The 72,089-nt window shown below is 41.1% G+C and overlaps 3 protein-coding genes across 3 annotated transcripts; 1 reads left to right on the plus strand and 2 right to left on the minus strand.

Moving 5' to 3' along the window:
* The first annotated feature begins 12,059 nt into the window (after window positions 1-12,059).
* Window positions 12,060-12,984, plus strand: LOC123590354 (testis-specific H1 histone). Its single transcript, XM_045463439.1, has one exon. It carries the CDS (start codon window positions 12,060-12,062, stop codon window positions 12,840-12,842), a length of 783 nt encoding a protein of 260 aa, XP_045319395.1. The 3' UTR covers window positions 12,843-12,984.
* A 2,554-nt stretch (window positions 12,985-15,538) lies between these two features.
* Window positions 15,539-31,479, minus strand: ZNF641 (zinc finger protein 641). The gene is made up of 6 exons (XM_045463430.1): window positions 31,319-31,479; window positions 28,116-28,324; window positions 27,396-27,487; window positions 26,141-26,270; window positions 25,145-25,258; window positions 15,539-24,316 (listed from the first exon to the last, which is right to left on the minus strand). The coding sequence occupies exons 2-6, from the start codon at window positions 28,297-28,299 to the stop codon at window positions 23,562-23,564; spliced, it is 1,275 nt and encodes a 424-aa protein (XP_045319386.1). The 5' UTR covers window positions 28,300-28,324; window positions 31,319-31,479; the 3' UTR covers window positions 15,539-23,561.
* On the minus strand, window positions 30,965-56,949 carry LOC123591817 (olfactory receptor 8S1-like). Its single transcript, XM_045466471.1, has 3 exons — window positions 56,024-56,949; window positions 31,543-31,763; window positions 30,965-31,488 (listed from the first exon to the last, which is right to left on the minus strand). Exons 1-3 carry the CDS (start codon window positions 56,947-56,949, stop codon window positions 30,965-30,967), a joined length of 1,671 nt encoding a protein of 556 aa, XP_045322427.1.
* Between the last annotated feature and the right edge of the window lie 15,140 nt (window positions 56,950-72,089).

Genomic DNA, 72,089 nt, shown 5'->3' on the forward strand with positions numbered 1-72,089 from the left:
TAACACAGTGTTGGAAGTCCTAGCATCAGCAATTAGACAACAAAATGAAATCAAAGGCATCAAAATTGGCAAAGAAGAAGTCAAACTTTCCTTTTGCAGACGACATGATATTCTACATGGAAAACCCAAAAGTCTCCACCAAAAGACTCCTAGAACCGATACATGAATTTAGCAAAGTTGCAGGGTACAAAATCAATGTACAGAAAGCGGCTGCATTTCTATACACCAATAATGAAGCAACAGAAAAAGAAATCAAGAAACTGATCCCATTTACAATTGCACCAAGAACCATAAAATACCTAGGAATAAACCTAGCCAAAGATGTAAAAGACATGTAAGCTGAAAACTATTGAAAGCTCATGAAGGAAATTGAAGAAGACACAAAGAAATGGAAAAACATTCCATGCTCATGGATTGGAAGAATAAATATTGTTAAAATGTCAATACTACCCAAAGCAATCTACACATTCAATGCAATCCCAATCAAAATTGACCAGCATTCTTCTCAAAGCTAGAATAAACAATCCTAAAATTTGTATGGAACCACATGAGACCCCAAATAGCAAAAGTAATATTGAAGAAGAAAACCAAAGCGGGAGGCATCACAATCCCAGACTTTAGCCTCTACTACAGAGCTGTAATCATCAAGACAGTATGGTATTGGCACAAAAACAGACACATAGACCAATGGAATAGAATACAGAACCCAGAACTGGACCCACAAATGTATGGCCAACTAATCTTTGACAAAACAGGAAAGAGTGTCCACTGGAAAAAAAAGTCTCTTCAACAAATGGTTTTGGGAGAACTGGACAGCAACATGAAGAATGAAACTAGACAACTTTCTTACATCATACACAAAAATAATCTCAAATGGATGAAGGACCTGAATTTGAGACAGGAAACCATCAAAACACTAGAGGAGAAAGCAGGAAAAAACCTCTTTGACCTCAGCCGCAGCAATTTCTTACTCGACACATCTCCAAAGGCAAGGGAATTAAAAGCAAAAATGAACTATTGGGACCTCATCAAGATAAAAGGCTTCTGCACAGCAAAGGAAACAATCAACAAAACTAAAAGGCAACTGACGGAATGGGAAAAGATATTTGCAAATGACATATCAGATAAAGGGCTAGTATCTAAAATCTACAAAGAACTCACCAAACTCCACACCCGAAAAACAAATAATCCAGTTAGGAAATGGACAGAAGGCATGAATACACACTTTTGCAAAGAAGACATCCAGATGGCCCACAGACACATGAAAAGATGCTCAACGTCACTCCTCATCAGGGAAATACAAATCAAAACCACACTGAGATACCACCTCATGCTGGTCAGAGTGGCTAAAATGAACAAATCAGGAGACTATAGATGCTGGTGAGGATGTGGAGAAACGGGAACCCTCCTGCACTGCTGGTGGGAATGCACACTGGTGCAGCCACTCTGGAAAACAGTGTGGAGGTTCCTCAAAAAATTAAAAATAGATCTACCCTATGACCCAGCAATAGCACTGCTAGGAATTTACCCAAGGGATACAGGAATACTGATGCATAGGGGCACTTGTACCCCAATGTTTATAGCAGCACTTTCAACAATAGCAAATTATGGAAAAAGCCTAAATGTCCATCAACTGACAAATGGATAAAGAAGATGTGGTTTATATTTACAATGGAATACTACCTGGCAATGAGAAAGAATGAAATCTGGCCATTTGCAGCAATGTGGATGGAACTGGAGGGTATTATGCTGAGTGAAATAAGTCAGTCAGAGAAGGACAGATACCATATGTTTTCACTCATATGTGGATCTTGAGAAACTGAACAGAAGACCATTGGGGAGGGGAAGGGGAAAAAATAGTTACAAACAGAGAGGGAGGGAGGGAGGCAAACCGTAACAGATTCTTAAGGACTGAGAACAAACAGGGTTGATGGAGGGTGGGGGAGAGGGGAAAGTGGGTGATAGGCATGGAGGAGGGCACTTGTTGGGATGAGCACTGGGTGTTGTATGGAAACCAATTTGACAATAAATTATATTAAAAAATAAATAAAAACAAAAAAAAAACAGAACAAAACAACAACAAAAACAAGAAAAAACCCAACTCATAGATAGAGAACAGATTGGTGGTTGCCAGAGGTGGGGGGGTGGGATAGATCAGTGAAATGGGTGAAATAAATTTCCAGTTATAAAATAAGTCATGGGTATGTAATGTACAGCATAGTGACTGATGAGGGAAAACGGGGCAAGCTCCCTTGGCCAAGTACAGGCTAACAGCAACCCCCACCCCCACCCCCGCCCCAGCCTCCAACCCCAGGTGGGATACATGTGATATTCCTCGGACACTCCTGGCTACCCAAGAACAAAGGAAAGGAGTTTAAGTGCTTGCCATGGCGATGTGGGAAACTAAGGCCAAATGACAAATTACATTCCCTTATTGCCTACAGTCCGTTGACAAGTCCTTGAAACAGGCAGAGTGATCTTCCTCTAGGAGCTCAGCTGCCTGGATGAGCTTTGCTACGGGCAAAAGGGAATCTTGGCTTAACATTATCCTTACCCCCCAGCATCCTATAAGCCTACTTCCTTTATCTCAACTGCCCCAAGATATATGCTGGCAATCACACTCCAAGCTTATGGCCCTCTGATATACATCTAAACGGTCTCATGACTGAGGTTTTACTAAACAGCAATAAATAGCGTTTTCCTCACAACACTAGCCTGTTAAGGTCCTGGAAACCTTGCTTCCAAAATACGTTAGACACTTACTCTATCCCTAAACCCCTCCCAACCTGCAGATATATAACCAGTTACCCGTCACAACCCCAGTGCAGCTCTCTCTGCCCACGGGTCCTGTCCTTGTGCTTTAATAAAATCACCTTTTTGCACCAAAGACTTTTCAAGAATTCTTTCTTGGCCATCAGCTCTGGAGCCCCACCATCACTCCGAAACACCATCACCTGTAGTAGGAAAGCTCTTCAGAGGACAAGGAAACACTTGCAGGTGAACACAGGAAGGGAAAGGATATATTTTGTGGACTATTCAGAAATACCTGGTCTAGGCACAGGAGAAAGGATGTCTTGTGGCCCTGCCCATGCCATTCTTTCTGATTAAATGCCTTGTTACCTGTTCTCTGCCCGGTCTAAACCTTTCACAAGCAACTCTTTCCCACCTCCAAGAGTCTCTTCCTCCATCCACTTGGCCAGCATTTTCCTCTCCCCAGCCTCACAAAGTAACCTTCATTCTCAGTGTTCCTTTCGCTCCCAGGCCTTACCTAATAATGGTCGCATTTCCTCCTTTAACTATTATTTAGCTTTTTTTGTTCCTCTTATCCCACGCGAGGCAGGTGCTCTCTGGCAGCAGCTACCGAGGTCCTTTATAACTCCCCGCTGGCTCTAAAGAGCCGCCTTCCTTCAGCCTTTGGGGTATAGGGCGGGAAAGCCACGGAACAGCTGCTCTCATTGGCTAACATTTGCTTTTCTCACCGCGCGGAGGCTCCTGGGAGGAGGTTTGAGGTGTTTTGTTTTGTTTTGTTTGTTTTGTTTTGTTTTGTTTTGTTTTGTTCTTGCAGCGAAGCACCGCCCACTATAATTCCTGGGCTTGGCCACTATTGAGCTCGTGAGTTCTGGGTTTTCTAGGTCAGAGGGTGGGGCAGCCTGGGGAGGCTGTGCCCTCTCTCTGAATTAGGTCGTCTGTGAACCATCATTTTAATTTGGATTCCTCTGGTCTTCTGAGGGCCCCTCCACCTCCCTGGCGAGTCTTATGCCTGCATCCCTGCCAGGTCTGTTTGTGAACCTTCACTTCTGGAGGTGGGGAAGTTTGCGAATTTTTGAAGAACGATTTTAGCAGATCCAGAAATGGAGGCTTTCCGAACACAAATATTCTACAGCAAGGGAAGAGGCAGGAGACTCATTACGTGGTCAGTATAGGACGTGAACTGGACGAAGGTAGAAAAAGCAGGGGAAATGTTGCTCACCCTGTTTTCTTTGGGACAGTACATAGTAGAATTGGTTTAGGTATACAGTCATAAATATAAATAAAAATAATATAAAGTTTTAAATAAGATAAAAAGTAAAGATACAAATAAATATAAAATAAATATTTTGCTACACAGAATATTTAAAAAAAGGTAGTCAAGGGTTTGGATTTAATAAAATTAGTTTTTATTGCTTCATCAACGATATTTAAAGTAAAACTTTTCTTCCCTTTCTTTTCTAGAAGTGTGTAGTGGTAAAGAATATAGTGTCTTCTAGTACAGTTTGGTGCCACTGCCTTGATTCATGCTTAAACGCCAGCAGTTTTACCCACTATTGGTTTTGCACTATTGGAGTCAAGGTCAACACAGGTAAATAGTTTCTAAGGATTATTATGAAAAGTTTGACCTCATGACTCCCCTCAAAGTCTTGACTTTTCCAGGGGTATAAGGACTACATTTTGAGAATCAGTGCCCTAGGGAACAGTAAGGCCTTTTCTTTTTCTCTCTAATCCTTCTCATGCAGAGAAGGTAGTACACTTTAGTGAATTATTCAGTATCTCCTTTTCATGTGTGTGTACAGTTGTCCATTCAATTACATGCAAACACCATATTCAATTTGCAACCCACAGAAGGGATTTTAGAAGCCATCTGGACCAATAATTGGTCATTTAAAAATGTTCCACTAACTAATGGCCTGAATGCCATGATTTGAGTCTTTGTTCCCTTTAATGTAATGTCTTGTATTTCTTTGTCTGCTTTTCAGGTTTTTTTCTTTCAGTTTTTTAAGTAGTTTGATTATGATGTGTCTGACTATAATTTTAAGTTCATCTGTTTGGGTTTTGCTGTGCTTTTTGGATCTGTGAATTTATACCTTTCACTAAATTTGGGTAATTTTCAACTATTTTATATGTATGTATGATTATGTATTTTTTCTGCTCCAGTCTCTTTCTCCTCTCCCTCTGAAACTTCTGTGACATGAATATTGTTCCTTTTGATATTGTCCTACAGGTCTCTAAGACTATTTTCAACTCATTTCATTTTTTTCCCTTGTTTATATTGAATACTTTTTTTTTATCTTCAAGCTCAGTGACTCTTTCTTCTGTCATCTCCATTCTGCTGAGTCCCTACAGTGTTGCTGTAGGATTATGTTATGCGGAATCTGCTACTCCTGCACAGTGGGGAGGAGGAGTTGCTCTGCCTCTTTATTGGCACTTCCCTGGAATAGAGTAGAAGGCTGAAATAGGGTTTGCCTTTCAGGAGCTACCTCACTGGTTGTGAGGAGGGGAAGGAGTGCTGCTAGTTTGAGGATAACCACCTGGAATAGGATAGGTAAAAATTGGAAAGATTCCATCCCATGGTCCTCCCTTTTGCCAGTCCTATAGCTAGACAGAATAGAATTTTCTCCTTTTTTTTTTTTTTTTCTTCCTGTCTGGGCCATTGGAAGTTCTGGTTTTTAGGCTGCTCTAGCATCCATAATATATATGAGGCAAAAAAGAAAACTCAAGGAACTTGCAGCTACCGTGTCCCCTAAGTCCTGAGACCCTGGGCCAGTCTGCCTGCTTTTATCTGCTTTTTAGAGGCTTCTGGTAGTTTTATATATTTTAGTCCAAGGTTTTTATTTATAGGAGAGGTTGAGTGGAAGTGATTATCTTATCAGGGAATAGAAGTCTCTTATCTCTGTTTTTATTAAAAAATAATCTTTGTTACTTTGATAGGTCAAAAATTATTACTTCCTTTGTAATGTTATTATAGTCAAGGGAAGAGCTTGTTTTTTCACATAGTAACCATTATTTTCATTTATATATTGCTTAATTTGGGGGTTTACTCTTAATTTTGAAATAACTCTTAGACTGTTTTGGCAGATTTTTCCTCAGTTTGCTTTTTCACTCTTGTCTTAATCCTTTAATGCACAAAACTTTTAGATTTTTATATAATCATGTCAGTATTTCTTCTGTGGTATCTTCCATTAATTTTATACTTAGAAAATATTTCTTCTTCCTAAAATCAGATAAATACATAAACTTCTTCCTGCTTTCATTTTATATGTTTAACTCTTTGATCCATCTCAGTTTTATTAGCGTGTTGTTAAACATGAGTATTGTGCTTAAAATTTTTCAAGTTATTAACTATGGTATTCTATGCGTTTTTCTCATGAAAAGTTACTCCTACCTTGTTAAAGGTAAAGGTAGGTCTTTTAGCCACCTGGGTGGCTCAGTTGGTTAAGTGTCCAACTCTTGATTTCAGCTCAGGTCATGATCTTGCAGTTCGTGACGTCGAGCGCCACACTGGGCTCTGTACTGACAGTGCAGAGTCTGCTTGGGATTCTCTCTCTTTCTCCTCTCTCTCTGCCTCTCCCCAGCTCGTGTGCTCTCTCAAAATAAATAATAATTTAAAAAAAAAAAACATTTAAAAAAAAGATATAAATTTGTTTTTCATTTGCCACCAGTGGAGAATGGGGACTGTGTATGGGGCCAGCACTGGCCCTAGAGAGTGGTGAGGCACGGCCCAGGCCAGGGAAGCATATGTTGGGAGTGGACTGTGAAATGAGGTGGGGAATATTATGTCTTGTTCTCTGCAGCTCAAAGTGCTAGTCCACATGAGTTGTGCCTACACACCATACAAAAATAGGCAGCAGGCTGGTTTTGGCCCATGGGCCACAGTTTTCCAACCTCTGCTCTAGCAACCTGGTGAAGGACCAGAGAACCAAACTGAAAGGGAAAACCCTTTCCTCCTGCAAAGTCTCTGCAGTACCCTTTACTTATAAAGCTTAACATCACGTCAGCTGGAAAAGGAAAAATATTTAAAAGGCCCAGATCCATTTTCACATTCAGGTAACAAAAGCAATAATTTGGCAACTGGCATAACTAGTATGGTAGAAGGTATAGTGAGGAAAGGGGAATCTGAGTTGCTTGCCCAAAGCTTTGATTAGTGAAATGATATAAGAGCTGGTGTGGCGATTTCTTTTTTTCTAAGTGGAAAATGAAAAATAGGAATCCTTGGTAGGCTTAATTGTGAGGTGTAGAGAATTCTTATTCCAAACTTTTCCTTCAGTACACCACTTACCTTGTCATCTGTAAATGTGAATAATATTATCCAGTTTTCAGTGCTGTTGAAAGAATTAGTGATAACTTCTACATAATACCTGATCCATAGGCCTTCAATAAAAAGTAGCTCTTCTTCCCTAGATGGATCAAAAGCTGAGAAAAAGCCAGGAAGAAGAGTAGGATTAAAATAGAAAAGTAGATGTAATTATTCCCAGGAAATGGAGAGGTAAGTGTTTTTGAAATGAAATATTTAGAACTGCAGGTTTGAAGGAAAAAATGGGGGAAATTATTCAGGATAATTCCAGGAAGTGTATTGTGAATTATGAATGCAAATCAGTCTTGCTCTTGGTTGTATTCCTGAGCATGGGCATTTATTTACACCATTTAATTTGGAGGAAAGAAATTTTTAGTTAGTGAATTTGGATTTCCTGGAATTTTAGATTTGCAAAGATTAGGATAGAAATAAGGTTCCTTGTAGTGGTTATAGGTCTGAGATATTTCAATTCTCAGACTACAAGAGTTACATACCTATGGTAACTGATTTCTTACTCTGCCATTTTTTTGTGTTTCTGCTTTGGCTTCATTTATACTGTAATTTGGGAATTGACAAAGGGGTTTGATGGCTGGGAGTTACTATAACAGAAATGAATGATGCCCAGCATGTAGTGTTATTCTGGGACTGCAGCTTATCTGTGTCTAGGGATGACCTAAGCCTCATATTGAAAGTAAAAATCCTTAGAGAAATGGGTTTTCAGTTTTGAGATTTAACTGACTATAGCAGAATGGTTCTTAGAGGTCCCACATTGTGGGATCATGGAAAGACTTAACTATTAATGATGCTTGATGTAATTTATGAGAGATTTAATTTATATAGCACACCTTTGGGTGAGAAAAATAACTTGGGTAAGATTTTGCTAATATCAAAGCCCTTATTTCTCTCTTGTCATTTTTGGAGGGGTGAGTATAGATTTTATATTTGTGGGGAGGGGTGTGTTACACTAGGTGTTTAGAGCTTCCTGGGAGGAGTCAGGGAGACCAGATCTTATTTTTTATATAATTGCTGAGAGATTTTCCTGGTCCTCCAGTAAGATCACCTGGATCTAGATTGTCTAGACTCTCTTTTTTTTATTTTTTTTTTTAATTTTTTTTTTCAACGTTTTTTTATTTATTTTTGGGACAGAGAGAGACAGAGCATGAACAGGGGAGGGGCAGAGAGAGAGGGAGACACAGAATCGGAAACAGGCTCCAGGCTCTGAGCCATCAGCCCAGAGCCCGACGCGGGGCTCGAACTCACGGACCGCGAGATCGTGACCTGGCTGAAGTCGGACGCTTAACCGACTGCGCCACCCAGGCGCCCTAGATTGTCTAGACTCTCTTATGAACAATTACGCTGAGGATTAGAAGGATGAATGCCCAATTGCTAGTCTGTTTCCATGCTTTTATGGAATCTTGATATTTTATTTTCGCATTCATTTGTGTGAACTACTTTAGTCCTCCCAAAAGGCATGAGTGGACTGGTGGGTTTATTTGCTGAAATGACTGTCGTGCCAGGCACATCGTAGTAGTTCAGGAGAGAAAAGGAGTCTTTTGGGGAAAAACAACTAACAGTTTAAGGTCAGTGGGGGAGTTATAATAGATTATTGAACAGGTTAATGTCATTTGGTTTTGGGAGAGATAAATTGAGTCAATCCAAGATAACTGAGTGAGACCTAGAACCTTGGAGCTGCAGGCCTGTGGACCAAGGAGGGACAGTGAAGTATAGATTGAAGTTAGATCAGAGTGTGCTACTAAATTTTGCTGTACCCTTACATGGAGTTATCCTTAATGAAGTTAGAGCTGCATAACTCTATGTGAGGGAGTGAAATTAATGAAATCTGATGTTCTAGAATTTTGTAAGTAATTAAAGGTAGCCCTGTCTAAGGCAACCAAGTTCCTCTGGAGACCTCACAGAATCATGACCATCATAGAAGAGTCTTGTTACCAACAGAGAACAATACGATCTTGCTCTGGAACTTGAAGCAGAAGGATTTAGGCTAAACATTATTCCCAAGTATCCTTTTTTCTCCTCTGCCCCCACCCCCTTAACTCCAAAGCTTCCAGAAATTAAGAGCTATTGATCTTTTTCACAACAGGGTGGTGCTAGGTGGTAACTTCTGGTTTGTAGTCATAGATTACAATTGGAAAAGATGGTTCAGTTTTGTCTTTCTGGAGCTGGAGTTGGTGTCTCCTAATTAGAGGTATGATGCTGGTTTGTAGTGAATCTTTTCCTAATGAAATCTTTTTCCTAATGCAATCTTTTTTTTTTTTGAAATGTCTTTTTGTTTTGGGGCATCAGAATAAGAGGGCTGGCAAGTAGATTTATTCCAAAGAGGAACAAAGTAACTCCAAGGGATTGGTGCTATAGAAAGTTTCTGTCAGCTAGCTGGCTTTCTTAACCTCTGAACCAGCTGAGTGGTAGTAGGGCATTTGTTTCCTACCTCTCATTTTTGTTTTTCCTCTATTACTTAGAGTATATTTATACAGAAATCTATGTATAAATGAATGGTTATATATAAGTGAAAATGTTTTATTTTATTTTGCTTCATATATTTCTTTTCCTTTAATTTCACCCTCTCCCAAAGGTTTCTATTTGACCTCTTTTCTCATCACTGGGGTATCAATAAACATGGTTGATTTGGTTCTTGTCTTTCTCTCATGATGATACCATTGTGTGCAGCCAACCTATTTTTACCTGGAGCCAGTTGATATGAAGGTCAGACTTTGTTTACCTTCCTCTTATTCTCAAAGCAAACAGTTTTGCCCTTTTATCTCTAGTGGTTGCCCCATCCTATGGCCACTGACCTCTGTAAACAGGAAGTACAGCCAGACCAAGAGACTACACGAATGAGAGAAATCCTGCTCCATGTGGCTCTGCCTCTCCATCTGGCAGCTCTTCATTCATGCATTGTCCCTGTGCTGATGTGTTACTCTCCTGTTCTTAGAGATCCACAGTACCCTGCTCTAATTTAAAGACTGGGAGAAGGTACAATGAGTGCTGGTAGATCCTTTTGATTCTGAGCTGTAATTGTGGAGACAAACTTCCTCTTGCTCTGTGGTGGAGATACATAAAGGTGTGGGGAGGGTCAACCTTGGAGAAAAGGAAACCTAGCTCAGTAGTTAGTAACTCAGGCCTTAGAATTCAGTAGACTTAGGCATGAATCCACACTCTACCACTTACTGCTGTGTGACTACTTATAGCTGTGTCATTTTTATGTTATGTCCTTCACACCTTGGCCCTAACCTACCTTTCCAATCTAATCTCTTGCCTCTCCCGTTCTGTCTCCTCCCCACTCCCTCTAAGGGTTGTTTTATAACCAGATGGAACTACCTAGGAGCTTGTTGGAAAGATAAAACCTCTGGCCTCATTCCAGACCTAATGTACTGGAATCTGTACTTTCTGAAGTACACATTAAAGTTTAAGAAGCACTGGTCTAAGCTACTTTCTAGCACTTTTATTCCTGGGAGAAACTATGTCACAATCTAGCCTGTGACTGCTGGGTATATGTGAATGTCCTTTGGAGAAGTAGGATATGCTTTGCAATTTGAAGTGTTCTCTGAATAATTCACAGCTAAACTGTGTCCAAAATAGTAAGTCCTTGAGCAACTAGCTTCCTTTTCAACCCTTTGAGATTCATCCTGCTCCTTTCTCCTGATTTTCTGGGAGTTTCCTTTGAATCCAGAGAAAGTCTCCTCACCAGAGAGGAGCTTACACAGACTCAATTAAATGCCTGCTGTGTTTAATAAAGAATAATGTTGAGTGCATCATGGACCATAGAAATTCAAAGGCTATTTGGCTGTCAGGGACCTTTTAATTTAGTTGGAAAGATATAAACATTCAGGGTAAAGTTAATGTTATGCCTTATATTTGGGTAGTCCTTTGTCATCTACCATCACCTCTTCTGAATTTTTGCAATAATTCTGCGATGTTGGTAGGAACGTATTATTGGCTTTTTTTTTTTTTTAAGATAAAAAAGTCAGATCCAAAGATATGGAGGGATTTAGCAATGCCACATGGCTGTTCAAGAGCTGGGGTATGTGTCTATGTCTTACAGCTCTGAGTCTAGGCTGTCTTCTTGTTAAAACTATTGTGCCTCATTGTATCCTCTAGTACGGAATTAATTTAAAATAAAGAAAATGCAGTATAGCATTGCAAAATTTTAATGTGGTAGTTGAGAGAAATCATTTGACCAAAAGAATATGAGGGGGCTTCAGTGAAAAAGGTATTTTGCAGGACTCTGAAAGATGAACAGGCTATACTGGGCAGAGAAAAGGGGTGGGCAATCCAAGAAGAAGGACAAGAGGCAGAAAAGCAAAGTCTGCTCAAAGAATAACGATTATACCAGAGTTCTTAGGCTATTTGTAAACTGGACTGTTCCAATCCAACCGAATGAGGCATCTGAATTTCAGATGTAGGAATCATTGTTTAGGGTAGTGGTTTAGTGGTTCCTTCTTTCCTTCATATTCTTGCATAGAATCCACCGTGTCATGAGACACATCAGGGAGGCATGACCATAGATCTCTAACTGGTGGGTGGAAAAGGTGGGAGTTTCTAGGTCGGGGTTGTTTGCTAGACTACCACATTTTTTTTTTTTTTTTAAGGCATCGTATGACCTGTTTTAGATAGTTGGGGGCAGCTTCTTTCACCTTAGGGAAATGTGAGTCAATGGTATTCAGGACCACAGAAAAATAGTGAACTTAAGTAAATGGTTGAGATCAAGGTCAAGAAGTGGTAGCACAATAAGGGGCGGGGCGAACACACCCTGGGATCATAAGGGTGATTCTTATGGGTGCAGAGGCGCTGAGGATCTGGATTGGTTTAGACCTAGAAGAAAGTTAAGTCTGATTGGACACCCTACCTGGGTGGGATCTGGCAGCTCCCTAACCAGAACCTGAACATCTCTGTGGGGCCTTGCCATTGTGACGTGGTCCAGCCAGTCTCAGCTTTAGCTCCCGCCTTGGCTGGGGGAGGCCCAGAGCAGTGGCCCTGCGGAGGCGGGAGCGGGGCCATGGCTGAGGTGCCTGGGCCCACTGGCGAATCCAAAGGCACTGAAGTTAAAACCCAGCAGGCCACGGAAAAAACCCTCAGGGCACCGCCAAGGCGGGGTCCAACCTCGGTGCTCAAAGTGTCCCAGTTGTTGCTCCGAGCCATCACAGCACACAAAGGGCTGACTCTGGCCACTCTCAAGAAGGAGCTCGGAAATGCTGGCTACGAAGTGCGCCGGAAGTGCCGCCACTCAGGCGAAGCACCCAGGTCTGATGTTAAGGGCACGCTTCTCCGAGTCAGCGGTAGCGATGCCTCCGGCTACTTCAGGGTTTGGAAGAGTCCAAAGCCGAAGAGAAAGCCGGGACGCCCGAGGTTGGAGGAGGGCGTGCGCTCTTCGAGGAGGACTCCTCCTAGGCCACGGAGCCCACGGAGGCGCAGCACGCATCGCAGGGCGGCCAAGAAGGCCAGGGAATTATGGAGACAGAGCACGAAGGGAAACACGAGGATGAGGAAGGTCAGGCCAAGAGCCAAGGACTCGGTGCGTTCCAAAGCCAAGGAGGGAGCAAGGGCCAAGGTGATGAACCAGGGGAGAGGTCAGACCATGAAGGAAGACATCAGGCCTAGGACCCGACAGAAGAGGCCAAGCTCGAAGCCCAGGGAAGAGAAGCAGCAGGACCAGGAGACATTGGTAAAACGCACCATCCAGAAGACATCCTTGGTTAAAAGTGACCTAAATTTTAGCGGTCAGGGGAGACCCACGCATGACCCAAGGGCTGTTCGCACAAAGACTTCTACTAAAGCTTAAAGTCCTCCGTATGCAGCCGGGTGCCTGTAGTGTGGGAGCAATTTCCCTTCCTCAAGGCACAGATGCCTTTCCCCTTAGGCTCTAATGAGAGCAGCTCTCACACACTGAAGTGGACAAAACTATACACAAGACCTTTCCACTACATTGTGTCTGTTTCGTCTTTGCTGTACCAGGAAGGGTAAGGGTGGGTGGTGAGGTGAGACCTATAGCAGAGGCATATGGGGTGAAGAGACAAGGAGATGTTGGGATTCTGTTCCTGTTGGGAAAATGCCTTTCAGAAGGAAAAAAGAAAATAGGTAGAAGAAAAGCGGCAACTTGACGAGATTAGATAGAAGTACTGAATTAACGTTAGACACCCTATCAAATCCAAATTGAGTTTTGGGGAGAAGGGCATGTAAAAAGCAAAGTGGGGGGCATCATTGGGACAAGAAAATAGACAACCTTTAAGTTGAGTGGTCTCACTGATCCAAAGTGTTCTTAACTGAAATTCCTTTTAGGAAAAAGGCCCTTCTCCCAAAATTGTAATGGGTTTATAGTTTTTGCTTGACTTGATAATCTTAACTTTAAAACTTTGTCTTATATGTTAATCTTCACTTAAAGGAGAGTGTGAAAGCATCTAGCACAGAGCTTGGCACAGGGTAGGTGCTCATTACTGAGATTTTAATGAGTATAAATAATTTGTGATTATGTAATAATGACTATAGCAGAAAACTATACAGGATCAGTACTTAATGAGACCAGGATTCTAGTCAAAGTTCTGCCACTCTGACCTTGGCTGAGTTGTTACTTACCTGTTGATAGCTTGGTTTTCCTTCTCTGTAAAAAAAGAGTTGGAATTGGGCTAGGATGATTTTAAGTGTTAGTAAAATAAGAAGTACTTAAAATATCATGACATAGGCTTTTCTTGCCAAAATTCAGTAAAGGAGTTATCAACTGGGAAAGCACTAACTATAAGAGAGGATATTATCAAGATTTATGAATGCAAAACAAACAACAAAGATTTATAGAATGCTTATCAGAAATAGAAGATGGGGAAGGCTAATGAATAGCTAAGTCTTTTGCTTTTCTTAAAAAACAACAGGCATTGAACACTATATATCAAATATGGAGCAAATGTATGATTTCTTTTAGTTCTGAAAGCAAAGGTTAAGAGCAGCATGGGAGTAGTTCTCATGCCATAGGTCATGACAGGACACGGAAGTGGTCCCTAGGGAAGTAAACATCAAAGTTGCCGGTTCAGGGAAATGACGCTGTTTCCAACTGAAGCCAAACAAATAGGGGAAAGGGAACAACTGGGAAGGTGCTTTTTATTCTTGAAAAGAGGGGAGAGTGATCATTGGAGGTGGGAAGGTGTTGGGACAACCTGGGGAGCTTTTTCAGAGTGTACCTGACCAAGCTTTTGCCAAGAGTCTGATATCACCTACAAGGGGGAACAGAGTATGTGTATTTACAAAAAACAAAACAAAACAAAACAACCACACAAGAAGAAAAGAAAGCTTAAGTGATGCTAATAATCACCCCCTCATACCCTTAATAAGAATTACCACTTTAAACCTATGCAAAGCTAATAGTAAAATGCTTGAAGTATATCTCATCTATAGATGATTTGAACTTTAAATTTCCCCCTGCTGTAATTAGGTTCACTGTGTTCTTGAATTGTCTGTGAGTAGCAGAATGAAGCAAACGGAATCAGAGAATAGGGAGCCATCTGAAAAAAGGCAGTGAAAAACATTGTCTATTGAACACAATTAGAACAAAGTTAATCAGATGTCCTTGTGATAGCCAGATGTATTGCCCCTTTATAGTCCTGGGAGGTTTTATTATTTCATTTTTATTTTAGAGAAAGTGTGAATCAGGGAGAGGCAGAGAGGGGGGGAGAGAATCCCAAGGAGGCTCCACACTGTCAGTGTGGAGCTTGATGCGGGGCTCGAACCCACAAACCATGAGATCATAACCTGGGCCGAAGTTGAGTGCTTAACTGACTGAGCCACCCAGATGCGCCTATAGTCCTGGCAAGTTTTTACCTAAAGAATCAGATGATCTAGAACTAGATACCTTTTCTCCTAAGATGGGATGCAAAACAGGGGCAAACATTTTTCTAGATTTCCTAAGAACCATCACAGTTCTGTTTGTGTTGTGATGATTTCATTTAAGCAAAATTTCCATCCATCAGTCAGTACATTTATTGAATTTATTAAGTGTCAGATCCTGACTGTAATAGCTATCAATGGTCACTACAGATTATTTTTCATTCATAAGCTTTTGGGTGGCTGTACTCCAATGAAATATAAGAAATGACTTTACTCATTGGCAAGCTATCCAGATTATCTAGATTATAATGCTAGCTGGGTACTTCTGTGAAAGGAATTCCCAAGAATAGGTAATCTCATCCCAAGTGTTCACTAATAACTAAATGCCTATAAGATTCTGGATGCTTTGCTGAATAAAGATGGATAAAGCATAATCCCCACTTCTCCCTGCTCACACTCTAGTGCCATATTTGGGTATTTAACTTTAGTCAGAGCAAATGGAACATCCCTGACCTCAATTCTTTGCTTTCAACTGCCTAGTCGATGATGATGATCAGAAAATTGTTGGACTTTAGAGTTGTAACAAAGCTTAGATGCCCTTTTGCATCAACTATTCAATGGTTGTTGATAAAACAGTTAACAAAAAATACAAATGGCCTTTAAAAATATGAAAAAGATACAATTTTACTCATAAGAGAGATGCACATTAAAACAGTAAGATAACATTTTTAATCAGTTCAAAGGTTTTGAGAACCTACTCCATTGGTAAGGCTGTGGGGGAACAGGCACTCACAACACTAGTGAGAGTGTAAATGGAGGGAATTTCCCTTTTACAATTACAAATGCAAATATCCTTTGACCCAGCAGAACCACTTTATCTTTTAGATGTAAATGCATTTGTGAAAAGACTTATGTCCAACGTATTCAGTACAGCACTGCAGTAACAGAAAAGGAAATAATCTAAATTTTACCAGGGGCCTGGTTAAACTGAAGCTTCCATAAAGTGAAATAGCATGCAGCTGTAAAAAGGGGGGATTCTCTATGTATTATGACAAGCTCCCAAAGATATGTTAAGTGAAAAAACAATTTGGGACATTGAGTATACCATACTACCTTTTGTGTAAAATGGAGGAAAATATACCTCTTTGTAATTGTATAAAATTCTGGCAAGATACACACAAAAAAACTGCTTCTCTACTGTGAGGGGAACATGATGGGAATGGTAGAGGATACGTAGAAATGAGACTCTTTACTATATCTTTTTTTTTTTTTGTATTTGTTTTCAGAATCAAGTGAATTGTAACTTGTTCAAAAATAAAGTAGAAAATTCCATGTAGTTGTTATAGTTTTTTCATTTATAAGATGGTTTGTACTTTTGCATGCATTATTTCATTTCATTTTCACCTCAGTCTCTTAGATCTTAAGTGAAAAAGCTAATGTTTAGAAAATGTGCACTTTAGAAATTGACTTTTAACTGTGAATCCAGTGCTCTCTTGTCTACAATTATTGATGTCAGATGGGGCCTCATCATCTACTCAGTAACTCTCCAAGATATCTTTTCGATGTAGGCAAAGATCAGAAGTTAGGATTCACTTCTACATTGAGTGTTTTGGTAACTTAGAGGATTTTTGTGGGGGAGGGTGTTCTTAAACACATTGTGGGGTTTTCAGAACATGCAAGCATCTCCATTTGTCAGTGGTCTCAAAGCAGTAGCTCTCTCCTGTCCCCGCTCCTCTGGGGAGCTCTGAAATGGCAAAGCAGTGTGGTTGGGCTAGAAATGCCTAGCAAGGACAAGAAGACATTCTGGGAAATTAATGTAGGGGCACCATGTCAGAAAGGGAGTTTGAAAAAGAGAAAAGCCAAAGGATTTGGAAGAGAGGAACTGAAGACTGGGGTGGGGGGTTCAGCATGAGGCCGTGGATGGGGCTGGGAAAGGCACTGATAGAGGGGAGTAAGGAGAGGAAGTCAGGATTCCAATAGACCACTGGAGCCGGCAGAAAGAACAGGGCCCTCAGTGAACAATCACGGCTGGGTTTCTCCTCCCCCTGTTGTCAATTCCTTCCTTCCTCCTTTTCTGGTTAGGAGAAAGACCAGACTTGTCAAGAGTATTACTCCAAGTGACAGTGGGAAGTTAAGAGTGAACATAAGAAAATGGGGAAACCTGAAGCACCGAGGTAGGTGCCAAAACAGTCTGGCTGGTGTTCAGAAAGCTGCAGAGGCAGATTGTCCCCTAAACAGTAGGCTTGAAGCTCCATTAAGGCAACTCCCACGGAGGAAGAGCAAAGCCTTTGGGATGCACTCAAGGCCTGGGGAATGGCTCCTTCCCCTCTTCCCCATGTCCCATGAAGCTCCATAGGTGGGAGGTTGTGTCAGTGGATCAGAGGCTAGTGGTGTCCATGCCAGCTTCCCATGTTTACTCCCACACGAATTTTATTCTCTTACCTTATTCTCTTGATCCCCTTTGCCATATGCTCATCCTCTTTATCCACAAGGGTGAGTATGTCTGGTGGACCCAGTTCCTGCCTAACCCCATCTGTGCATGCCTCCTCTGGCTCCCCCCACCAAATCTCCAATTACTGTAAATTTGCCTAGGGGGTCAATTCATAGTCACCATCATCACCTCGGTTTCCAGACTTGGGTTCAGCACTTTAAGGGTCTCCCAAGAGCAGGGTCAGCACTTGAATGACCCCGAGATGGAGGGCCTTCTTATATTTGCTCCCTAGACCCTTACCTGCCTTACCCTAGGCCCAGTCCTGCTCAGCAATCTCCTTTTCCCAGCTCCAGGTTGGGTGAAGACCAGGGGAGGGACATCTGGAAGCCAGGACACCAAAAGAGAGATGGGGAGGCCTAATTTGTGGCATCTCAAGGTTTATGTTTTTGGGAGAAGCAGTGAAGGGGCTCACGCATGACTGTGTGACTCCTCCCAGAGCTGTCTGGTGTCTCCCACTCTGTTGCAGTCTTTTGATCATGAGAGAAGAGCTGAGAATGGAGGGAAGAGGAGAGGAGAGGACTGAGAGAGGAAATCAGTGACACAGCCAATAAGACCTTTATTCAACTGACAGGGACCATGGGAAGCATATTAGAGACCCCTAAGGATACAGACAAAGGTCCCCAGTGGGTAACCCATGGGAAATTCACAGTCCATCAGAGGGAATCAAGTCAGACAAGAGCTAGAAATCCAGCAGGCACAGAGCAGTTGGGTTGGATGGCAAGTGGGCATACACTCCCAAAACTTCCTGGAAGAGTGTGCCTTGGTGTGCAGTATCAAGAGACATGGCAGGAAAGCGGTGCCAGGGGAGGGCTCAGTTGAGGAACATGCTGAGTACAGGGACCATGGTCACACCTGATTTCCCAGGCCTGGAAGAGCCAGTGCCTGGCATATAGTGAGATTGCCAAAAATGGCTTATAAAATTGAGAGGGATTCTCAGGAGCCACAAAAGACAGGAAGAGATTGAGTAAATTAAAGTAGCAAAAAGTAGAAACCCACTTTGGAAGCTAAATCTAGGGAAGAAGAGCCTGTAGGGAATGGAGTGTAGGGCCTGGACTTGGCAGTATGGACAACCTCTTAGCCAGGTTAGGATGTGGGGAAGGGTGAGAGAGAGAAAGAGATGCAGGGTGGTAAGATGGCAGCTGAGCTGCTAGAGCCAAGCCAAGGACTGGAGGGAAGAAAGTGGGAAGTATGAGTACTTGACCCTGCTTTGTAGGCTTACAGCTGACAAACTGGACAGCAGGCAGAGGGATGGAGGGGCTCATGGTGGAACGGAACTAGCTAGAAGCCTAAAGACAATAACTATGATGGAAAGAGAAGGATAGGGATTAGGAAGAACATATATCCTTAGGAAGGTGAAGCATTCCCCAGGCAAAACAAAACGAAAAGCTACTAAACCAAACCAACTGAAAAAGAGAAATGGGAGTGAAGAATGGAGGAGGAGCTCCATTTATTGGGAAAATGAAGGCAGTAACTGGAAAAGCAAGAGAGAGAGACCCTGAAGACTGGAGTTGAAGAAAACTGTAGCTAAGCTTCTCCACCTTGGAGAGAGGAGCTGATCACCTCCAAAGAGACTTAGGTTCACTCCAACCTTTTGACCTTGGAGAGCCCCACAGGAGTGGTCATTTTAGTTCAGTCTGTCCTCATGAGTTTGGTTAGGAGAGGAGCTAGAGGTAACAGGACCAGGGCCTGCAAGACAGGCCCCTTCTTGCAGCCTGAATTGGACAGAATCTTCAAGCAGGAAATGCATTTTTGACACAGGTGCCATGGCTTAATTGATTACAATTACAACTCTACCTGGTAAACCGAGTCTGGGTTCAAATCTCACTTCTGTCACATATTACTAAATGAGCCTGGTTCTTTCTTGTGTCCTGGGGACTCTCCAGTACTTCTGTTGCCCTTGTCCACAGGGTATGCCAATTCATGGTTAGAAATCCCTTGCATGGTACCTCATTGGTCTCCAATGCAATTGTGAGGTTGGAAAACTTGGTTCCTTAAGGGCTTGGGAGAGCTGGCCTTACCCTCTATCCTGTGCTAAATATCCACCTTGCAAGCCTCCAGGGCAACTTATTAGGCCTGGAGAAGGACCACTAACTAGCAAAGGAGGACCATTTCCTTGGATGTTGGTTTTTCAGTTTTACATTGGATTTCCTTTCTTTGAGGTATCTTCTCCTTTTTATCCTTTCAGATTTCTGGACCCGTGAATCCTCAGACCCCATTTTAGAAGCTCTAGCCCCAGTAAGTCACGGCACATTGGTAGTTGCCCCCCCGCCCCCAAACACACAATTTCTAAAATTGTTGCCTGACCGAGTCCTTTCACCGATTTAAGGGTGCGGGAAGACCTTGGGACTCAAGGGAACCAGAAATGAAGAGAAACTAGCCTGGAGAGGTTGCAGAAAATAAATCTGGCAGCAGGGGTTTAAAGATTTCCCTCCCTCTCTCCCCACTTGAAGAGGGTGAGGTATCACTGATTGAAGTGGAACTTGAATCTCCTAGCCAGTGATTCTCAAACTTTAGTATACATCAGATATTCTCGAAGGCAAGTGAAGACTGATTGCTGGGCTCCACTCCCAGAGTGTCTGATTCAGTTTGTTTGGGATGGAGCCTGAGAATTTGCATTTCTAAAACAAGTTCCCAGGTGATGTCCATGTTGCTGGTTCAGAGACCACCTTTTGAGACCCAAGGCCTAATATAGCACTCCAGGAATAGAAGGAAATTTTGCCAGCTCAGGATCTCTAAGGGGTATATGGGAATAGATTTCACTTTTCTGTTACTGCCCAGCCTCACTCACCCCCATCCAGTGCATTCATCTGAATAGGAATGGAAAGAACATATCTTCTGGCATCTCTGGTTCTGAGTCAGGGCTCACCTTGCCCTTGATGGAAATAAGGAAACAGTTGTTTGAGTGCAGAAGTGCTGGAAAGAAAAGGACTTTGTCACAAATTATCACCCCTTTAGCTCCCGGAAGGAGCTGAACAAGGGAAAACTTTTTCTTTCCACTTCTACTATCAGAGCTAAGGCTTAAAATGTAAATGACTCTGGGAAAAGCTAATACTTTGAGTTATCTCCTCCAGTGTAAGGGATTCTTTGAAGACATACTTTGATGGAATAGAAAGGGGAGGACACTGGGGCCCTGAACAGGGTAGAGGCACCACAGAAAGAAAAGGTGACAGGTTTCTGAAGATGGACTTCCCCATTTTACATTTGCCCAGAGAGAACACAGAGACAGTTTTTTTATTTAAAGGGGATGGGTGGACACGTGGCAAAGCAAGTTGGGAGAAAGATGGGAGTTTGAGACTGATTCCCTATGGGACAAATCATTCAAATCTATTCACCCATCTGATGGCTGTTGCTTATTTTATTTTTCATCCAAGGAAAGTGGTGTTGGACCGAGGTAGAGAAGACAGTGGTATACCAGAAATGCCCTAAGATGTCCTTTCTGCAGAAGGCCCTTAGACTCCATGATGCCTTTCATTTGGGTATTATGACTGCCCCCACACTTTGGGGGCTTCGCTTACTCTCCTTACATTTACTAAAACAGATCAAAGGCTGGAGGTTAACATTTGGTTATTAAGAGGTGTAATCTGATAGTACAGGGAGTCACCTCCCACGGGTCTTTAAAACAAAGTTTGTGAGGAGCTGGATTTGTTAGCATGTCATCGTTTTAAAAAATATAAGTAGAATGTAAGCAATACTCTTGTAGTCATTAAAGACTAGACTCTGTCTTTATCCCCTACTGCCTCTGATATCTTAGTCCTTAAAATACTTAGCGATCCTTGCCCTGTAATTCTTGACACAAATATATAACGACCATACTGGGTCAGGGTAACTCCCTATGATCCCAGATTAGTGATTCCATGGATAGGCTCTGAACCTGCTAAATGTATATATAAAGCAGAGTGAATTGCTAATGTCTGTTATTCTCAAAAAGTGAGTTTCTGGTTTTTATCAGATTCTCAAAAGGATCTATGATCTAAAACAGTTTCTGAACCATTGCTTACATAGAGCTGATCTGCATTAATGAATGAGGTGTAGTGGGAGGGTAAAAGAAATGGTATAGCCCAGTTTTACCACTGGAATCCAATACTCTCCTAGTCCCTGGGGTATCTCCTAATACTACTCCTAAAATGTTCCTTTCTCTGAGGACCTTATAAAGGGCTGGCCATTTTGCTCTATTACTAGGAACGTAAGCAAGAACAGTACATTCCAAGCAAAGAAGGAAGGCTGCTCTGAGCAGCAGAAGGGAGGCAGGGGCTCGGCTGCTCAACTCATATACATTCTAAGAAGCCAAGTCAACAAAATGGCCCTATTTTCAGCTCCATCTGGGTCCAGAACTCTGAAGAGCTGTGATTCACCCAGTTTTTCCTAAGCAAATGGGACAGTCATTAAACTAGATCGTTGCAGCTTACTTCCTCTTGCCTCTCTAGTTAATTCCACCAATTGTGGTTGAGAAATAAGTTAAGGACAAACCAGAGTCTAAGCATTAAAGAGAAACTACCCCACTTTCATCCACTTTGCTCCTTTCTCTCCCTAACCCCAAACTGCTCTTACATACAAGATCATTTTTAAATTATAAGCTTGGTATTAACACATTATCAATAAAGCAAAACAATGACCAACTTATCAACCAACAGATGCTAGAATACTTATGTAAGTCCTGGAGTTAAGAGTCTTAGTGTGGATACCTGTCCAGAATTGGGAAGAAAACCCAATGCATTACCCTGCATCAGCTGAAAAGCTAAACCATAGCCATTTCCCTCAAGTTCTGTTTCTGGGAGAATGAGATCCCCAAGAAAAACTGTCTCCTTGATGAGGCAATCAAGGTCAAATAAGAATGATGACAACAACCTGCAAGCACTGTGATTCCTGCCCTAATTTCCCAGCACTAAAACAAGACAAAGAAACCCACTAAGCACGAAGCTTCTATATGCAACTTACTTGAAATCAACAAGAAACAGCTCACCTCACTGAGGATGGGTCTTTCTTTCTCCTCCCAGGCCAAAAGAATCTGTGGCCGGGAGAGTCAGACCTAGACATATATATCCACGTTTGTCTTGATCTCACTAATACTGGGGAAGACATTATATCTCAACTCCCACAACTTAACCCATCACTTAACCCTTTCCATGAGGGCTCTCTTAATTGCTCAGCTTACTTCCTATCTTGAAACAAAACAAAAACTCCCATACAATCCCTACTACCCTCATCCCCAGAAAACAGCCCCTAGAAAATCTAGCTTGTACAGTTTGCACTTTGCATGCTCTCTGAATTCAAAGACCCTGCACACAGATACACATAGACACAAAGACACAGATAAGAGAAGAGGGGTCTGTTCAAGGGGATAAAGTTTTTTCTTCCATGTGGGCCTGGGTTACTTGCAGGTATAAGTCCATCTCTTAGCATTGTATGTAGGGTGATCTCTCAGCTGGATATATGTATGAAGAGGATGAAGAGAGTAGGAATAGGGGGTGAAAAGGTTCTTGTTTCTATTTTTCAGGAGGTAGGGGTAAGAGGTGTGGATGTGTATTTCGATGATCTGGTTAAGGGTGATGGACCCACACAGGAATGAGGTCTGCCCCTCAGCTTTCATTTGGATAAAAAAAAAGGGGGACTCTGGGTACCTGATCACTATTTCTTTCCTGTTTCCTCATTACTCTCTAACCCAGTGTTCACCAGTGTGTTTCATGGAGTCACCAGTTCTGTGGGATGTAAGATAGAAAGGATACTGAGGTCAAATAAATTTAGGAAACACTGCATTAAAAGAGGCTTAACAATTCCCTGTACCCAGAAAGTTCTCAGAGCCTTTAATATGCTAATATGGTCTTTCTCTCTATATATAGAGAGGATGTAATAGTTACAGTATACAAAGGTGGTACTCAAATATTTAACTGGGATAGCATAGGCTCCAACCACTCGGCTTGGACCTCAGTAATAAACTCCCTTGAGAATGGGCTCAGGCTGAATATCAGCCCATGTAGTAAGCACTGTTTCCTAAAGTTTTGCCCAAAGAACTCATCTTGTGTGGTATCTCACAGAACTGGTGAGAAATGTCTGGCCAATGTTGGAACCTCATCTTTCCAGGCATGGAGCCAGGGCTCATGATTCTGGCCATTGGGGTGCAGGAGAGGGGCAGCTCTGGGAGAGACTCCTGGTAGCACCAGCTGCTGATAGATGTGACCACAGCTGCAGCAGAAACAGATCTCAAAAGACAGATGTCCCTCTGTCCCAGCTGCTCCGGGGACTTTGTCCCTGGTGGGTCAGCAGGTGCCTGTCCAGGTGATGTTTACGGCCAAAGCTCTTTTCACAGCGAGGGCACTGGAAGGGCTTCTCCCCAGTATGGGTCAGCCAGTGTCTCACCAGGTGGTGCCGTCGGCCAAAGCTCTTCCCACACTCAGTGCACACATGGCACTTTGGCACTGGTGGGGCCCGCTGCCGTTTCCTAGCCCCAGGGCTCTCTCCAACCTCTTGGCCCTTGCAGGATTTGCCTTCCGCATGCACTCTCTGGTGGCTGGCTAGATGGGAGTTGCATCGGAAATTCTTGCCACACTCAGAGCACCTGCTGGGCTTGTCATGTAGGTGGGTTTTCTGGTGCCGGATCAGGTGATGTCTTCGCCCGAAGCTCTTTTCACACTTGAGGCAGCTGTAGGGCCGCTCCCCAGTGTGTGTTTGCTGGTGCCTGGCAAGGTGGGAGCCCCACACAAACTGTTTCCCACATTGGGGGCATGTGTGCGGTCTTAACAGGGAATCCATCTCTGTGCTACATAGAAGGTTTGAGAAGCTATCTTCCTGAAGAAAAGGTGGACCCAGGAGCATTCCTCTGGAGCTCCTGGGCATGGAATCCCAGCTCTCATCCTGCTCTGGGTTCCAGAGAACAGTATCTTCAGACACACTAGATAACATTCTGGGAGGTTCTGCTTCTAGTTCAGGGGTATCACCCTCGTGCTCACTGCCATCTCCTGTGGAGAAGGGAAAATACCAACCCCAAGAGGGGAGTCACAAGAGAGTACCCCAGGACCCAAGTCATAGGTGAGGTAGTATGATTCCTGTTAGGGCCTAAACCTTACCCCACAAGGGCTGAGAGAACAGGCTCTAATGTTGTATAAGACAGTGCAAGAGGTGCAGAGGTTAAAAGTCTAGACTTAGGAAGCAGATTACCCAATTTTGAATCTCAGCTTTCCCACTTAACTTCTGTAAGCCTTCATTTTCTCTTCTGTAAAATGGGAATAATTATAAGATAAATGTTATAAGATAGATAGTAGAGTACCTGCACATAGTGAGCACTTAGTAAATGGTCTATGCTATTGTTGCTATTTATTTATTATTATGAGCATAGGTGGAGAGACTTAAGAAATGTGCTGCAATCCTCACTGGCTGAGTGACCACCTGTCAGCAATACAAGAGACATTTTGGAAAGCATTTACAATAACATCAACAATAACAACAACAACAACTAACATTTATTGAGTGCTTATTATGTGCCTGGTACTGTTCTACTATGTTAACATATTTAAATCTCACAGTAATATATGGATGAGGAACCCAAAGAGGGGTGAATTTCTTTTCCAAGGTCCCCCAGGTGTGGTCCTAGATTACAATCCACAACGTTTGGCTCTAGAGCCTGCCTTCTAAACCTTTCTGCTACACTGTCTTCCCGTTGAAGAAAAATATCTCTATACTTTTTGACTACGTAACTCGCTGAGCAGAGGAGGGATTAGACGGACATGTAATGATGACACTCCAAGAGGGGTGAAGGAAGTGGCTGAAAGTCTATTGTAGGTGCTTACCTGTATATGTGACCCTCAGGATGTCCCTCTCCTCTAAGTCTTGGGGGTCAGGGACCCATTGTTCTTCCCCTCCTTCTAGTTGAGAAAGCATGTCCAGTTTGGGAATTGGAAATCCTGCCCATGGGAAAGGAAAACAGAGATGTCAATGAGTTCAACTGTAATTATCTATTTCTGACAAAAAGCTATTTCCTAGATTACTCCTTGGAACTGAAGATAAAAGAAGGCCAGATATAGGCCTCTCTCCCCAAGCCCCCATGTGATTTCTCTTAAGTCCCTCTTCTTTCTTTTAGAAAATCACATTCTCTTCCCTGGTGTGTCTGTTCTCTTCTACTCAAATTCCACTCGAATTTCAAATACTAGCACAACTGTGTTTAACTTCACTTAATTAGCCCTACTAGAGCTGTCCTACCCCCAGACTCCCATCTTACCCTAGATGGCTGCTGAGTTTCCAAGGACTCAGTTCTATCACTTAAATGTCCTCTCTGCTTTCTAAGAATCTCCCAATTCCCAACCAAGGTGAGCCTAAAGTTCTCTTCTCCACGATTCAGCATTATTTTGCTGTTGTTTTTAAAAAATGACACCTCGGGGCGCCTGGGTGGCTTGCTTGGTTAAGCGTCCAACTTTGGCTCAGGTCATGATCTCACGGTCTGTGAGTTCGAGCCCCGCATCGGGCTCTGTGCTGACAGCTCAGAGCCTGGAGCCTGTTTCGGATTCTGTGTCTCCCTCTCTCTCTGCCCCTCCCCTGTTTATGCTCTGTCTCTCTCTGTCTCAAAAATAAATAAACGGTAAAAAAATTAAAAAATAAAAAAAAAATGACACCTCACTTCCATTTTCCTTGAATTAGGCTTAATGCTCTTTCTCTAGTGAAAGCTTACACATATTGCCAGCCAGGGAAAGTACCCTAGACAGACACTCTAGAGCATCAGCTCTAGAGCAGATGGCTCCATCCTCCCAGAGTATAATCTTATAAAAGTGGCTAGGGAAGATTATGCTTACTTAGAGAGACCACTATCCCACAGTTTTCCTGCATGACATATTCTCCATAAAAGTCTGTCTGAGAAGGATCCAGGCTCCGCCACTCCTCCTGAGAGAAGCACAGTGATACATCCTTGATGGTTACCAGGCCCTGAAACAAAATGTAGCATCATCTGTTAGTAATTGTTCGTTAAGGAAAATGTGATCTCAGTATAAAATGCTGAGATAGTAGAGGAGAGAGGCACAGGAGCATCTAGAAAGAATTTCCCAGAGATAGGGCATACAGTTTTGGTGAAGGGTAAATGAACAGAGGTGTAAAAGTAATGGTCAGTGAGTGAGTAAGGATAATGTCTCTTGAGGAGTTTCCCACTGAGACCATGGCAAGTTGGAGGCACGCTCCCTCATTGCTCCCTCTGTTTAATTACGGTGTCTGCCCAGTGCTTCCCACTTGCCTTATTTTTTTCATTGCAGAAATTGGGTACTAACATCTCCTTCCTCCACTTGACCTTTCCTTTTCTATCAGCACAAAATCATATAGATAAAACATTCTTTCTCGCCCTCCACCCATCATGCCATATCCCTATCTTTTGAGGTAGCATAGTATGGTGGCTAGAAGCCCAGATTCTTGAGCCAAATGACTCCTGGCTCTGCCACTTATTAGCAGTTTGGCCGTACACAAGTGCTTCAATCTTATCCTACCCTATTTTCTTATCTGTATAATGGGCATAATTGAGTTTCTCTCAGGGTTAAATGGGTTAATATACGTAAAGCGTTTAGAGAACCACAGTATGGTAAGCATTCTGGGAGTGTAGTTCTTCTGTGGTTCTTCCATTGCCTTCTGGATCTAAATCTCTCTGGCTCTGCCCCTGTTTACATCTTTCTGTTTTCTCTTTTTTTCCATAAATGCTCCACTGTCCACCCAGTCCTGCCTATTTTATGTTCTTCCAAACTTCCTTCAGGTCATCTTTTCCTAATCTTTCCAGATTTTTTTTCTTAAAAGACATTAATAAATTGTTCTTAAAATCCCTCTAGGGATAGCACAACCATCCATTAAAAACAAATTAACCTCTAGGAATTTACCCTCTTCTTGTCAAGCCTCCACTCATTTTTTCAAGGGTACGATGAGCCCCTTGGAAAGGAAAGAATCTGCTCAGTTATAAGATGGGGATACTATTAGTGATCATGCGAAATAACAAATCAATAGGGTGATGCTGAGGCTACAGAAAGGCAGTCGTGATGAGACCCTGGGAGAGGCTAAGGGAAGCACACGGCCCACCTGTGATCCTGCCGCAAGAAGTGCAGCTGCCATCTCCCAATCTCCGGTGCTCCCCTCCTGGGGAATGGCAGGAACCCAGGGGGCCGACTGAGCTGAAGAGAGGAAAGAGGAACCACTAGAGATGGACCATCCACCCTTTCCCAAGAAGAGACTGGGCCCCATGTTAAAGGAGCTTAAGGGTCACATTGTCCTGTATTTTTGCCCACTGATAAAATTCAAATGCATACACCTAGTGGAAGAGACCTTTACTCAAAATATTCTGCAAGGGTATTGAGTGGTTTTTAGTAGAACTTATATGTCAGCCATCTCTACTGGACTAGCTGTGGTTTGAATTTATATTATTTGAATGTAATTTTCACCTAGTAAAGTGCATCTCACTGGGTATGTTCTCAACAGTAATCAGAGCTGTTGTCACTTCCTTTGTCTCCCACATACAATACCACTAACCATGCACTTGCAGCATGTGGAGGGAATGATTATGCAAGAAACGGGAGAAACCCAGTTTCATGGTTTACAGAACCCAGGAGCTCCTTATACTCTGTGACCAGGGCGCAGGAAGAATGGACTAGTCCTGGTACTGGTTATGGTGTTCAGTCCATGGCAATTTGGGGATTTTAACTCTGTTTTCAACATAGATTAAGAGACTACTCTTTGTACTGTGCTCTCCCCTCCCCGCTACCCAAACCCACACACACACACACACACCCTCCAGGCTCTTACCCTTCTCCTGAAGGGACTGTGGCTCCTCTTCAAGGTCACAGCACAGGTGCTCCAGTGGCCCTGGTGCTGTTCTCCATGGCCCCTCTTCTTGACTTCCCCTTTCCACCTGAGGCTCTGTTCCATCCAGCTGGACATTCATTGACTCCCATCCTGTCCCCAGGACTGCTGTTTGTTCTGAAAGCATCTTTGCTGCAAACCCAAATTGTGACCTGAAACAAATTCATTATCAGCTGTGCCCATTAAAAATGTAAAGGAGTAATACTCCTAAGGGAGTTATGGAAAACAGCCCTAGGGATAAAAGATGAAACTGGGTACGAGAAGCTTGATGGAAGATGAATTTTAAAAGCTTGGTGTGTTCCAATCAACTAAGCCTAGGCCAGGCTTCTTGGAGAAATTAAGAAATGAGCAGGTGCTAAATAGCAAAGTCACTAACAGTTATTTTGGGGACCTCATGGTAGATACAGAATATCCCTGATGGCTGTAAGAACTTCATTTGAAAAAAAAAAAAAGGGGGCGCCTGGGTGGCGCAGTCGGTTGAGCGTTCGACTTCAGCCAGGTCACGATCTCGCAGTCCGTGAGTTCGAGCCCCGCGTCAGGCTCTGGGCTGATGGCTCGGAGCCTGGAGCCTGTTTCCGATTCTGTGTCTCCCTCTCTCTCTGCCCCTCCCCCGTTCATGCTCTGTCTCTCTCTGTCCCAAAAATAAATAAACGTTGAAAAAAAAAATTAAAAAAAAAAAAGAACAATCCTGGAAATTCAAGCTATTCATTTAATTTCAACCACTGAAAATACAATAAAGTAAGCAATCTGGACACATGCAGGAAAGAATATGCACTGACTTCCACTCAACAAAAATGGATATAATCATATGTAAGATTTTCTGCCACAAATCCATTCTCATCAATTGGTTCAGAATGAAATGACTACTATAGGTGGCAGTCCCAGGCAAAGGTATGTGTGTGTCAGGAGCACACACCTCCCTTATGAAACTAAGCCAAATGACACCTCACTTAAGCCTCAACAAAGGGACACAACCTCTCACTCTGATGCAGAAAATGAGAACTGGCAATAAATGTGGTTCAAAGACCAATAACTCAGAAAGCAGGAGTAAAACTCCCAAGCAACCCTGACAGATAGGAGAAATTGTTAGTCAACGGGGAGTCGATGTCTGATGGAGAAAAGTAAAAAAGAAGAGAAAGTGTTTGAACCAAAAGTGGATAAAGGGGAAATAGTTGCTGCTAATATGACCTCATGGTGAATTCAAAGTCCTATGAGTTGAAACATAAGAAAGAACCTGAGACAGGAAAGATCCAGTCAGATCTCATTAGCAAAATATATTCAATTTTAAAGAAGGGTGTGAAGAAGCCAGAGTATGTTCCATCAGAAGAAACAAAAGTGGAGAAAGAGATGGGAAATATGGCCATTGGGAAAAAGTTAAAAGCAACAGATATAGTTTTCTCCTGTCTAGGAGAAAAGAGAAGTGGTTTCTATCTCTGTGTACAGGTCTATTCTCTTGATTGCCAAGAGAAGAGATTTGGGTTAGATAACAAAAATTCTTAATAATAATCCTGTGGTGCATAGGACCAGGCTGTGGGCTTTTCTCCTCTCTGGACATCTTAGGGGTCAGGGCAGGTCTCATATGTTGTTGACAAGGGATTCCCTGCCTCCTCGCAGATAGACAGTCTATGAGATGGCACAGAGAGCCCTTCTACTTGGCAACATCAGTGTGTGTGTGTGTGTGTGTGTGTGTGTGTGTGTGTGTGTGGTGTGATTTTTATTCAGTACCGAAGCCGTCAGAGCCAATGAAAGGCTTCCAAAAACAGGTCAGAACCTTGGTGAACTATCCTGGCTCACTCATACCCATTCAATGACATTTGCAAGAACCCAGAAGCCCAGGATAGGTAATGACAGATGTCAAGTCATTTATTTTCTTGCCTATTTGTCTTTGATGGAAGAGGTAGGTGACAACCCTAAGCCCAATGCACAGGAAGGGAACAAATTATCCTTTCATCTCAGAAGTCCAAAGGAGTCTCAGGGCCTCATGGGAGCATCCTGGACTGATTACCAGCTTAGGAGGTTTCCTTTTCAGAGACTTCTCATGAGAAAGGAAAATTCCCCATAAAGCAATAAAGGGAAACTTCCATTTTAGCTTTCTCCTCTGAATTCCAGCCCCTGTATTTGCCTCGTTTTTAACATATAAGGTGCCAATTCCCTCCCTTCACTGGAGGTCTTCCTTGTTTCTCAAGCTCCTTTTGAACATCCTCCTTCAGGGCTTTACCTACAGCTACTATCTGAACACCTGTCTCAAACTCATTTCTCCATCCCCCCAGCAGCACAGTCCCTTGACGGGAAGCCTCCTTCTGCAGAGCTTACTGGGCTAGCTGTGAGCCTCTCCAGACTACTGGAGACTACTTTCCACAGAAAACCTGTGGAAGTGCTGGCAAAAATCTCAGCAGCAAGGGGGTGGCTACTTATCCTCACACTGCATTTCCTACATGTTCACTCTCTCAGAGACAGCACCTGGGCAGTTAAGGTGTCAGCCCTAACCAGGTTTCTCCTGGCTCCAGGATGTTCCCAGGCCTACTGGAGTCTGGGTTCTAGGGCTTGCATTTCTCACTTTTCCTCACATATCCGGGGCTCAAGCCACCTGCAGAAGTTTTTGCAGCGGGCGCTGTTGAATAGGGAAAAGGCGGTGTATCAAAATGAGTGGCCCAAGGGCACGAGGACGTGTCTCTCCCGTTCTGTCAGAGAACCCTGCCCTCCGCCCCGGGTGGGGCATGGGCGGGACGGGCGCCTGCTCCGGAGTAAGGTTGCTTCTTCCCTTCTTCTTGTCACAGTGCCCCAGGAGAGGGTCAGATTTCAGAGAATCCGAGAGGCTGAGCCGGGGCAGGGGAAGTGAGGTCAGAAAACAGGTTTCCCGTGAACTGGGGCAAGAGCAAGTCAAGAGAAAGGAGCCACGGGGTAACCTGTGCCCGAGTGACAGCGGCGGGAACCGCGGGGCCTGACAGCGACGCTGGGGACGGGGAAGCCTGGGCGAAGGCCGGACACAGAATGTCAGTGGGGCAAACCCCCCGGTTAAGGCAGCGACCGGAGGCCGCGTCGATCCTCCTCCCCGCCCCGTGGGTGACTGGGCCCCCACCCGCCTTCCCGGGAAGCCGGGTGTCCCTCCCTCCAGCCGCGACTAACTGCGGCTCGGCCCCACTCACCCCGGTCGGCTTGGCCTGCGGCCCGTGCCTCCCTCCTGGGCGCCGCCGGCCCCTCCCCTCCGCCCTCCGCTTCGTCGGAGCCGCCGGCTGCTGAGCCAGCAACGGGCGGAGACGGCGGCCGGGCGGGCGCGGGTGGGGCGGGCACAGGAAATCCCCGCCCGCTTCCGGGGCTCGGCGGCGGCGGCGGCAAGGGGGAGGGGGCGGGGGCGGGGGCGGGGGTGGACCGTGGCCCCCACGCCCCCCATCGCTTAGGCCGGTAGAGCCGGGGACCTCCGCGCCCGCCGCCCCGGGACGCCGGATCCTGCCTACGGTGGCCGCCCACCCGCGCCCGCTCCCTGACTGACCATTTTCGGTCCCGGCCCTCGGCCTCCCACGGGGTTCTTTGCACACGGGTTCATTAATTACCCCGACATTTAATAACCGATCGTTGTATGCCAGACAATCGCTGTGAGAGCAAATTCTCAGGCAACAATCTGGAATTCGTCAAGGAGCTTGACTTGTAGGTTTCAAGGTAGCATGGATAGGGGGCTTGAGAGGGCATTGAGGAGGAGTCACTAATGCTGCTTGAGAGATCGTCAGGTTGACTTCAAGGACAAGGTGCTATCTGAAGTAGGCCTTGCAGCCGCATTGTCCAATTTGCGGGAGCCACTAGCCATATGTGGCTGCTGAACTCTCTGTATGTGGCCAGTCCAAATAGAGATGTGTTGTAACACACACACACACACACACACCCAGGTTTGGAAGACTGAATTAACAAAATGTCAAATAGCTAATAAGCAGCATTTGATATATATAGGACTAAATACATTACTTTGTTCTTAAAAATTTTTTTAAATGTTTTTATTTTTGAGAGAGAGAGAGAGACAGACTGTGAGCGGAGGAAGGGCTGAGAGAAGGAGACACAATCTGAAGCAGGCTCCAGGCTCCGAATTGTCAGTGCAGAGCCCGATGGGGGCTCAAACTGACAAACCAGGAGATCATGATCTGAGGTGAAGTCGGTGGCTTAACTGACAGAGCCACCCAGGTAACCCTATAGGGTTAAATACATTATTAAAATTAATTTCACCTACTTTTTTTCACTTTTAAATATGGCTACTAAAATTATTAAATTATATATGTGGCTTGCTTATTTTTCTATTGGACAGAGCTACCTCGAAGCATTAAGATGAATTTGAGAAAGATGAGAAGGAATAAACTATGTTACCATTAGAACCTATTTATAATCTACAAATCACATTATTTCATTATCACAACAATTCTGTACAATTTTATAGACTTAAAAAATAAATGACTCACTTTAAGGTCATAAGTGACAATCATTCCTTTGATATATATTTAGTTTTTGCTATGTGCCAGGCACTAAAACTAACTGCTGGCAGTCAGCGATCCCAAAGGAACTGTCTGTGTTTCAAGAACTCAGTCTTTGGAAACATAGGTCAACAAATATTTGCAGTTAAATGTAATAGATGCTAAAACGGAGGAGTATACTCCACATTAGGAACAAAGAAATAAATATGTATGGGAGGGAAGTCAGAGAATGCCTCACAGAAGTCTTGAGGCACAGAAGAGTAGAGAGGGCTCCATAATGAGGAAGAAGAGAATGTGATAGACCTGCAATTGGGAAAGGGTATAGAGTATACTCTAGAGCCAATCACCGGGTATGTGGGGGGAGTGGTCAAGCCAAGATTTGTATCTTGGAGTTCTGGAACTAAGTCCAGGGGTTCTTTTCATTATGTTACCACTGTTGATAAATATAAGGTGTGTTAATCAGGTAGGCTAACAAAACCACTATCTCTGTGATTTAACATAATAAAGACTTATGTTTCATATAAGTCAGGTGTAGTGGGTTGGATGGGGCCAGTGGGTGGGCTATCTGCTCCTTGAAATCATGGAAGGACATGGCTTGTATCTTGTGGCTCCACCATCACCAGTTGCCTTGTAATTGTCCAATCTATGGGCCTCAGATAAGGGAGAACTGTGGTGGACCTGTTGGAGATATCCGGGGCCAGCCTGGAAGTGAAGTACATCATTTTCACCCCATTCCCTTAGACTGAATTCAGGTGTGTAGTCACATGGTCCCACCTGACTGCAGGGGTGGCTGGGAAGTAAAATGCTTGTGCCTAGTAGAAAAGGAAATGGGGTTTAATGGACACTTATATTGCCTTTGCCACACAAAATGAACATAACCAGGCACCTAGACCTGACTTTACTTAAAAGGGATATTTGGGGAGAGATAGTAGATAGATAGATGATACATAGATAGATAGATGTTACATAGATAGATAGATAGATAGATAGATAGATAGATAGATAGATAGATAGGAGAGGCAGCCCAGATTCTCCTCTCTTCTTTGGGAAACAAACCAGTGTAAGATTGTATCCTTTAAAAAAAAAGGGGGGAGGAGGCAAAATAGGCTCTGGCCCAATGGCATGATAGTGGGCCATTAATAATTAGTAAACATATACTTTATGTCAGAACCTTGTCTTAAACATCACAGGGAAAAATGTAAAACACCTCTATATTATGCTTTGATGTGCCATCTCTTTACCTATCAATCAGCAAACTGTGAAGTGTAGATATCATCTCAGCATGGGTTTGGGGTATTAAGTGAGCCAAAAGGCAAAATTAGAAATTGAGCCCTGGGCTTAGACTTATAACCTGGTACACCAGAGTAGACCTTAGCTTTCACAGTAATATATGGACAAATCCAAATGCCTATATAATGTTCCAAGGTGGAATAATTAAATATGCAGTGAGTTTCAGGTAGATAATTCCATCTTTTAAAAACGTTCTGGTGGAGGGGCGCCTGGGTGGCGCAGTCGGTTAAGCGTCCGACTTCAGCCAGGTCACGATCTCGCGGTCCGTGAGTTCGAGCCCCGCGTCGGGCTCTGGGCTGATGGCTCAGAGCCTGGAGCCTGTTTCCGATTCTGTGTCTCCCTCTCTCTCTGCCCCTCCCCCGTTCATGCTCTGTCTCTCTCTCTGTCCCAAAAATAAATAAACGTTGAAAAAAAAAATTTAAAAAAAAATAAAATAAAAACGTTCTGGTGGAAAAGTTTCAAGATCAGTCTTGATGGCAAAATGTAGGAAGAACAGCTTGGATAGAATCAGAAGACACAAATGGACTTGCTGTGGCATGCTGTGGGATGAAGAATACAGATGTGGGGGTGTCTATCTAGAGTAGAGAATTGAAATGAGGAAATTGATAGAAAGACGAGAATGTGGGGTTTTTTATTTGCCATGTCAAATAATAAAGAGTCATTATATTTAGTATTACAAGAAAGCAATATACCTGATGGGTCTAATCATGTCATTCTAAGGAAATGTGGTGGCCTGTGGCTGCCCTATTGATAGAGTTCAGAACCTCAGAATGGGATGAAGTGGGCCCATAGCCAGATTCTAGTGTGTGGAATATAGAGTTCCTTAGGACACAGCAGTGTTCTTTCTGAGCCTCAGGGAGAGTTCCCAGGCACTTACGGTTTCAAGTTCTCTATAGACTTTGAAAGACCTTAAAAGACTCAGTCTCTTGCCTATCAGCCTTGGCTTCTTCACTTCTGAAATCCTGTTCTGCTGTGGTTTGAATAAGAAAGTACAATGCAGGTATTTACCAGTTCAAGATTGTGTTATAAGAGTTCTTTTATCAGTCAGTTGATTGTAATGAATTATCAGCTTGGCTTATAAAAGCCTATTCGGCCATTATGAAGCCCTACCTTCTGTTGCTAACTAGAACCTAACCACCACTTATGACACTGCTTTTCTTCTATTCAAAGTTTTGAAGACTAGTGTCAGAGATGAATTTTCTACCAGCAGGTCAGTGGGGATGTTTACTTCCTCTATGTCCATGACTATAAACAAGAGAGAAGGGTTGAGGGAAGTTTCAGATTAGGGCTCCTATGTAGAGAAAGGTTAAGGGTCTCCTAACCAGTAATTAATAATTATAACTAACATTTGTAGCACACTTTACATTTTACAAAGTACTTTTTGTATATGTGATCTTCACAACTCAGAGAGATAAGTTATTCCTAGTCTATGGTTAAGGAAATAGTGGTTCAGACATTTAAACTGTAGAACCTCCACTTTCTATCATCTTGGGCAGATTTATGTATATAAAGCTGTTTACTAATCAATAAAATGAATGCCATTATGAATGCCCAAATGAACCCCTACTTGGTGGGGTTGCTGTGAAGGATGAGATGATGTAGATAAACAATTGAATGCATAGTAAGAATGCAATAAATGGTAAGAGCTAAGAATTGAAGCTGCATAATAATTGAAAAGAGGACTTTAGTAGGGTGATGGACAGTGAAAACATAAGATGAAAGATCAGTTTTATTCCAGAGTCTTAGTGAAGTAGACAAATTGGTTAGAATGTAATGAGCTGAAGGTGCAGGTGGTAGAGTGGGGAGCTTGAATTGGAGATAGGGAGGGGTTGCAGTCATTGGTAGTAACTAGGTATAGGATATGACTGTGAAAGTGAATGGCCAAAGTGGTGGACAAAGTCATTTCAGGTAAGAGAAAGCCAAGGAGCTGAGAGGCTAGGGTGTCAGCAGGGATAGTATCCAAAGTATTTAACTACCAATACTAGCATGGACATGGATCCATCAAAATGGATGTAGCCTATAGTGTTGGTCCTGGAGGCACCAGCGACTATGAAAATATTTCAGTATTTTAATAATCACACTTGTGCAATCTAACCCAGGGCATAAGATGGAATTGTCCACATGGATATCGGGGTCGCCAGGAATGATGATGGTGTTATGGAGCATGGGACAGCAAGCCAGTTGAGGGAGGCTTTGATGAGAAAAGGAGAATGACCAGGATATGTTAGGTCATAATAACAAGGAAGCGTGCTGTGTAAGATGGTTTGATGGCAAGCGCTTCAAAGATACAGGACGTTATTTATGAAGGAAGGAGGGAAATGGTACTTGAGGCAGCATGAAAAGCAAAGAGAACATTTTACTTCTGGCCGTAGATAGTGTAAAGCCATCATTCATATAGCTGAAACAAAACTTTCATGAAACAATACTCACCCTAACCACATGCAATGTGTGCTGTTGGTTTCTATTCTATTACTTTATTTTAAAAAGTTTTCCATTTACTACCCACTAAATTAGTTTCACAACTCACTAATGGATTGCAGTTTATCATTTGAAATGTATTGGTATGTAAGTGGTAGGCGCAAAAATAGCCACCTCTCCAGAGGACTGCATAGGAAGCGTGCTTTGTTAAGGGACAGCCAGGTTTTGAGTAGATAAAGAAAATAAAGAAACGTCTATCAAAGACGTTGAAGGATATAGGGGTGTCTTGGTCCGTTTGGGCTGCTGTAACAAAATACTGTAGACTGGGTAGCTTATAAACACTGAACATTTATTTCTCATAGTCCTGGAGGCTGAGGAGTCTAAGATCAGTGTCTAGTGAGAACTTGCTTTCTGATGTCTTCTCACTGTGGAAGAGGTAAGGGAGCTCTCTTCTGAGGCCTCTTTTATAAGGCCACTAACCCCATTCATGAGCCATCTGTCCTCATGACCTAATCACCTCCCAAAGGCCCCACGTCTAAATACCATCACGTTGGAGATTAGATTTCAACACATGAACTTTGGGGAGATACAAACATTCAGTCTATAGAAAGGAGGTTTTGTTGATGAAAGACCCTGAATACCAAAGGTCACAATGGAAGGATTTAGAGGTTGTTTTGGGAGTTGGAGTCTGATTCAAGTTAGGCAATGTAGAGGACCGTAATAGGGTGAGAACCTCTATTTCGAGAGATGATCTGGAGGCTGAGGATTCTTAAGGTGAGTGTTGTAAGCAGAGATATAGGGCATGATGAGATTAGTTCTCTCAGGCGAGGGGGAGGGGTGGATAATCAGTTCTAATTATAGCCTCCTTCTTGGGACTGGTCCCTTAGTTTGTCAGTAGACGGGTGAGGTATAAAGATTGGTTGGGGTTGAGTAAGATGAGGTGTGTGTGCCTCATCTTGAGGTGTGTGAGGTCTCACCAAGGAGTGTGCTGGGCTCTGTGGACTCTCTTTCAGTTCTGTTTTGGACACAGTTAAGGCTAGAGGGACTGTCTTTCCAGAAGTTCCAGGCCTGTGAGGATCCCCTAAACCACGCTTGGCAATGAGTGGTAGTTGTATCAAAGCCTAAGAAGTTTTGTGGCTTACACTCAAATCCTACTGTCCTTGATATTGAGAGGGAGGGAAGGAGTGGCCTTAATAGAAGCTAATAGTTTCACGTACTCTTGAAGTAGAAACATGTTAATTAAAAAGACAGTGCTAAATTAAATAGTGGGCACAAGGGTATGCTAGAAATAGTGCTAAATTAAGAACCAAAAGATTTGTTTTTTAATTCTGGCTGTGCCTCTGGGTGACAGATCAGAGCCTTAACCTCATCTATCAAATTAGTATAATGTTGTTCTTCTTTTCCTTAAAAGCTGTTGTGAGGAATAAATTAAGTAAAAATATAGGCATATGGTGTAAAATTTATAAAGCACTATTCAAAAGCAAGATGTTGGCAATGAGTATTACTTGGCAGAAATAATTTGTAGTCAGTGCAAATAGTGGACCAAGTGCAGGCAGCTGTCAGTTAGTGACAGCTGGTGTTACAATTAGGGTAAGACTAGATGTTTTATAAGATTTAAAGAGGTTTTTGATGGTGGGACACAACTCAGATAGATAAAAAGGCAGAACTGTTTGTTAATTACAGCTCCAAAGAGAGAAGTCTGTCGTGCAGGGATGCATAGCAGGTTACACCTGAGGACAGGGTAACAGTAAGCTGAAACTAGGAAGGTGCTTATGTATGGCAAACAGGATAGAGTTAGGTAGGTTTCCCAGGCAGGCTTCCTGGGGATCAGATATTTTAAATAATTCAATGGGCCTAAGAAAGAAGTAGCTGTTCCTGAGTGTAGGTATCTGGGGGCCTCTGGCAGTTGGGTATGTGTATATTGTAACCCAGGAATGTTAGAGCCTGATAAGGGAAGTAGTTTGGGGTGGGGGTTGATAAATTGCCAGTGAAGGAGAATTGAGAGTTTTAGCCATGACATCAAGACTGGGTCAACATGGCACTTGTGAAATATCATATTACACTGGGACAGCTTTGGAGTGGTGTAATCTCAAACTGTCATTTTTTTTTTTTTATAGTAGAAAAGCTTACTCAAAGCAGACTTCTCATTGGTATAGTATAGTTTCTTAATTTAGCTGTTTATTTACAACACATTTTATTTATAAGTTACTGAAAACCTAATCTTTAATTCTATTATCTCTACCTCTTAATTTATATTTTAAGTAGGCCAGATTTCTGAATCATTTTAGAGAAATACCTGGCATCATCTAATACCCCATGGCAGAAAGAGTTAGACTTTAAAAGTTCTTCTGAGATTATAAATGCCTATAGCATATAATGGCTGGTATAATACAGGCTCAAAGTTGTTTTCCATCAGATTAGAGTTATTTGCCTATCATATGGCTGTGCTAAAATAATTTTAAGATGTCTCCTAACATTCTAACCCCCTCATATATGTCCTCTGTAGTCCATTCCTCTTGAATATGGATGGGACTTGTGAATATGGTAGAATTTTTGTGGAGTTATTTCTAGAGAATGTATTGTAAGCCCTGGAGGGTGAATGGGGCAATAGCTGAAATGTCAGCAATGTTCTGGTCTCAGGCTGTTGAATGTGCTAGCATTATGAGATACAAAGCCCCATGATCCCCCCCAAGGACAGTTAAGAAACAGAACCCACTGCAATTTCCTGACACTCCTTGGAACTGCACATACTCCCTGCATGCCTTCACGTTGTCACCAGATGTATGTCTGAAAATCCTTTGTGTTCTCTTTCCATACTTTGATACTCTTGGATACTTATATCTGATAAAATATGAAATAAAGGCTATGTGCAGTCTCCTGCTTTTACTGCTCTCTCGCAGAGGCAGTCCTGCATGTCCGCTCAGTCTGGTGTCTGAGAACTTCTTGTTCTGTGCATGGCAACAGAATTTCATTTCCATGATTATCTACTGATCAGTTGGCTTTGAATTAATCAAAATGGAGATCATCTTGAGTATCCCTGATCTAAGGGGGAGAGCCCATAGGAGTGGGCACTTCCTAAAGTCAGAAAGCTGCCATACTGTGAGGGGGCCATGTGGCTAGGAACTGAAGGCAGCCCATAGGAGCTAAGAGTATTCCCTGGCTGTCAGTTAGCAAGCAAGTAGGGACCTCAGCCCTACAGCCACAAGAAATTGGATTCTAACAACCGTGTGATCTTGGAAGTAGACCACTGAGTCTCAGGTGAGATCATAGCATGGCTCGCAGTTTGATTTTAGCCTGATGAGACCCTGAGCAGAGTACCAAAGTGATCCATGCCTGGACTTCTGACCCACAGAAACTGTGAGATAATAAATTTGTGTTGTTTTTGGCTACTAAATTTGCGGTAATTTTTTATGCAACAATAGAAAATGAATACACTATGTATCCCACTTTTCATTTTTATGATTGTGCATGCATAGGCACTACATTTATTTTTTTTCCTTGTACATGGAAATGAATTATTTACTTTTTTTTTTTTTGCCTCCTTGAACAAAGCTACTGTGAGCACCTTGTAAATTACTTCTGGTGTACTTGTTCAACAGTTTCCCTAGGATTAGAATTGCTGAACATGTGAATATTCATCTTTATTAGATAATGCCAAATTGCAAAAGTTGTCGCAAAGACTTTTTAAAAAAAATAAATAAAGTTAATAAACCTCCACTAGACAAAAAGAAAAAATGAGTTACCAATATCAGGAATAAAAAAAGTGCATCACTACAGATTCTTCATAGACTCAAAAGTTAATAAAAGCTAATAAAAGACTGTTATGAACAATTTTAAGCCAATGACTTTGACAATTAGATGAACTGGACAAGTTCTTTGAAAGAATTATCGAATTATAAGAAAATATAAAAATCTAAATATATCAACTAAAGAAATTAGATTTGTAATCATAAATCAGAAGGAATTTCAAGGTCCACATAGTTTTACTGGTGAATCTGATCAAACTTAAACAAAAGTATACTAATCCTACAAAGAAAAATACCTACAAAGAAAAGAGAGAAGGGGACAATTCCTCACTCATTTAAGGAGGCTATAATTATCCTAATACTAAAAAAAATTTTTTTAATATTGGAAACAAGACAAGGGTGTCTGCTCTCACTGTTTCTTTTCAACATTGTACTGGAGGCCCTAATAAGTGCAAAAAAGGGCAAAAATAAAAAATAAAATCCACATAGTTTAGAAAAGAAAAGTAACCTTGTCATGTACATAGAAAATTTAGAGGAATCTACAAAGAAGTTACTAGACTATAAGTGAATTCAAGAAGGTCACATGATACAAGGTAAATACAGAAATCAATTATATTTTTATAAATAAGCAACAAACAGTGGGAAAATAAAAGTAAAGCAATTCAATTTATGATATTTAAAATATGATATACTCAGAGATAAGTTTAACAAAAGATGTGTAAGATTTGTACACTGAAAACCAGAAAACACTGCAGAGAGAAGTTGAAGAAGTTTAAATACATGGAGAGATACACCATGTTCATGGATTGAAAGATTCACTATTATTAAGATATGTTATCTCCAAATTGTTCCTTAGTGTCTTTAGAAGAAAACATAGGAGAATAGCTTTGCAACACTGAGAACATTTTGGTGAAACAATAAAAAATGTTAATTTTATTAAATCTTGACACTTGAGTATACATCTTTTTACTTTTCTGTGTAACAAAATGGGAAGTATGCATAAATCTCTTGTGCTGAAAAACAAAGAAGGATGGTTGTCTTAAGATAAAGCATCTGTACATTTATTTCAGTTGTGAACTGAAGTAATTACTTTTTGAAAAAAATAGAATAGCACTTTTACTTGAGAGAATGTATTCAAAATGGATGAAAGACCTAAATTGAGATAGGAAACTATTAAAATCCTAGAGGAGAACACAGGCAGCAACCTCTTTGACCTCAGCTGCAGCAACTTCCTACTAAACACATTGCAGAAGGCAAGAGAAACAAAAGCAAAAATAAACTTTTGGGACTTCATCAAGATAGAAAGCTTCTGCACAGCAAAGGAAACAATCAACAAAACTAAAAGGCAATGTACAGAATGGGAGAAGATATTTGCATATCTGATAAAGGGTTAGTATTCAAAATCTATAAAGAAATTATCAAGCTCCACACCCAAAAAACAAATAAACCAGTTAAAAAATGGTCAGAAGAGATGAATAGACACTGTTACAAAGAAGACATCCAGATGGCTAACAGACATATGAAAAAATGCTCAACATCATTCATCATCAGGAAATACAAATCAAAACCACAATGAGATACCACCTCACACCTGTCAGAAATGGCTAAAATTAACAACACAAGGAACAACAGGTGTTGGCAAGGATGAGGAGAAAGGGGAACGCTTTTGCACTGTTGGTGGTAATGCAAACTGGTGCACCCACTCTGGAGAACATCATGGAGGTTCCTCAGAAAGGTAAAAATAGAACTACCCTATGATCTAGCAATTGCACTACTTGGTATTTACCCAAAAGATACAAAAATACAGATTCAAAGGGGTACATGCACCCTGACGTTTATGGTAGCATTATAAACAATAGTCAAACTATGGAGAGAGCCCAAAAGTCCATTGACTGATGAATGGATAAAGAAGATGTGGCACATATATACAATGAAATGTTACTCAGCCATCAAAAAGAATGCAATCTTACCATTTGCAATAACATGGATGGAGCTAGAATGTATTACGCTAGTGAAATAAGTCAATCAGAGAAAGACAAATACCATATGATTTAACTCATATGTAGAATCTAAGAAACAAAACAGATGAACATATGGGAATTGGGGGGAAAATGAGAGAGGGAAACAAACCACAAGAGTAAACTGAAGGTTGATGGAGGAAAGTGGATGGGGGATTGGCTAGATGGGTGCTGGTTATTAAAAAGGGCACTGGATGTTGTATGTAAGTGATGAATCACTGAATTCTACTCCTGAAACCAATATTGCACTGTATGTTAACTAAAATTTAAATTAAAAAAAATATTTGCCAGACTTTTTCTTAAAATCAACATAAATAAGCATGACAGAGAAAAATAAAACTGACATTATTTGTTGCTAGTGGTAACATTCTGAGATTGGTGATGATATTTTTGGATGTGATTTTTTATATTATCTAAGTAACTAAGTTAATATTTGGAACATCTGTATAATACATATTTGGAACATCAGGGAACCAGTATTTCTCATATGACCAATGCATGGTATTTTAAAAATCATGCCTGGATGAAAGTTCTACTCAAAATGCTATATAGACCAATGTGTTTTTTTTTTTTTAATTTTTATTTATTTATTTTTTCAACGTTTATTTATTTTTGGGACAGAGAGAGACAGAGCATGAATGGGGGAGGGGCAGAGAGAGAGGGAGACACAGAATCGGAAACAGGCTCCAGGCTCTGAGCCATCAGCCCAGAGCCCGACGCGGGGCTCGAACTCATGGACCGTGAGATCGTGACCTGGCTGAAGTCGGACGCTTAACTGACTGCACCTCCCAGGCGCCCCATAGACCAATGTGTTTTAACAGAGTATGAAACAATCATTGATATAGTTTCAGATCTGAAAATGCTCCTCCCTTTTCAATAATGTATCTGTCTGAGGCAGGATATTCTTCATATACTTCAGAAAAAACAGGTTCAGCTATCTTCATTAAGTCAGACATTAAAAAGATTTGCAAAAATGTATAACAATGCTACTCTTCTCATTTTTTTGTTTCAGAAAATATAATTATTTTAGTGACAATGATACTTATGTTGGGGCACCTCGGTGGCTCAGTTGGTTAAGCCTCTGACTCTCGATTTTGGTTCAGGTCATGATCTCATGGTTGATGAGATCAGGCTCCGAGTCAGGCTCTGCACTGACTCGGCTCTGCACTGAGCCTGCTTGGGATTCTCTCTCCTTCTCTCTCTCTGCCCCTCCTCTGCTTGTGCTCGCTCTCTCTCTCTCTCTCTCAAAATAAATACAAATAAAACATTAACAAATGCTACTTATGTTAACACATAATGGATTTATTATTGTTATTTTCAGGTGAATTGAAAAACATTTTTTAAATTCTCAGTTTTAATTAAAATTTTTTGAGAGTGTGAGTGGGGGAGGGGCAGAGGAAGAGGGAGAGAGAGAGAGAGAGAGAGAGAGAGAGAGAGAGAATCTTAAGCAGGCTCTACGCCCAACATGGAGCCCAACTCAGGGCTCCATCTCATTATGGTGAGATCATGACCTGAACCAAAATCAAGAGTTGGACCCTGAACTGACTGAGCCATCCAGGTGCCCCTCTCAGTTTTAATTTATAAAACAGTAAATATCTGGGGCGCCTGGGTGGCGCAGTCGGTTAAGCGTCCGACTTCAGCCAGGTCACGATCTCGCGGTCCGTGAGTTCGAGCCCCGCGTCCGGCTCTGGGCTGATGGCTCAGAGCCTGGAGCCTGTTTCCGATTCTGTGTCTCCCTCTCTCTCTGCCCCTCCCCCGTTCATGCTCTGTCTCTCTCTGTCCCAAAAATAAATAAAGGCTGAAAAAAAAAAAATTTAAAAAAAAAAACAGTAAATATCAATAGGTATAACCCACGTTAAAAAGATACCTTTGGAGTCTTCAATAAGTTTTAAGAATATAACAGGGATTCTTTTTTTAAAAATATAATTTATTGTCAAATTGGCTAACATACAGTGTGTGAAGTGTGCTCTTGGTTTTTGGGTTAGATCCCCGTGGTTCATCGCTTACATACAACACCTAGTACTCATCCCAACAAGTGCCCTCCTCAATGCCCATCACCCATTTTCCTCTCTCCCCTTCCCCCCATTAGCCCTCAGTTTGTTCTCTGTATTTAAGAATCTCTTATGGTTTGCCTCCCTCTCTCTCTGTAACTATTTTTTTTCCCCTTCCCTTCCTCCATGGTCTTCTGTTCAATTTCTCAAGATCCACATATGAGTGAAAACATATGGTATCTTTCTCTGATTTTTTTTTTTTTTTTAATTTTTTTTTTTTTCAACGTTTATTTATTTTGGGGACAGAGAGAGACAGAGCATGAACGGGGGAGGGGCAGAGAGAGAGGGAGACACAGAATCGGAAACAGGCTCCAGGCTCTGAGCCATCAGCCCAGAGCCCGACGCGGGGCTCGAACTCACGGACCGCGAGATCGTGACCTGGCTGAAGTCGGACGCCCAACCGACTGCGCCACCCAGGCGCCCCTATCTTTCTCTGATTTATTTCACTCAGCATAATTCCTTCCAGTTCCATTCACATTGCTGCAAATGGCATGATTTCATTCTTTCTCATTGCCAAGTAGTATTCCATTGTATATTCAAACCACATCTTCTTTATCCATTCATCAGTTGGTGGACATTTAGACTCTTTCTATAATTCGGCCATGTTGAAAGCACTGCTATAAACATTGGGGTAAATGTGCCCCTATGAATCAGTACTCCTGTATCCTTTGGATAAATTCCTAGTAATGCTATTGCTGGGTCATAGGGTAGTTCTATTTTTGACGAACCTCCACTCTGTTTTCCAGAGAGGCTGCACCAGTTTGCATTCCCACCAACAGGGCAAGAGGGTTCCCGTTTCTCCACATCCTCACCAGCATCTGTTGTTGCTTGAGTTGTTCATTTTAGCCACTCAGACCAGTGTGAGGTGGTGTCTCAGTGTGGCTTTGATTTATATTTCCCTGATGATGAGTGACATTGAGCATCTTTTCATGTGTCTGTTGGCCATCTGGATGTCTTCATTGGAAAAGTGTGTATTCATGTCTTCTGCCCATTTCTTCACTGGATTTTTTGTTTTTGGGGGTTGAGTTTGGGAAGTTCTTTATAGATTTTGGATATTAACCCTTTATCTGATATGTCATTTGCAACTATCTTTTCTCATTCCATCAGTTGCCTTTAAGTTTTGTTGACTGTTTCCATTGCAGTGCAGAAGCTGTTTATCTTGATGAGGTCCCAATAGTTCATTTTGCTTTCAATTCCCTTGCCTTTGGGGATGTGTCAGCAAGAAACTGCTGCAGCTGAGGTCAAAGAGGCTGTTGCCTGCTTTCTCCTGTAGGGTTTTGATGTTTTTCTGTCTCACATTTAGGTCTTTCATCCATTTTGAGTTTATTTTTGTGTATGGTGTAACAGGGATTCTGATACCAAATAATTTGAGAACTGCTACAGTAGGACACTGCTTCAATCCCACAAAGTGTTGTCACTCAGCTGCCATGATAAATGAGATTTCAAAAGGCCATTCTTCTATTTTATAATGGCAGCGTCAGGGTGATGGAGAATATGGTAAAACCAATAAACTCCATTGGCATGAGCACATTGCTCATAATTTTTTTCTGGAAAATGAACTCTCTGGTCAGAAGCAAGACTGTGTAGGGACACCTGAGTGGCTCAGTCAGTTGAGTGTCCAACTTTGGCTCAGGCTGTGATCTCATGGTTCATGAGTTTGAGACCCACATTGGGCTCTATGCTGTCAGTACAGAGCTTGCTCTGGATCCTCTGTCCCTTTCTCTCTCTCTGCCTTTCCCTTGCTTGCGCTCTGCCCCCTCCCACCCCCCAAAAAAGAAGCAAAACTGAGTAGAATACGATGACAGTCAATATGGCAATCCAGCAGCCCATGGATGATGGTTTTGGAATCTCACCATCTGGAGGACTTTCCTTAGAGCAGATACAACTTAACTCTTTGTAATATCTTGCCTTCATTTTTTCATATTTTACAAAGCTGATACTTTTATTTCTAGGAATACTCTATTTTTCTTCATCCTTGTATAACCTCTACTTGAATTTACTTTTCTAGGCATTTCTTTATTTATTTATTTATTTATTTTTTAAAATTTTTTCAACATTTTTTATTTATTTTTGGGACAGAGAGAGACAGAGCATGAACGGGGGAGGGGCAGAGAGACAGGGAGACACAGAATCGGAAACAGGCTCCAGGCTCTGAGCCATCAGCCCAGAGCCTGACGCGGGGCTCGAACTCACGGACCGCGAGATCGTGACCTGGCTGAAGTCGGACGCTTAACCGACTGCGCCACCCAGGCGCCCCTCTAGGCATTTCTTAAATGTATAATAAAAGAAAAAAATGAGTTTTCATTATAGCATAGTGGCAATATGAAAAATCATATTGATCACAATGAACTGGAGCACAGTCACTTGGTTTGCAACTAATTTGTCAAACTTTACAGGAAAAAAAGGAAAGATAGAAGGTGTTATGGGTAGAATTTCAATTGTGTCTCTCAAAAAAAGATATGTTGAAGTCTTAATATCCTGCACTTCAGAATACAATCTTATTTGGAAATAAGGTCTCTACAGAGGCAATCAAGTTAATAATTAGGGTGGTCCCTAACCTAATATGACTGGTATCCTTAGGAAAAGGGGCAATTTGGACACAGAGCCAGACATGGATAGAAGGAAGATTATAATATGAAGACACAGGGAGAATGCCATGTGAGGACAGAGAATTAGAGGGATGCAATGGGAAGACAGGGTCTAAGGAATGTCCAAGGCTACTGAAGATGGGAGGAGGCCTAGAACAATTCTCTCTTACAGCACTCAGAAGGAACCAACTTTGGAGACACAAAATTAGGCAGATGGTAAAATATTTATGGGAGTAACTCTATTAACCAACCCAACCTTTATCCCAGAAACCAAGCACTGAGTATTGAATACTTAATACATCAGGCCCACTGAATGTTGAATGAAGATCCTTGAAAGTGGAAATCTCCCTAAGGTATATGTCAATCATCTTGCTCCTTATTCCCTGTTCTGGTCCAAAACATTAGACATTAAATGTTTTTTTAATAAAATAAGTACTGATAATTGGGATGGAAAACAAATATAAAATATGAATTTCACTTGATATTAGCCAAAAGGCCGAGAAGCGATAATATGAATTTCAAATATATTTTATCATATTGTTAATTAATACTATTTTATAACATTTATTTTCTTTAAATATGGGAAATATAATACCTACTCTTCTAGGGGCAGTTCTTTCCTTCCTTCCTCCTTCCCTCCCTCTTTCCCCACACCCACACCTTCTTCCTTCCTTCCTCCCTTCCGTTTTTCCTTTTTCTTCCTCCCTTCATTCCTTCCTTCCTCCCTTCCTTCCTTCCTTCTCTTTCTTGTTTTCAACTACCCCCAAATTTTATTTATTACAATATCACCAAAATAACAATAGGAAGATTTATTTTTTAAATAAAAAGATTATCCAGAATTCTATCTAAGCAATAGGTGCTTTGGGATGATCAGGGACTTGAAAATGAAAGTGTGGTGAAGTCAGGATAAACACAGGTATTAAGATCAAAATACCTAGTCCTAGTTCTGCTCTGTAGGAATAAGCTATTAAATAACCCCTCTGAGCCTCAGTTTTCCCATCTGTAAATGGCAGATGTTTAACATAAAACTGTTGAGAGAATGAAAGCAAAAATAAAATTATCCTTTATTAAGTTAATTTTACATATAAGAATATAGGATCACATGGGTTCAATAACTTTCACAAAGTCACCATCTAGTTAACTCACCAATTCCAAGGCCCAAATTCTATTAGAACTGACCCATACTATATGAAACCTTTTAACTTCACTTTTCAATGGTATATGGTGATTATGTAGCAAAATTGGTAGCCAGGGCTGACTCAACCTGCATAGCCTGTCTAGCTGCCCAGTTCAGTTCAAGTTCTTCATCTATTAATGCCTTCTAACCCTCATAGGGCTCCATGGGTTAAGGTCTTAATTTTCCAGACCTCATCTCTGTTTAGCAAAAACTTTGGATACAAGGCAATAGTTTGTGGAAGAGTAGATCACAATCACAATCACAATCAATCACCCAAGCTTGATTTTTCATGTTTGCTTCACCAGAAAATGGTATTTTCATTTCTAGAAAAATACAAAAGAACTTTTAAGCCTGTATCAGGTAAAAGGAGATATAAGAATCCAAATTTGAACACATGGCTTAGGGATGCAGGGTATTAGAGAAAAGAAAAAGATCAGAGGTGAAGCAAAAAAATCACAGTTTGGGCTGCAATAGGGTGCATCACATTTGGTCATACCTGGGCTGGGCAGGCTAACTCTGTCATCAGACCATACCATTTAGAGGCACATGAGTCTCAAGACAGAGAAGGGATCTTGAATTTGGTCAAGAAGAAGGCTGCAGAGTTTGGCTCATTGACTGCCTTTGTGCCAACGAGAGTTCAAAGATTGCTGAGCCCATGCAAGTAGTAGGACCTTCACTAACACAACAAATGCACCAGTAGGAAGTGAGGAGGGTGGCCTGCTAAGGAAGCCTAATCCTGGAGAGTAGGGGAAAGGCCAAGAGACCCTTCAGAATGGTTCAGAGCTCAAAGTCAGGATACAGTGAAAGGTGAAGGTGGCCTGTCCTGGCCACTCAAGGAGGCTTCCATCAGGATCACTTCAAGAAAAGTGACTACCCAGGCAGGCTGAGAAAAATAGGTCAATATATATTGCCAATAAGAATCAAAGCAATGATGTAGAAATGAGCCTTAAAGCTAAGGAAAAGTACTTATACACCATAGGACTGTGCTTTAATAATTTATGGACATAACTGTCTGACCTTGTGACTCAGGTGCCAAACCAAGTTTATATATTGAGCCAACCACATGCTCACTAAAACAGGAGTGCTGTTGTCTTTTTTGTGACTGCTGAGTTGTAGATCCTTTTAAAGGGCAGGTTAAAAAGTTGGGTTAGATAGGAAAATGGCATTATATGTCCTTTCTCAAGCACAAGGTGACTTAATCTAGGCCAGCTGGACCCTTTCACTCAGGCATTTTCATTATCAAAGGTTATGGTTGTCCAATAGGGGGACAATCTGAAGAGATTATTCATTAATTTCCATGACTTAGATCTCCACAGGTACTCTAACTCCTGACCTACCCGAAGTTTGGATCTTCAGCTTTCTCTTTGATTTCTTGAGATGCTCAATTTCCTTCAAATATATTCTATTATTATTATTAATTATTAATATTTTGCTGAGGACAGCCATGTGGTATGTCTTTCCATTTATTCAGAGCTTGTTTCATGTCACTCAGTGTAGTTTTATTCATACAAATTCTGTACCTTTTTTTTTTTTTAACATTTTATTATTTATTTTAGAGAGTGAGAGAGACAGAGCACAAGCAGGGGAGGGGCAGAGAGAGGAGGACACAGAAATCAGAAGTGGGCTCCAGGCTCTGAGCTGTCAGAGCCCGATGCAGGGCTTGAACTCACGAACTGCGAGATAATGACCTGAGCCAAAGTTGGCCACTTAACCAACTGAGCCACCCAGGTGCCCTTGTACTTTTCTTTTGTTTAAGTTTATTATAAGTTACTTTGTGATTGTGTTGCTAATGTGAATGAATGATTTTTTTTTCCATTTCCAGTTCAAATTGGTTACTGACAGGATAGTAAAAGGCTATTTTTTTTTGTATTTATTTTGTGTGTTGCCAACTTAGTTTCTCTTATTACTTCTCATACTTTTCACCCCACCCTATTGAATTATCTATGAATATAATCACATTATCTGCATATAAGAATAAGTAACTGGTTTTCTACGATCATTCTAAGTATTTCATCATCATGTCTTATTACTTTAGTTATAATCTTCAAAACAATATTAGGAAATAGTGGAGAAAACAGGCATCTCTGCCCAATTTCTGATTTTAATAGTAATTACTTCAGTATTTCACCATTTATTTTGATGTTTACAGTTTTAAAGGAATTTTGAAATATGCCATACATCCTGAATAGTACATGTAACATATATGTATAGTTTAGCAAATAATTACAAAGTAAAGATCTATGTAAACACTATATAAGATTTTTTAAGATTTAAGTACATGTAACATATATGTATAGTTTAACAAATAATTATAAAGCAAAGATCTATGTGAACACTATAAGAAAAAAATTAACATTTTTTAAAAGATTATCAGCACTGGGAATGTATACCACTCCATTATATGAACCTTGTTCCTTCCCCTCTTATGATAACTCAAGCTGCCCTAACATTCTTACTGATTTCCTTGCTTACTTTATGGTATTACCATTTATAATGCATCTCTAAATAAAATAGTCCTGTTTGCCTTTACTTGAATTTTATATGAATAGAATAATGTATTACATATAATTTCGTTCAATATTATATTCAAGATTCATTCATGCTATTCCATATGACTACAGTTTGTTAATTTTCATTGATTATATTCACTTCACAGTATGGATATATCAAAATTTATCTATTTCTATTATACATGGCCATTTGAGTTATTTTCTGATTTTGGTTATTACAAACAGTGCTACTATGAACATTCTTGTACATTTATTTTGGTGCAATGAGTATGAGTTTCTCTAGGATAAATACCTAGTGGAATTCTGGGCTGAATTAACTTTACCATATAATGGGTCACTGAAACTTTTCCTAAAATGAGAGTCCTCATTGTTCCACATTATTGCCAATACTTCATTTTATTGGACTCCTTAATTTTTCCCATTCTGATACCTGTTTAATTGTCCTTTTCATTGTGGCTTTAATTTGCATGACTACTATTAAGGCTGAGAAACTTAAAGATTTAGACTTCCTCTTCTATCAAGTTCCTGTTCTTTTTGCTTATTTTTCTATCAGAATGATTTTTTTTCATTATATAATGTAGGATATTGGGATTTTTGGTATTCATGTGTGTGGCAAATATTTTTCCCACTTTGTGGCTTGTCTTTTCATTCCTAAGAGAGTTTTGATAAAGTTCATAATTTTAATATAATTGTATTTATCAACTTTTTATACTTAGTGCTTTTCATATCTTGTTTTTAAAAATCCTTCTCTATCATCAATACATTGTCCTGTACTATTTTATAAAAGATTTATAGTTTTGCCTTTCACATTTAGTAGTTTAGTCTAATGGGAATTGATTTTTACATATGGTGGGTGAGGATAAAATTTCATTAATTTTCTACATGGATAACTAATCATCCCAGCCCTACTGACTGAAAAGTCTATCCTGAATGAATTGATATGTCTTATGATCTCAGTATCCATTTCTGTATTTCAGGCCCATTTCTGAGTTCTCTTTCCTTGTCCATTGATGTATTTGTTTGTCTCTGTGTTAGTAATAGAAAATCTTAGTTACCGTTTTATAATAAATCTTGATGTCTGGTGAAACAAGATCATTTACCTTGTTCTTTTTTTAATGTTTATTTATTTTGAGAGAGAGAGAGAGAGAGAGAGAGCAGGGGAAGGGGCAGAGAGAGAGGGAGACACAGAATCCTTAGCAGGTTCCAGGGTCCACCTGTCAGCACAAGGCCAGACGTGGGGCTCCAACCCACAAACCGCGAGATCATGACCTGAGCCAAAGTCAGACGCTTAACCGACTCAACCACACAAGTGGCCCTACCTTGTTATTTTTAGCTTCAAGGGTAGCTTGGCATTTTTTGGACCATTTTGCTTCTACATAAATTTTATTTTATTTTTTATCTTTTTTTAGTTTTTATTTATTTTTTCTTTTTTTTCTTTTTTATTTTTTTCTCATACATTTTATTTTATTTTATTTTCAATATATGAAGTTTATTGTCAAATTGGTTTCCATACAACACCCAGTGCTCATCCCAAAAGGTGCCCTCCTCAATACCCATCACCCACCCTCCCCTCCCTCCCACCCCCCATCAACCCTCAGTTTGTTCTCAATTTTTAACAGTCTCTTATGCTTTGGCTCTCTTCCACTCTAACCTCTTTTTTTTTTTCTTCCCCTCCCCCATGGGTTTCTGTTAAGTTTCTCAGGATCCACATAAGAGTGAAAACATATGGTAACTGTCTTTCTCTGTATGGCTTATTTCACTTAGCATCACACTCTCCAGTTCCATCCATGTTGCTACAAAGGGCCATATTTCATTCTTTCTCATTGCCACGTACTACTCCATTGTGTATATAAACCACAATTTCTTTATCCATTCATCAGTTGATGGACATTTAGGCTCTTTCCAGAATTTGGCTATTGTTGAGAGTGCTGCTATAAACATTGGGGTACAAGTGCCCCTATGCATCAGGACTCCTGTATCCCTTGGGTAAATTCCTAGCAGTGCTATTGCTGGGTCATAGGGTAGGTCTATTTTTAATTTTTTGAGGAAGCTCCACACTGTTTTCCAGAGTGGCTGCACCAATTTGCATTCCCACCAACAGTGCAAGAGGGTTGCCGTTTCTCCACATCCTCTCCAGCATCTATAGTCTCCTGATTTGTTCATTTTGGCCACTCTGACTGGCATGAGGTGATGTCTGAGTGTGGTTTTGATTTGTATTTCCCTGATGAGGAGCGACATTGAGCATCTTTTCATGTGCCTGTTGGCCATCCGGATGTCTTCTTTAGAGAAGTGTGTATTCATGTTTTCTGCCCATTTCTTCACTGGATTATTTGTTTTTCGGGTGTGGAGTTTGGTGAGCTCTTTATAGATTTTGGATACTAGCCCTTTGTCCGAGATGTCATTTGCAAATATCTTTTCCCATTCCGTTGGTTGCCTTTTAGTTTTGTTGATTGTTTCCTTTGCTGTGCAGAAGCTTTTTATTTTCATAAGGTCCCAGTAGTTCATTTTTGCTTTTAATTCCCTTGCCTTTGGGGATGTGCCAAGTAAGAAATTGCTACGGCTGAGGTCAGAGGTCTTTTCCTGCTTTCTCCTCTAGGGTTTTGATGGTTTCCTGTCTCACATTCAATTCAGGTCCTTTATCCATTTTGAGTTTATTTTTGTGAATGGTGTGAGAAAGTGGTCTAGTTTCAATCTTCTGCATGTTGCTGTCCAGTTCTCCCAGCACCATTTGTTAAAGAGACTTTTTTCCATTGGATGTTCTTTCCTGCTTTGCCAAAGATTAGTTGGCCATACGTTTGTGGGTCTAGTTCTGGGGTTTCTATTCTATTCCATTGGTCTATGTGTCTGTTTTTGTGCCAATACCATGCTGTCTTGATGATGACAGCTTTGTAGTAGAGGCTAAAGTCTGGGATTGTGATGCCTCCTGCTTTGGTCTTCTTCTTCAAAATTACTTTGGCTATTCGGGGCCTTCTGTGGTTCCATATGAATTTTAGGATTGCTTGTTCTAGTTTCGAGAAGAATGCTGGTGCAATTTTGATTGGGATTGCATTGAATGTGTAGATAGCTTTGGGTAGTATTGACATTTTGACAATATTTATTCTTCCAACGCATGAGCACGGAATGTTTTTCCATTTCTTTATATCTTCTTCAATTTCCTTCATAAGCTTTCTATAGATTTCGGCATACAGATCTTGTACATCTTTGGTTAGATTTATTCCTAGGTATCTTATGCTTCTTGGTGCAATTGTGAATGGGATCAGTTTCTTTATGTGTCTTTCTGTTGCTTCATTATTAGCGTATAAGAATGCAACTGATTTCTGTACATTGATTTTGTATCCTGCAACTTTGCTAAATTCATGTACCAGTTCTAGCAGACTTCTGGTGGAGTCTATCGGGTTTTCCATGTATAATATCATGTCATCTGCAAAAATGAAAGCTTAACTTCATCTTTGCCAATTTTGATGCCTTTGATTTCCTTTTGTTGTCTGATTGCTGATGCTAGAACTTCCAACACTATGTTAAACAACAGCGGTGAGAGTGGACATCCCTGTCCTGTTCCTGATCTCAGGGAAAAAGCTCTCAGTTTTTCCCCATTGAGGATGATGTTAGCTGTGGGCTTTTCATAAATGGCTTTTATGATGTTTAAGTATGTTCCTTCTATCCCGACTTTCTCGAGGGTTTTTATTAAGAAAGGTTGCTGGGGCGCCTGGGTGGAGCAGTCAGTTAAGTGTCCGACTTCCACCAGGTCACGATCTCGCAGTCCGTGAGTTCGAGCCCCGCGTCAGGCTCTGTGCTGGCAGCTCAGAGCCTGGAGCCTGCTTCCGATTCTGTGTCTCCCTCTCTCTGACCCTCCCCCGTTCATGCTCTGTCTCTCTCTGTCCCAAAAATAAATAAACGTTGGAAAAAAAAAAGAAAGGTTGCTGAATTTTGTCAAAGGCCTTTTCTGCATCGATTGACAGGATCATATGGTTCTTATCTTTTCTTTTATTAATGTGATGTATCACATTGATTGATTTGTGAATGTTGAACCAGCATCTATCTATTTTTAATATAAAATTTATTGTCAAATTAGTTTCCATACAACACCCAGTGCTCATCCCAATATAAATTTTAGAATCAACTTTTTAAATTAAAAAAAAAAGTATTCTGGATTTTTGACTGACATTACTCTGAATATATAAATCAATTTGGGAACAACTGGCATCTTTACAATAACCAGGCTACCAATTCATAAGCATGGTATATTACTCTCCATTTATTTAGGTCTTCTTTAATTCTTCTCAGTAGGCTGCTGTTATATATTTATGTTTATTAATTAAGTATATCCAAAGGGTACTTTGTTAATCTTTTAATTTTGTTTCTATAATGATCATGTCTATTCTCCACTCCATATACTGGTATACAATATATATTTAGATCAAATGCACATTCTGTATTTTTAAATGTGAGACCTCAAGTGAGAGAGTTTAAGAAAAATAAAATAGGTACAATATACTGATTTTCAATCTGACAATTGATTAATTATTATTTTTACTTTTCCCTGCTGTATTGGTCACACTTTTCCAGAAAAATAGAAAGAACAGAAGAGAATGGGATAGAAAAAGAGATATACATTGCTTCTTGGCCTTTTGGCTAAGACAAGTGTAGGAAAAGAGATTTGTTATGAGGGATTGACTGGCATGATTATGGAGGCTGAGAAATCCCATGATTGCTGTCTGCAAGCTGGAGTCCCAGAAAAGCCAGTGGTGTAATTCCATCCAAACTCAAAAGCCTAAGAACCAGGGGAGTCAGTAGTGTAAATTCCCATCTGAGTCTGAAGGCCCAAGAACAAGGAGCCCTAGTGTCTGAGGTCAGGAGAAGATGGATGTTCCAGCTCAGAGAATGCAAATTTTCCCTACCACTGCAGTTTTGTTCTATTTGGGCCCTCAACCGATTGCTGAAGGTTGGGCCTTCAACAATGCCCCACATTGGTGAGGGTAATCTTTACTCAGTTCATTGATTCAAATTCATCTGGAAACATCCTCAAAGACACATCCAGAAATAATCAATTTGGCCAGACACCCTGCTCTGCTCCAAATACGCTTTATCTGTGTCAGCCCTGCTATCTTCTCAATGGAGCCAAGATCCCTCTCAGATTATTTTTGCAAAGGGCTGCTAGATAGGAGCCTATATATCAAACTCTTTTCCCCACCCTCCATTTTTGTGATAGTTTATTTGCTTTGAAGTCCAGACAAATACTTGAATTTTTTTAAGGACATAGGGTGAGCTCACATTTATCATTTTCTTATTTTTTTTAAGTTTTTATTTATTTATTTTGAGAGGGAGTGCAAATGGGGGACGGGCAGAGAGACTCCCAAGCAGATTCTGCATTGTCAGTATGGAGCCTGATGTGGGGATCCATCTCATGAACCATGAGATCATGACCTGAGCTGAAATCAAGAGTCAGACCCTCAACCAATCGAGCCTCCTTGGCACCCCCAAATACTTGAATTTAATTGAAATGAAATTTCCCCAAGTGCTCTATGCCCATAAAAATCTTTCTTCTTTAGAGATAATTTTTTTCTATTTCCTGAGCAGAATCACGCAGCTTTTATTGTACCATGAGGCACACTTTTGTTGCTTCAGCATCCTCTGCAGAGCAGCCTTCACCTCCTGGTTCTTGAGGCTGTAGATGAGGGGGTTCAGCAACGATGTGATCACACTGTACTGAATGGAGACCACGCGCTCCAACACTGAGCCTGAGGCAGGGCTGATGTACCTGAATAGAGCCGTCCCATAGAACAAGAGCACCACGGTGAGGTGGGAGGAGCAGGTGGAGAAGGCCTTGGCTTGGCCCTCAGAGGAGCGGATGTTCAGAATGGCAGAAATGATTCTGGAGTAAGAGAAGAGGATCAGGGGAAGCGTCAGCAGCCCTAGAAATGCACAGGACACCGCAAGAAGAATCTCATTGACAATGGGATCGGTACAGGACAAAGGAAAGAGAGGAGGTAGCTCACAGCTGAAGTGGAGGATGATGTTGGACCCGCAGAAATACAACTTATGGATGAAGAGACTATTCAGCAAGGAAATCAGAAATCCCACTGCCCACGCTATGCTCACAATCACAATACAGAGAGGTCTGTTTATGACCATGGTGTAGACCAGAGGGTGGCAGATAGCAGCATAGCGGTCATAGGCCATGGCAGAGAGCAGACAAGCTTCTGTTCCCCCAGAGAGAGTGAAAAAGAAGCTCTGAGTGATGCATCCCCACATTGAGATGCTTTTATTCTGAGATAAGAAGTTCTGTAGCATCTTGGGCACAGTGACTGAGGAGAAACTGAGATCCAGGAAGGATAGGTGTCCAAGAAAGAAGTACATGGGTGTGTGGAGGCGGGGATCAACCCTGATCATCAGGATCATCACCAGATTCCCCACCAGGGTCAGGAGGTAAATCCCCAGGAACAGCACGAAGAGCATGGTCTGGATCTGGGGGTCACTGGATAATCCCAGGAGGACAAACTCAGTAATCATACTGACATTTTTCATGGTTGCTTAGAGATTCTGTCCCTCAAAAGGAATGAATGATTTTTCCACTTGATAAGACATTGATCTGAGTCTTTCTCAGCGAACAGGAGTTTTCTACTCACAGACAGTATATCTCCTTACCTATAGACCAAAACAGGAAACTCAGGATAAGGAAGTGTGTTCTCAGATACAATCTCTTCACTTGCCCTTCTTTTCTAACTACTAGCACTATCTTGTCATGATCTCTATACCTTCACCCTACATGACTTTTTTTTAAATAAAAATACCATGCACATGCAAGTCAGGTACATCCTGGAATCAAAAGAAGGGAAAAGGGCCCCAGTGGCTAAGCCTAGAAAACCTTTTATGGTTAAGGGCTAGGAAGCCCATGCACAAGTGATTCCTTCTCAGAATAGTAAGGTCATAGACTCACAGTAACTAAGGTGGTGTCATAGTGGACTTTAAACCCTTCATTTTACAAATAAGGATAGGGGCTCCTGGGTGGCTCAGTGGGTTGGGCATCTGACTTTGGCTCAGGTCATGATCTCGTGGTTTGTGAGTTCCAGCCCCGTGTTGGGCTCCCTGCTGACAGCTTGGAGTCTGGAGCCTGCTTCGGATTCTGTGTCTCCTCCTCTCTACCCCTACCATGCTCATGCTCTGTCTCTCTCTGTCTCTCAGTAATAAATAAACATTAAAAAAATTAAAAAAAAAAACAAATGAGGATAATGCATTGCCTAAGTTCTCATAGCAAAGTGATGTTGAGGTTGGGACTAAACCAGATGTTCCAACTCATCTGATATGCTAGTGCACCACACTTGTGGTTTTGAATTGATTATTAGAAGCTGAATTTTGTGTGGTTTTGGCATCACAAGGAACTTTGCTAGTAGGGAGTTCACTTAAATTGTATTTTAATATTCCTTGGCTCTGATACTTAGCCAGTGGTATCTACAGTTCTGTGTCAGCTGCTATTGAAGTGGAAAGAGAACTAGTCTTAGAGTACAGTAGTAACCTTGAGTCTTAGCTCAAACATTCTAATGGTATCATTTGGTAAAAGTTACTCAGTTTCCTTAAGCCTTACCTTATTAATCTGTAAAATTGGGTAAATTAAACAAATACTTTTATAAACCAGAGGGCTCATAACATGCTGTGCAAAAATCAAATTTTTGTATGTATGAAGAAAGATTGACATAGAATATTGAAAATAGAAATAATTTCTCTATTGGGCAGTAGGTTTATGGGCATTTTTTCTTGTAAACAGTTTCTCTAATGTTGTAAAATTATTTTTCCATTGATTACTTCCCCCCCCCCCTTTTTTTTTTTTATAAAGAAATGACTTGGAGACTTTCAGGAAACTCTCAGTCTAGCTTTGTTTTCTCCAGAGAGAAAGGCAAAGGGAAAACTGGATTGAAGTGAGAGAAAAGCCCCAGGGCAAAGGAAGCTGAACTCCTAAAAAGAATATTCTTTTGTGGTCTCTTCCCCAACACCATTGGGCATCTCAGTAGTTTGGTTCTATGTGAGTACATAAGACTGGTGCCCTTTTGAACTCCCTCATACCTAGGATTCCAGAACACTACCAGGGCTGTGTTTTCAAAGTGTGTTGAATGCAACCTTATATATTCTGCTGTAGTGCTTTAGGGACCACTCTAAATGGTGAGGGAGTGAGGAGTCAGAGGAGTCTTTGGGCCCTCACATCCATCTCAATTGCCTCAGCTCTTCTTACATCTATTTGTCATACTTGATTTGGTGGTAGAATTTCATTGAAGCAAAGGGTTTCATTAATAAAAACTTTCTAAAACCCAGTGAACTAGGGATTCCATTGCCAAAAGGACTATGAATCTCTCTCTGTTCTTCGTCTTTTTCATTTTCAATGCCCCAGGAAATCTCCTTCCTACTCTTCATCTGGCTTTGTGGCCAATAGCACATTCCCATTTAAAATAAAAGCCTCACTTTTTTGTGTGTGTCCAGAACCAGATACATAAAGAAACAATAGGAAGGGGGCACCCGGGTGGCTCAGTCGGTGAAGTGTCTGACTCCAGCTCGGGTCTGATCTCACAGATCATGGGTTCAAGCCCTGCATCGGGTTCTGTGCTGACAGCTTGGAGCCTGGAGCCTGCTTCGGATTCTGTGACTTGCCCTCTCTCTCTGTCCCTCCCTTGTTCATGCTCTGTCTCTCTCTGTCTCTCAAAAAATAAATAAATGTTAAAGAAAAAATTTTTTTAAAAAAAGAAAAGAAACAATACGGACCCCACATGGACAAACAGCAGAAGACTTAATCTTCCAGCTCAACTATTATCTGACCAGAAGTAGCAATGTCTGACTTTGAGAAAGTTACTTCCCTAATCTGGGTCCAGTGTAAACTAGAGGGGCTTGGGTCAGAGGTCTCTACAAATCTTTCCCAGTTACATATATCAATGTGCCTCTAAGGCTCTCACCAACCATACTGAGCAGGACTGCTTTTGGTCTGATGTGTCTTCTGGTTTTCTAGCCAGGCTGTCTGCCACAGGACACTGCTGCAGGAAGGAGACGCGGCTCCGACAGCTGGAGATGAGAGCCAGGTCCCATGAAAAGTGGACTTTGTTTTCCAGCCAATTATATGAGTAGAGACAGATACAGACAGGCAGTGGTTAAGAGCCAAAGTGTTCTGGTAAAGGTCTTTCTGGAGGTGGCTCTCTTATGACTTGGATTTTTCTCTTCTTTTTTTCCCCCTTTTACTCCCTAATCCTTGAAGAGAGCTCCTGGCCAGTTAGTATGACTTGTATTTCTTCTTTCATTAAATCCCTCGGATCTTATGCCAGGTGGGCCCTGGGGAGGAATGGGGAGGAGAGGCTCCAGAGAGTCAAGAATTGTTCACTGCCCATGGGAGAGGCAGCATTAACCTGAACCAAAGGGGCCACTGGTCCTAGGACAAAGTGGCTACTAACATGGCTATTGCCAAAAGAGGTCTGGCTGAGGGCATACAAGTGCAGAAAGCTCCTGGCCACAAATTGCTTTACTAATTAGGAAGAAGGGGTTCAGGAGGTTCTGTAAAGTTTCTGTCTTGTCTCTGGTAGCGCTTCAATTTTTAATGTGAATATGCATATGCACGCACACACACACGCACACAGCCAGGTCCACACAATTTAAAAGGTCATTACTCCTATGAAGACACTCCTTTCTCAACCCTTGCTTCTCTAGCTTTCAGCTCAGGCTCTTGCCTCCTATTTCACAGAGGAAACGTTCCTTTTTCTAATTTTGTTGTATGGCTCTCTATTGGTCCTCAGCACTGGTTGTTGCTCAAGTTTTTCCCATTTAAAAGTGTAGTGGGCAGAATCAATAGCCCTTCCTCCTCCAAGGGAGCTGGTTTTCCTAGGGCCAGTACTGTGGCAGGAAAGGACCTATTTCGAAAAGGAAACATGTGGTGAGTATAGACACAAGAAAAGGTGAAACCAAAACTTTGGTCTACCTCTACAAACTAGAAGTTACTCCTCTGTAACAGGGGACTAGAGAGAAGCTAACTGGAGGATATAAGAAAGCATATCAGACTCCAGGCTGCTGATTTCCCAACCACTTCCTTGTCTTTCCTTCTCTTTATAGCCACATTTTTTTTGAGGGGGAAGGAGTATACTCTATACTGTAGTCTCTTCCTCATTCACTTCTTGGTCCACTGTAATCTCTCTCTTTCTGTTTCCTCTATTGCCCCCAGGGACAATTTACCTACTATATTCAGATGTGCATGAGAGGCGTTAAGGCATTTGTGGACTCAGGTGAAGGCTTTGCCTTGGCCCCCAGAAGACTGGACACCTAGGATGTTTCTGGACTAGGAAAAGAGGCTTAGCGATAGTTTATAAGCCCAGAAATGGAAATGACCTCACAAATATTAACTGTTGACAGTAAGATCTATACTGGATGAAGGAGGAGTGAAGGCAGCTCAGAGATGAAGAGGGGCTAATGGACCTACAGAAGGGGAAGTTTAACGTATCAGTCAGCTTAGGTCAATTATGCTGTGATAATAAGCGACCCAAAATTTCAGTGGTTACCAACAATAACAATTCACTTATCATGTTACATGTCTGTTAAGATAGCTGTGGCTCTTTTACTACATAGTCTTTACTTCAAGACCTAGTCTTATAGAGCAGCCTTTATTTTTGTTTTTTATTTTTTGGATTTTGTGGTTGTATTTAATATGATTTATGGAATGTTTAAGAAGTAAATGAAATCTATGCAACTGAGAAACAATGATAAAATCTTGAGGAATTATGTTTCATGTAACTTTGTAAGACTACCTAAGTCACACTTTCTTTTTTTTAAAGTTTTTATTTAAATTCCAGTCAACATAATAATAGTTTCAGGTGTACAATATAGAGATTCAACACTTCCATACAACACCTGGTGCTCATTATAACTACGCTGCACAAAGCAATTTACACATTTAATGTAATCCCTATCAAAACACCCCCAGCATTTTTCACAGAGCTAGAACAAACAATCCTAAAACTTGTGTGCAACCACAAAAGACCCCGAATAGCCAAAGCAACCTTGAAAAAGAAAAGCAAAGCCGAAGGCATCACAATTCCAGACTTCAAGTTATATTACAAAGCTGTGGTGATCAAAATAGTTTGGTACTGACACAAAAATAGACACATAGACCAATAGAACAGAATAAAAAACCCAGAAATGAACCCACAACTATCTGATCAATTGGTCTTTGACAAAGCAGGAAAGACTATCCAATGGGAAAAAGACCGTCTTTTCAATAAATGGTGTTGGGAAAACTGGACAGCTACATGCAAAAGAATGAAACTGGACCACTCTCTTACACCACACACAAAAATAAATTAAAAATGGATGAAATACCTCAAAGTGAGACCTGAAACCATCAACATGCTAGAGGAGAACACAGGCAGTAACCTCTTTAACACTGACTGTAGCAACTTCTTTCTAGATATGTCTCCTGAGGTGAGGGAAACAAAAAGCAAAAATAAACTATTGGGACTTCTTCAAAATAAAAAGCATCTACTCAGCGAAGGAAACAACAAAATAAAAAGGCAATCTATGGAACGGGAGAGGATAATTGCAAATGACATATCTGATAAATCTACAAAGAACTTATACAACTCAACACCCAAATTAAAAATTGGGCAGAAGGCATGAATAGATGTTTCTCCAAAGAAGACATACAGATGGCCAACAGACACATGAAAAGATGTGTAACATCACAGATCCCCCTCAGGGAAATACAAATCAAAACCACAATGAGATACCACCTCACACCTGTCAGAATGGCTAACATTAACAACATAGGAAACAAGAGGTGTTGGCAAGGAAGTGGAGAAAGGGGAACACTCTTGCACTGTTGGTGGGAATACAAACTGGTGCAGCCACTGTGGAAAATGGTATGGAGGTTTCTCAAAAAGTTAAAAATAGAAGTACAAGGTGATCCAGTAATTGCACTACTAGCTGTTTGCCCAAAAATACAACACTAATTCAAAGGGATACATGCACCCTGGCTCCCAGTCCCTCCCAACCTATTTCTAAGACTTTTTCATCTTCTGTTCTCCCCAGATGTTCTCCCTCTCCTGCTGGAATACACTAACTTACAACTTGTATTTTATATTGTACCCCATGGAGAAAAATCTTATTTCCCTTCCTTTTTCCCCTCCTTACCCATAATCTCATTTTACACATTCTCCATCCCAACCTCCCTTACTTAAACTTTACTTATAAGATAATATTATTTATTTAATGCATAATTTACGCCAGGCACCATAACAAGGTCTGTATATGCTTTTGATCTCATTTAATCCTTATAAAATCTTGTAACATAGGTATTACTGACCCCATTTCTGTGGGTCAGAAAGATTAAGTGACATACTCGGTCATAGACCTTACAAAGTAGTAGAATTGGGACTCACTCCCAAGGCTCTCTGAGTCCCATTACCATGTTTTCCCTACTTTGCAGCACTATAGAAGTTTGCTTATGAGTAAGTCTTTCCTGGTTTGGAAACTATGCTTTCTCCTGGGGGAACTTGGGAACCCAGACAGGAATTAGGTGGTTCTGGGATTTGGGGCCACTGGCTCTGTCTGGAACTTCTCCTTACCCAGGATGTCTAAATGCTCACAGAGATATAGGTATCAGGGATATGATTTCTTGGAACAGAAATGGGGACTTTTGGGCCAGGGAAAATTCCAAGAAGAGAAAACTAAAGGAAAAGCTGAATTGAGCACTATGAGCAATTAATGGCTGAAAGCAGAACTCTACAGAGGTGGAGGAATTAGCATATGAGAGAAGACCCTTCTAGTTTTCCCTCTCCTGTTTCCCTACCTGAAGCATCTGAAGAAGTCCTGGTGGCGATGAATTAAAAAGTGACGGTAGACATGAAAGATTAGGATTTATTCATGCAAAGAGGAATTCTCTGATCCTCTTTCCTAAAAATAGCAGCCAAAAGAACCCCAAAAAACCCAAAAAACAAAAAACTTCCATGCTCTTCATTATACTCTTGCAAAAGTTACTTTTGCTATGTTTTGATCCCATCTGGAGCCAGATACTGGCCTCAGTGAAACTTAGAAATTCCTAAGATTCTAGACTATAGTGCAAGTTTTCTGGAGTCTTTTTTGGGCTCCATGGAGCTTCCTCAGGGCCACAGGAGCCACTACAGGTACTGAGAGGCTACTCATTGTGTGGGCCTTCCCCCATCCCCACCTACATGTTCTATAATCACTATGGCTCTTCATTTATCTGAGATATATATTAGGGAATCTTTGAACAGAAGTAGGAGAAAGACTTCCTCTTTGGTTTCCATATTCATGACTCTAGCCATCCTCCTTCTTAAAAATGCTTTTATCTATCTATCTATCTATCTATCTATCTATCTATCTTCCAGACATGAAGAAACAGAACAGAAAACTCCAAATAGCCAAGTAGGTAAAGAGCTGAAACTTGCAGAATAGTTACTACTTCATTTTGTGACTTGAGGAATAATCTTCCTCGTCTTGGGTTCAATTTCTAGTTCTAATAAAAATTTAGAACTAGTGTCCATTCAGATCCTTCTAGCTAGATGTATTTCTCATTCACTAACCTACTCATTGAGCAGGCCTGTCCTGGGTCCAAAATGTACCCTGCACTTTGAGCCAGGCTGTCTACTGCCTCCAAAGTAGGGCTCTAACATGTCAAAGAAACCTTAGCAGTAGGGGTCTTCTGCAGAGGGTTCCAAACGGATTCATCACAAAGCAGGTTTAGTTCCTGATCAATGCTAGGTCTGGAGTCAAGTTCAAACTCAAAACAGCTCACTTCAAGATCACTTCTAGGGAAAGGCTGAAGTGTTCAGACATCCAGTTGATGCTTTTTTGAGTCTTTTGGTCTCACCTAAGAGAATCTGGTACCCATCTATTATTTTACTCTTCTTTTGTCTCCCTTGGTGTTGAGGAGAGCTCATGCCCAGTTCATGTGACTTATATATGTTTCTCTTCAACACTTTGTTGTTAATCTTGTGCCAGGTGGGCCCTGAAGAGGGATGTTGAGTAGGCACTGCTGGGAGCCAGGAATTGTTCACTGCTCATAGGAGAGGCAGGAGATGGACAAGCTACCACTGTTGTGGCTTCAGGAAGACACAGGAGTGCAGAAGGCTCTGGTTACAAACTGCTTTGCTAATAGGAGAACAGGGGACCTGATGAACTCTAGTGTATGAGACTCTACTGAGGACTTGTTTAGTCCTGGATTCTGAGAACACCCCATCTTTCTCTCTCTCACTCTCTCTCTACCCAAGCACACATACTTTCCTTTCCCAGTGTGACTAGTTCAATAGTTTCATTACTCTCCTGAAACTATGTATGCCTTTAACCCTATACTCCTAACTCTCAGCTGATAATTTCCAGAGGAAATGTTCTGTTCTTGCTACAGGTGACCTCTAACTTCCTAATCTCCACACATGGAGTTCTTCTTTTCTCCCCTTCAGCCTTAGGGGAAGGCCTTCTTTCATCTATGGTCAGTGCCTCTCTCTGCCGTGGATCCTAGCCTGACCCTTCTCTTTGAACATCTCCATGAATCAACCATGCTCTTTCTCTTCTATTGTCTCTCCCTTCAATGAAGCCTTTCCACTCAGTATATACAAAGAAACTGCTCAGGTTTATTTATTTAAAATAGAACAGGAACAATTAGTAACCCTCTCTTCTATAAGAAGCCTTAAAGGGGCACCTGGGTGGCTCAGTCGGTTAAGCAACTCACTCTTGATCTCAGCTCAGGTTGTGATCTCACAGCTTGTGAATTTGAGATCCACATAGGGCTCTGTGTGGATGGTGCAGAGTCTGCTTGGGATTCTGTCTCTCCTTCTCTCTGACCCTTACCTGCTTGTGCTCTCTCTCTCTCAAAATAAATAAACAAATAAATAAACAAATTTCATATATATATACACACATATATACTCACATATATATATATACACACATATATACTCACATATATATACATATACATGTATATACATGTATATGTATATATATATGTGAGTATATATGTGTGTATATATATATGAGTATATATTGTTTATTTATAAATAAATATAATGGAGTTTAAAATATAATGGAGTTTAGAGCCCTTCCATGAGTAATCAAGTCAATTGCTTTTAAAGGCTTCTACATGTAAAAACACTAAGATTTAGATACCTTTCCAATGGAGACACAAGGAAAGTACAAGTTAGTGAAAATTTTACTCACCCATCTACATTTTAATCCATTTCTAAGATTGCCTCAACCCTTCAGAAAAGATATATATGGAATGTACTCCATAGTATATAACACCTCTGTTGTATCCCATAGTCAAGTGCATTACTATTTCTATAATGAAACTTCTGAGTACTCCTTCTAAGTGGGATAGAAAGAGACTACAAATAATCCCTTTTATTTTTTTTTTGCCAGAGTTTGTTTCTTGGAAGAAATGCTGCATCATGTGCCCAGTATACCCTTTTAAAATCAAAACCTCATGGGGTTCCTGGCTGCCTGAGTTGGTAGAGTATCTGACTTTTGATCCCAGTGTCATGAGTTCAAGCCCCACACTGGGCATGCAGCCTACTTAAAACACACATACATACATAAATACATACATACATCAGAAATTCAAAGTTTTTATTTTTCAATTCAGTGTAGATAATAGTGGGAGGGAGGGAGGGAGGGAGGGAAGGAGAGGGGGAGAGGGGGAGAGAGGGAGAGAGGGAGAGAGGGAGGGGGAAGAGGGAAGGAGACAAACAGAATGGTCATGAATTTGGACTCTGTAGTGCAGAATTCCTGGTTGTCAATCCTGACTCCACCACTCACTGGCTAAGTAAACTCAGGTAAGTCCATGGCCTTGGCAACCCCCAGTTTTTTCATTTATAAAAAGGGACCTTTTACCTTACAAGATTGCTATAATGAATACATAAGATTGCTTTAAAGTATACAAGAACAGTGCTGGCCAATAGCTTGATAAATGGTAGCTCTTATGTCTGTTTTTATGGCAAAAATTTAAGTAGAGACAGGAAGCTTACAACAAAAATTATTTCATAAGACATTAGAAATAAAGTAAGCCATAATTTATGACCTTAAGTGTAAAAACCACAGTAATATTTAATACAAAGTTTTAAGTATCCTCATAAAAAGGCACAGATTTAAGAAACAAAATCTAATGATATGCTGCCTAAAGATAAAGTACATATAACAATATAATACAGAACTGTTTAAACTAAAATGATGGACAAAGACACTATTAGTGAAAATATATAAAAAGGAAGAACAACTGTTTGCAAGCCAGCTTGTCTTGAAGCTCTCCACACTAAGGGTGACCTTAAGGGACAGCTGAAGCTGAATTGGGTGCAAGCCAGGGTGCCCCAAGGTGTTCAGCACAGGGGATGCCTAGGCTAGGTTGACTGGAGCTGAGGGTGGTACAAGCGGGAGTGTTCCAGGGTACTCTGCACAGGGGGTGCCCTTGCAAGGTGGCTGAAACTGATGCAAGCATGGACCTGGGGTTCCCAGGCTGCTCCATGCAGGGGGCACCCTGGCAGGCTGGCTGCATCTGAAGCAGTCAGCAGAGAGGTTCCTGAGTGCTCTGCATGGGGTGGGGTGGGGGGTGCCCTAGCAAGCTTTCTGTTATGTGCTAAGTGAAATAAGTCAGACTGAGAAAGATAAATACCATATGCGGAATCTTAAAAAAAAAAAAACACAAATGAATAAAAGAAAAAGCAGAATCAGAGAACAAACAGATGGTTGCCAGAGGGGAGGGGTGTGAGGGGAAAGGCAAAATGGGTGAAAGGGAGTGGGAGATACAGGCTTCCAGTTATGGAATGCATAAGTCACAGGGATAAAAAGCACAGCATAAGTAATATAGTCAATGATATTGCAGTAACTATGTATTGGGACAGATGGCTATACTTGGAATGAACATAGCATAATGTATAAACTTGTTGAATCATTATGCTCTACACCTGAAGCAAATGTAACATTGTGTGTCAACTATAGCCAAATTAAAAAAAAATTAAATAGAAAGAACAAGTGGAAATACTAACATCACAGAAAGTGAATTCAAATAGAAACATTAAGCCAAAAAAGAATTCCATTTTATAATATGAATAATCCACAATAAAGACAAAGCTATCAGGATCTTTTATGCTACATAGTACAATTTCACAATGAATTTTGAAAACATTTTGAAAAAATTTCAAAAAGCAAAAACATGCAAATATAAGGAAATATAGCCAGAAGCACAATTATGGTGGCAAACTGATATCTAACTATCTAGCTATCTATCTAGCTATTTTTAGTCTTTGACAGATGAAATGGGGGGAATCAATCAACAATATTGTACAAGATTTGAATATATAATCAATAAGATAACACAATCTAAATACTGAAAGCTAAATATCAATCACTATTAATTATAAAATACATATGAACACTTCCCAAATACAAGTTAATTTAATTTAATGTTATTTGAAAAGATGTATCCTTGAGTGGGTTTTCTCATGAATGTAATGATCGTTTAATATTAGGAAAATTTATAATTGTTCCAATAAGAAGATATATATGATAATCTCCATACATTCTGAAAATCTACTTTATAAAATTTGATACCTATTTTGATAGTATCTCTTTAAAACTAAAGCAGATAGCTATAATGTGAAAAAAATATGGAGTATAAACTGATATGTAATGTCATAACAGTGAATTGCCAGATTCATTTTTATTAAAATTAGGAACAAAACAAGAATGATTGCTCAAAATATTACTTTTTTTTTTTTTTTTAAAGTTTATTTATCTTTGGGACAGAGAGAGACAGAGCATGAACGGGGGAGGCGCAGAGAGAGAGGGAGACACAGAATCGGAAACAGGCTCCAGGCTCTGAGCCATCAGCCCAGAGCCCGATGCGGGGCTCGAACTCACGGACCGCGAGATCGTGACCTGGCTGAAGTCGGACGCTTAACCGACTGCGCCACCCAGGCGCCCCAAAATATTACTTTTTAAAAAATATTTATTTTTTGAGATAGAGAGAGAAAGAGTGAGCATGGGTGGGGGAGGGTCAGAGAGCGAGCGGGGACAGAAGATCCGAAGTAGGCTCCACACTGACTGCAGCAAGGCTGATGTGCGGCTGGAACTCACAAACCATGAGATTATGACCTGAGCCAAAGTCAGATGCTTAACCAACTGAGCCACCCAGGCGCCCCTCAAACTATACTCTTTTGTATGATGAAATTATTGGTTTATGTTAAAAGATATGAGTAATAAATGAAAGTTTTAAGAATGAGAAATAAGGATACTCAACTTCCATTTTGATAAAAATATGATTTATATCATATTAGGATTATTTAGGAGCAAGGAGAAGCTCAGATCAGCTTAAGAAAGAAAAAGAGGGCTTGTTGGATTGGAATTGGAGTACTTCCAGATTGGAGGCAATCTTCATCCACTTTTCACATGGACATTATCCCTCTAATTTTGAGCCTCTGACTGTTCTCTTATCTTTAGTCTTCTCAAGCTAAGAGAGTTTGATTACCTTGTTTAATCACCATTTCAAATGGAGTATTCCTCAGTAGTTCCTAAATCTGGCATTCTTCTCTGGTGTAGTGGACATGTCTGTATTTCTTTATGACAATCTTTAGTTGTATATTTTCACCCAAAGAGCTATATTACAAAGTTGTAGTCATTAAGACAATATGGTACTGGCACAAAAACAGACACATAGATCGATGGAACAGAATAGAAAACCCAGAAATGGGCCCACAACTGTATGGTCAAATAATCTTTGATCAAGCAGGAAAGACTATCCAATGGAAAAAAGTCTCTTCAATAAATGGTGCTGGGAAAACTGGACAGCGACATACAGAAGCATGAAACTGAATCACTTTCTTACACCATACACAAAAATAAATTCAAAATGGATGAAAGACCTAAATGTAAGGCATGAAACCATCAAAATCCTAGAGGAGGACATAGGCAGCAACCTCTTTGACCTCGGCTGGAGCAACTTCTTACTAGGCATGTCGCCAAACACAAGGGAAACAAAAGCAAACAGGAACTATTGGAACTTCATCAAGATAAAAAGGTTCTGCACAATGAAAGAAACAATCAACAAAACTAAAATGCAGCCTATGGAATAGCAGAAGATATTTGCAAATGACATATCTGATAAAGGATTAGTATCCAAAATCTATAAAGAACTTATCAAACTCAACACCCATAAAACAAATAATCCAGTGAAGAAATGGGCAGAAGACATGAATAGACACTTTTCCAAACAAGACATCCAGATAGCTAACAGACACATGAAAAGATGCTCAGTATCACTCAACATCAGAGAAATACAAATCAAAACCATGATGAGATACCACCTCACACCTGTCAGAATGGCTAAGATTAACAACACAAGAAACAACAGTGTCGGGAGGAGGTGAAGAAAGGGGAACCCTCTTGCACTGTTGGTGGGAATGCAAACTGGAGCAGCCACTCTGGGGAAGAGTACGGAGGTTCTTCAAAAAACTAGAAACACAGGGCGCCTGGGTGGCTCAGTTGGTTAAATGTCTGACTTCAACCCAGGTCATGATCTCACAGTCCGTGAGTTCAAGCCCCACGTCAGGCTCTACGCCGACAACTCAGAGCCTGGAGCCTGCTTTAGATTCTGTGCCTGCCTGTCTCCTTGCCCCTCTCCCATTTGCATTCTGTCTCTCTCAAAAATAAAATAAAAACATTAAAAAAAAAAAGAAACTAGAAATAGAAGTACCTGATGATCCAGGAATTGCACTAGTCGGTATTTACCGAAAAGTTACAAAAACACAGATTTGAAGGGTTATATGCACCCAAATGTTTATAGCAGCATTATTAACAATAGCCAAACTACTGAGAGAGCCCAAATGTCCATCATCTGATGACTGGATAAAGAAGATATGGTGTACACACACACACACACACACACACACACAAATGGGATGGTACTAAGCCATCAAAAAAGAATGAAATCTTGCCATTGCAATGGCGTGGATAGAGCTAGAATGTATTATGCTAACTGAAATAAGTCAATCAATCAGAGGAAGACTAATACCATATGATTTCACTCATGTGGAATTTAAGAAACAAAACAGATGAACATATGAGAAGGGGGGAAATAAAGAGAATAGAAGGAAACAAACCACAAAGACTTTGAACTATAGAGAACAAACTAAGGGTTGATGGAGAGCAGTGGGTGGGAGATGGGCTAGATGGGTGATGGGTATTAAAAAGGGCACTTGTGGGCACCTGGGTGATTCAGCAGGTTGAGCGTCTGACTTTAGCTCGGGTTATGATCTCACAGTCCATGTGTTCAAGCCCTGCATTGGGTTCTGTGCTGCCAGCCTAGAGCCTGGACTCTGCTTCGGATCCTGTGTCCCCCTCTCTGTTTGCCCCTCCCCTGCTCACACTCTGTCTCTCTCAAAAATAAATACACATTAAAAAAAATTTTTTTAAAGGGCACTTGTTGTAATGAGCACTGGGTGTTGTATGTAAGTGTGAATCACTGAATTCTACTTCTGAAATCAATACTGTACTGTATGTTAACTAATAAAAATTTAAATTACAAAAACAGTGAAAAAAAAAAGTAAAACAAGTTAGTGGAGGGAAAAATAGAATAATTCTTAGTAAATTCAAAAGAAGGCAGGAGAGGAGAGGAAAAAGGAACAGAACATTTGGGACTTAGAAAACAGTCAGATGGTAAATTTAAGCCACATTATATGAGTAATTGTAGTAAATGTAAATTGACCCAACACCCCAGTGAAAAGGTAAAGATAATCGTATTGGATGAAAAAACAAAATCCAACTGTATGGTACTTACAAGAGACATATCTGAAATATAAAGACTGCAGAATGACAGAAGATGGAAAATGATATATAAGCAACATTAACCAAAAGAAGTTTGTGAAACTATACTAATATCAAAGTAATTTTAAGGGAAAAAAAATTACTGTAGATAAGACACATTTAATAATGATAGAAAAATCAACCCAACAAGAACATAGCAATTTTTAAATTTTTTTTCAGTTTATTTATTTACTTTGAGACAGAAAAAGAGAGAGAGATAGAGAGTGAGCACAGGGGAGGGGCAGAGAGAGAAGGAGAGTGAGCGAATCCCAAGCAGGTTCCACACTGTTAGCACAGAGTCTGACACAGGGCCTGAACCAACGAACCACAAGATCATGACCTGGGCCGAAATCAAGAGTCTGATGTTTAACCGACTGAGCCAGCCAGGTGTCCCAAGAACGTAACAATTCTAAATTTGTAAGCACATATAGACTAGATCATTGTTCAACAAATATCCACTAACCTCCTCCACCATTTTCATGGAGAAATACACTTCTCCATTCCATTGAAGTTGCGAACCCTATGGCTATGTGAATAAATTGCTTTGGCCAATGGAACGTAAGCACAAGTGGCAGACTGCCAGCTGCAAGCCTAGGCTTTAAAAGGCATTGCATGTTTCCATTTGTCTTTCAGAGAGTTTCTAACCTCTATGATGAGAATAATAGCCCCAGGTAGGCATTGCCTACCTAGAATGAGACATGTGGAACAGACTACAGCCAGGAAGCAAGTCCAGCCAATCTGCAGATCTCAGCCTAACACTTAGCTACCTCACCTATAAATGATAAACTTAAACAGTTACTGCTGCCACTAAATACTTTTGTGGTTGTTTATTGTGAAGC

Source organism: Leopardus geoffroyi, chromosome B4 (genome assembly GCF_018350155.1).
Source record: "Leopardus geoffroyi isolate Oge1 chromosome B4, O.geoffroyi_Oge1_pat1.0, whole genome shotgun sequence".
Classification (NCBI taxonomy): domain Eukaryota; kingdom Metazoa; phylum Chordata; class Mammalia; order Carnivora; family Felidae; genus Leopardus; species Leopardus geoffroyi.

Bases quoted from the DNA above. Each gene is read 5' to 3' on its own strand.
- LOC123590354 (XM_045463439.1), top strand. From the start codon at position 12,060: ATGGCTGAGGTGCCTGGGCCCACTGGCGAATCCAAAGGCACTGAAGTT.
- ZNF641 (XM_045463430.1), bottom strand. From the start codon at position 28,299: ATGCTTTCAGAACAAACAGCAGTCCTGGGGACAGGATGGGAGTCAATG. The intron at 26,271-27,395 runs GTGGGCCGTGTG...ATTTTGTTTCAG, and splicing joins TTCTTGCGGCAGGATCACAG to GGCCTGGTAACCATCAAGGA. The intron at 25,259-26,140 runs GTAAGCATAATC...TCCCATGGGCAG, and splicing joins TGGGATAGTGGTCTCTCTAA to GATTTCCAATTCCCAAACTG.
- LOC123591817 (XM_045466471.1), bottom strand. From the start codon at position 56,949: ATGAAAAATGTCAGTATGATTACTGAGTTTGTCCTCCTGGGATTATCC. The intron at 31,764-56,023 runs GTACAATAAAAG...TTGCTCTCACAG, and splicing joins CAACAAAAGTGTGCCTCATG to CGATTGTCTGGCATACAACG. The intron at 31,489-31,542 runs GTCCACCCCCGC...GCCGCCGCCGAG, and splicing joins TGGGGGGCGTGGGGGCCACG to CCCCGGAAGCGGGCGGGGAT.